We start from the raw sequence: 72,089 nt of genomic DNA on the forward strand, positions 1-72,089 counted from the left end.
AAATTATAATGAAATGTATATTTCTAACAGGAAGTCAAAATTTGATCCAAATTAAAATTCTAAAATCATAATTAGTACTTTTAAAAAATAATATTAGTTTAGTTTTAATTCAATTAACTATCATTATATTTAAATTTATAATTTTAAATGTATAATAATTTTTAAAAATTATTACAAAAAGGACATTTAATAAAAATTAATCACACTTTTTGTTTATGCAACTAAAATTGTCACCACTTTCCAAGACATGGAATAATCAGCTACCAACCTTATATTCTATCTGTTATATATATATATTATATAATATATATAGTAGAGGACCTCTCTTTTATTTGGTAATTGAGCCCCTAATTAACTATTTTTCAGTCCAATCCAAAATAATCATTTTGTCGCGTTTAGTTTCAAATTCAATTCGATCTAAAAAAAATCGAAATTAATTTAAAAAATCGATAACCGAAATCGATTTAGTATGTTTAGTTTTTTTTTTAAAAATCGATCGATTCGGTTTCGATTTGAAAATTCAGAACCGATCCGAACCGAACCGAACCGATAGTTGACTATCTCCTTATACAGAACGACACCGTTTCAACTTCCTGCCAAACTAAACCTAGCCCACATTTTCCAATTTACTCCGCCTCTTCTCATCCTCCTTGAGCACAACCCCTCACTCACAACCCAACTTTTCTTGAGAAAGGAAGGAGAATAGCTCAAGACAGCTATTTTTTCTTCCGGGTTTCTGCATAATCCTTCAGAAGAAATGCTTCTTAGAAGATAGTATGTCTGCCTATTACTGTTTTATCTCGAAGGAAAATCGTGCAAGGTACTATTTTTGGGTTTTATTTGTTTATTTGTTTTGAGATAAGTGTAAACCATATGAAAGCCATTTTTTCGTTTTTATGCAAAAACCTGCACTATCATCTTCATAATTGAACGAATGGCAGCAGGAAATTTCCAGATCCATGTTAGTATTTCATTCACTCGTCGGATTTTGCTCTAAATTTATAAAATCTGTTTTTTTCTGCATGCTCCTGCAATCTTTTCTTCTGGCAGCAGATGGGATTTATGGTTTTTTTTATTGATCCCCATGTTGGACATTTAATCTTTACCTCTTCCGTTCTAGAACACCATGGTCAAGGTCAAGTATTTTTTAGCGTACCTTAGGATTTAGGTGGAAATGTAGCCTCTGCCTTTCCTGAACAGTAATGTTGAGTTGTGCATTAACTGATTAAGCCAACATTAACATTGTAATATTGTAAGTGATGATTTTGAAAACTATATAGTATTTGAACGTTGAAACCCCCTACCTGATTCGGCTATGCCCAAATTTGTGCTAGCTAATAAGTGATGATTAATGCTTATATGTACTATCAGCTTCTCAGAGAACAGAGCTTTACAGGCTACGCTATCTCTTTTAAAACTTGATTAAAAAAACAATGTGCTGGTGTTGTTACTTGAATTATTTTGAAAAATTAGAATTTAAAAATCGTAAAATCAAACCGAATCAAGCACTTAATTGGATCGGATCGGATTTTTTTAGAAACATCCAAACGATCCAAACCGTAAACATTTATACTTTTGGATCGGATGATTTTTAGCTAAAACCGATCCAAACCGACCGCAAACACCCCTAGTCGTGTCAACTATATTCCATTACTACCTATCATCGTAGGCATGACATGATATTTTCTTAAGATAAACGAATTTAATTATTATTACATAAACAATACTAAGGTTCAAGATACAATTTGAGATTTCAAGAACAAATAAAAAAAATAACAATTGAAACCCCAATGAACAAAGGCGTGAGCAACATTATTTGCATCTCAGAGGATGAAAAGCAACTTTAATCACAGAATATAAAGAGATGCGAGCTTCAATCAAATAGATACCTAAGATTAAGGGATCAGAAGAGGTGGTGGCCAGTCTTTGCACGATGCTCAACGCGTCTCCTTCAATGATGATATCATTCCAGCCGTTTTCTATAGCTAAAGAAATGCCTTCAGTGAAAGCTTTAGCCTACACCATTTCAGCTGAAGGGTATCATCCAGTCTACGAGCATGACTGCCTATCACTAATCCGTGGTGATATTTGGCTAAAATCCCTAAGGCAACAGTCTTAGAGTTCGCATGTCAGGAACAATCTACATAGATACGGTGATTAGTTTAGGGGTAAGCAAAAAAATCTGATCTGATCGATCATATCTATTTATCCGTTGATCCGATCCGGAAATTTTGATATTTGATCCGTTTTTTTAATTTCTAGATAATTCAAATTGGATGCCCGAGATTAAAATCAGATAATCAGATTAAATAATAAATTTTAATCTCGGATTATCCGACAAAAATGGACCCTTAAATATTTTACCCAGACCCAACTAAACCAACCAGCTAGCCCGCCCCTAGCCTGAAATGTCCAACGGCTCAACCAGGTCTTATAACTATTGACCAACCCAGTAACCGCAGGTGCTGTCTCTACACACGGCTTTCTTGCAAATCCCTTCATTTTCCCAATACCAAAAGCCTCCATGTCCTCTTCACCACCCAATCGTCTGGGCCTTATAAGGAACTTCATTACTTCCCCACTGCTCTTAACATGGATTATCCATCTCTGGTTTGCCATATATTTTGAGCACTACCCCTTGCCTTGTTTTATATCAAATTTATTCATTTGTTTTGTACACTAAATTAAATTTTTTTTAAAAGTTGAAATTTAATTAATTTATGATGAATTTTCAAATAAGATTTAAATATTTTAGGATTGAAATGTCTTCTTACGTAAGAATCACCTTTCAGAAATCTTTCTAACGTATTTTAAAAGTCACTATATAAACAAATTCAGATTTTAAAAGAATTATGAAAATTCAAATTCAAAATTTCAAACCTGCTACCATCCCTATATATCATCACTAGTCATCCGCCCGAACAATGGCAACAAGATACTGATTCAAATTACTCAAACATAATAAAGAATAAAAACATGGTTAAAAGTCATGGCCAAGTATTCGATCCTACTATATAAATCCAGGCACAGTTTTTAGTTTTTATTTACAAAGATGCCACTGCTGCAGTTATCGAACACTCCCTCCAGCCGTAGTCGGACCTCTAATACCCGCCGTAAGAAGTTTCTCTTCATCATCCTCATGAACTCTTCGATACCTACCTCCCCATCATCTTCATTCACCAATCGAACATTGATTAACATGTTTGCTTCGGCATAGATGAAGTTTAACAAGTTTATGTAAAGAAAATCAGGCTGGTATTAGTTCAAGTACAATTTAACTAAACTGACCGACACAAAGTCAATCAGTTCGGTTTAGTCAGTTTGGTTTGGAAGTTCGGTTTAGGGTTAGGTCAGTCTATCACCTGGAACAAAATTGTAAAAGCAAAACAATCATAGAGCACCGTATCAAGATTCGAGAAGCAAGGTTAGCTTACGATCTCAGTCTGCTTCTTCGATCATGTCTTGAATATCCTTGTCGGAGAAGTGTTCACCAGGCTCCTTGCAATGCGTTTAACATCTTCAGGAGATATCTTTCCCTGAATTCAAATGAAGAATCAATCTTTCCACCAAAACAACTAACAAAATTCAATCTAATAAATAAAGCCACATCTTTACATTGTTATCATGATTAATGATTCGGAATGCTTTCAAAGCTCTTCTTTAGTGTCGCTTTCGCCAATCTTGGCAGTCATCATGTGCCAAATTAATCGAAATCAAAGGCACCACTGCCATCCTTGTCAACATCCGCAATCATTTGATTTATTTGCTGTTGTGGAACAGAATATCAGAACATAAGGATCCCGAGGGAATCAATTTGATATGCTAAACTTTACATCATTTAAGAAACAAAGGAAATCAAACATTCAACCAGCATTCTCTGTTACAAAACTTACCTCTTCTGTCATTTCAAAACCGAGAGCCCTGTAATGGTAAACTTTCAGTTCCAACGTTTGATATGAACTAAAAAAACTCTCTTTTGCAAACATGAAAAATCAGACACTAATACCCATACCTCATGGCAACATTCATCTCTTTGGCATCAATGGTACCTGGCCAACAAATTCAAACCCATAATTTAGTAAAATGCCGAATTCGTATCTCATATACACCACCGGTATTAATGATCATTCCATACCGATCCATCGGTGTCAAACAGTTCAAAAGCTTCCTTAATCTCCTACCTCTTCTGTTGGCTTAATCCATGGTATCTTCCCTTCGGCTTGTCTTTCCTTGACGGTCCTCTGTAAATAGCCAGATCAAACATTCATTAAAGATGATCAAGACCAATTCTAGTTCCAAAAATGTTTTACTACATCATTCTCTTACTTGTACTCGCGTGTGAGTGTCAGATTTTATTACATGTCCGACCCCTATGTTAATTTTTTTTTCTATGTATTTGGAAGACTTGGAGGATTATATCCGAAAATATGTTGGACAGAAGCATCAGAAACTGACACTTATGCAAAATGAAGATCCAGGTCCGGAAAAACATAGAAATTTGCAAATCCGCAAGCCATGGACAAACGACCAAACACAAAGAAAATATTAACCGCCAAATTGTTGAAGTTGAAGGATTATTCAATAATTTCTTCAATCCAGAGACATTACTGAAAAAGTTTTTTAATTCCAGTTTCTGCTAATGCACCACACATCTCATCCATTTTATCATTATTATAAACACAAAATTTCACAATTAATCCCAAATAAAATCTACGAAACAGAAGGAACAAAAATAAACGTCGAATGCTATTCAATTTAAAGCAAAGGTGAACACGACGATTCAGAAAATATCAAAAACCCTAATCATTAACAATAGTAAAGAAGAAAAAGCACAAAGAGAAGTATAATTATTGAATAGAATTAAGTAAATTGAATCTTAGGGATTAATGCGAAGAACATACCATTAATTACTGAGGTGAGGTCGAAAACTAGTTGAAGAAGAGTCCCCAAAACTTGGAAAGAGAAGCAATTGAAAGGACTGGACTTGAAGATTTTAGCTATACGAAAATGAATCTTTAAGCGGTTGTTTGATCTTTCTGTTGACTCCATGAATAAGCAAACCCATTCTTAACTGCTATGACCTGCTAACTGCTATGACCTAATAATGGGCTTCATTGTCCCTGTATTAACTAGATTTTGCTCTTTCGCATTTTAGGATTGGGTTTCACGAGCTAACAAAAGCTTACACTATGAATCCTTTAGGATAAACTACATTAATAGTCATTGAAGTATGAGTAAATTTTTCTTTCAACACTAAAGGTAATGATTTGGTCACCCACATTATTGTTTTTATAATAAATTGATCATTTGACCGTTAATAATTGTTATTAGGAAACGAAATGCTAATGTGACTCGTTAAGCTGACTTACCTGTTACCATTTGACCATGCGGGACTGTAGGCTTATTTTTAATTTTGAAGTAAGCAAGCATTTGATGAAGGTTTTTCCACCAAAATCTAGTTTTTCCTTTTAAAATGGTTGGGAAAGTTAATTAAGAAATGAGTGGCAAATAATGGTGAAGCTCATTGTAACAAGATCCATCATGTTCCTTGAATGGACCCATTTTGGTATCTTCATCCAATGAGCCAATAACTAAGTAGTGTGAGCACTAAGCGGATGTTGGAAGATGGAGTAGCGATCATGAATTGCACCCTTTTTTTTCTTACATGGATATGCTTTCTGTTAGTGGGTTCTTCCTTGCTGTCATCGTTGGCACCCTTTTCCCAGCTAAATCCCACTTATGGTGATCTGTAATTTGGCTTACGTGGGGGCATATATGAGAGGCTGTCAAAGTTAGGGTCAAAATTGATCATGCAAAAGTGTTCTTTTTCATGATGGTTCACAAGTAGAGATGATATGAGAAAGCCAACAACTCTTCTTTTGGGCCTCAAAATATATTTACTCACAAGTGTTTATTTTCGGTTTAAAGACCTTTAATATATTTTAACATTTTTTTCATACAACCTAAACATTTTATGTATAGTGGCAAGATTCTGCTATCATGTTTATACTATACATAAGTTGCAAATTTAGTTCCTATAAATTTAGTCCCTATAATTTAGTCATATTATTCATGTATCATTTGGGTTAAAGTAAAAACTTTAAAAGTGTAGGAGCTGAAATTAACTAAATTGGAGTATAAGGACTAAATCCGCAGTTTAAGTATAGTAAAGTGGAAATTAAATGTAAAACAAAGGTGCTAAATCTGTGTCTGGCATTGAGAAATAAACATAAAAACTTGGTAGCCTAAATTGCCTTCAAAATGAAAACAAAAATGATTAATTGTCTGCCCCTAAATCAAAGCACGCGGGAGGAATTTCTTATCATTGAGTCACACAAATGACAATCTGTCTATATACGGACCAAAAAATTAAATATAAGGAAAATTTTCATATATTAAACGAATTAAAATAATTTTATAAATAATTATCGAATACAACAATGTTCTTAGAACTTTGGGAGAGAAATGAATTGACTTTTTTCTTGACGTAGAAGGAAATATATATACAAAAAACAAGGTGCAAACATGTTTTTACTGGGCATGGTTCAGACAAACTACGAAACCTTAAACTAATAGGGAACAAAATAAAAGATAAATGAAGTTGTGAAAGTCAATCTAGCAGATATTTTAGTTCATTCAATGTCCGGATTTTTCTCTTTTCCTTTCTGGAAATTTCTAACCAAATTTACCAAACAAAAGACAGTTCATGTTTGGTTCTTTTACATTGATAAACAACTCTGCTTTCATCGCTTTTATTTCTTAGAATTTGATCCTCAAAACCTTGATGATCATATCAAGTTATGGAACACCATCCATCCATGATCCATCCATCATCGTCGTCGTCATGAGCTTTGCCTCACTGAACAAGCAACCAGCTGCGCCCATTGCCGCAGCCTTGTCTTCACTGTCTGTGGATTATCACCTTCAATCACCAAAAAAAAGGAAACCAATATCAGAATAAAAAACAAGTTACAAACAAAACTCAAGATCAAACGAGTTGAATTCAGGACTCACAGGGCCAACAATGGAGCGGGGGCTTCCAATGGGCGACGAAATACTCTCAGAATTCGAAACAACCGAAGGATACGCCGTGGAAGGCTTGGAGATGATGGTGTCGTTGTAGTTCTTATTAACAGCATAATAAAGACCCAAAGCAGGCAAAGTATCAGACAAACGTTGGTCCACCTCAGGCGAATCGAACCCGAACCCCAACTCGAAACACGCCTTGAGCTCGTCCAGGTCTTCATCCGTCACGCTCTTGCTCCTCCTCTTCTTGCTGTTCCCTTTCCTTCTCAGCCACGCTTCGTCGCGGAATATGTCCGGCGACCATGACGGGTGCTTGTAAAGCGGAACAGAAGGTGGCATCGACATCAAAGGTTGCGGTGAATCATGAATTGATGGTAGATTTTGCGGTGGTTGCGGTGGGGACATAGACAGAGGTAGCAGCCCCCTGAGAGAGGTGATTTGGTTTGGAAAGTGAGGGAAGGTGATGGAGAGATGGGTTAATAAGGTGGCGGGGTTACAACTGGTTGATCCGAGTCAGGATGACTTGTCTTTTTCACCATATTTATTTAGTCTTAAAAGATGGGTTAATTGTTCCTTACAAGTTTTGTGTTTTTGTCTTCTATACCAGGTATCTACATCTTATTGTTATTATTATAAACATATGGGAAAAGATTGCTTAATTAAGAGAAAGTTGATGTTAATCAATATTTCATTACAAGTTTTACTTTACATTTATACATTAATCTCATCGATTAAGGGACTAATATAAATATATTTGTTACATTTAAGAACAAAATTAGGATCAAATATTGAGAGGGATGAATTTCTATTAAATATTTAAATAAAAGAATTGGAAGGAAAAATGACTTATTTAATTAATATTTAAACTAAAATAACATCAAAATATTATTATACCAAAATATTTGGGGAGGAACTGTTGGTTACATTCCTTCTCATTTTTTTTCGTAAGATTTTTTGTGTGTCAAGATTTTAGAGAATATCTTTAGACAAAGATTTAGATATTTTGCATTCATTGAGAAGTCGTGACCTCTTAAAATAACCATTTAAAATGACTTTCGATAGGCAACACATGATTTTCTCATGAACAAACTAATCGACAACTGACCATATCAATTAGATTTATGAATCTACGAGTAACTATGACTATGTGTTTGACAAAAACAATAAAAATCTCTATGTATAATCCTCATAATGAATTAAGGGGACTTCTTCTTCTTCTTCAGATTAGAGACGATTATCACCTTCGACATAGTACTATATTTCAAATCACCGACCATGATTCATTAGTCAATTAAAAAAGACGATTATTCTTCTCATCATCATCTTCTTCATCATCTACTTCTTTAGCTTTAAATTAGAGATAACTATCATCTTTCACAAAATATTATTTTTCAATCATCGACCGCAATTCATTATTCAAATTAAAAATGATGAATCATCAACAACTAACGTATTTAATTTATTTCTACCAACAAATCTACGAATTAAATTAAAATTTAATGTAATTGAGAAACTATATATTATTTAAAAGCTCGTCGATGATTGTTACCTTAAATCCATAATGTCATTGATGCGTGTAGTGGTAATAGTTTATCTCTGCTTGGTAATATAATATGGGATTGAAGCAATATCCAAATTAACACTAGAGATAAGGATTATTTTCCTCCACAAGTTACAAAAGTGGTATAATTATATTTCACAATTGACTAACCAATAGTGATTTCTATTAAATTTAAGTACATTATATGTACTTGAGTACTTTATTAATTATGATTTGCAAAACAAATATGTCAACATAAAGCATTGGTATGTTGGTTTAAGTGTAACTATGACCATTGTCATATATAAACGACTGGACTTATTAGACACATCCACTTTGGGAAGGAAAAAAATAAAATTATTTTGAATATAAAAGTTGGTGGATTTTTTGTGAGGATTTTATTATAATATAAAATGTGGTTATTTTCTAAAATATAAAATGAATCCATAACTTTATTTATTATAATAATTACATTGGCTTTTTTGATAAATTATTATGACAAAATGATAATAATGTTTGTTTTAAAAATTTAACATATCATAATATATTTTTTACCCTAAATAAAACAAATTATAGAAGAGTTGTTCTGTTGTGTGGTTGTCTAATTTAAAGTTAATTTAAGAGGATTTTAACTTAAAATGTTATTATATTCAATTTGAAAAGTTACAATTTGTAATTCTTTTTGTTGTAACCAAGAAAGTTACATAACGGTGGATTTAAGATTTACAATCGAAAAAGTTAAACATTTTATAATGATTCCGATTACAACATAAAATTGTGAAGAAGATATTTTTAGTTTCAACCTAAAATGTTGTCCCGTTCAATTAAAAATATATATTTTTAATGATTTTTTATTATAAATTAATTTATAATAATTTGTTTACCTTATATTTTGGCAAGTATGTATCAATACTAGTTTTATTTCAATGTATCATCTTGAATTTTTTTTGAAATATTTAATATGTATAATACGAAAAGAAAAAAAAAAGGATTTCCTTTCATCAACGCTCTTTTTTAAATGGTTGAATAGTCAGTAGAATGGGAAATGGTTAGATAGCTTTTTATAAAGGGTTTTCATTTGGGATTTGATTAGGGTTTTCATTGATAATGTTGACTTAAGCAATACATTGAATGGAAGTTTCTGTATAATCATCAAAAGTCAACATTTCAATTGCAAAGTTCAAAGATATTTCCTTGTGATCCCACAAAATGGTTGGCAGATTTCTTAAGTAGGGTGAGAAAAAAAGTAAACTTTTTCATTTGGGGTTATACAGATTTTATTCTTTCAAAATGGGTAAATGTTTCATTAAATGGAATCCTTGCTCCCATACTAAGATGTGAATAAGAAAAATGAAAAAGAAAAGTGGAAGACATTATGGTGCAATTTTAGTGGTGATGATTAAGTTATTTCAATAAAAATCTTTATGGAATAAGGATTTTCAGTTAGCAATCAAGATAATTTTTTAGATAGATGTAATTCTTTTGTGATCTGCACGTTTTAGAATTATGTTTTAGAAATGTGTTTTGTAGGGATGTTGGAAGAATTTGAGATAAATTAGGTTTTGATATGTATACAAAATTTTAAGATACATAAAATAGCATGTATTTATATTCTTCATGATCATATATTTATAATAAAATATATTACTTTTATATGTGGAGATAGAAGGATTAAATCACGTTAAATCTAATCTCTTGTATACAACCTATTTTATATTGATCTCACTTATTTCCTTTCCACTTAGAAATTCCTAAAACAATATTTATATATATTTAGCACAACACCAACCCATTACGTACATGGTATGGCTTAAGTAGATCAAATATTAATGCATGCATTGATATTAAAATTAAAAAACCAAATTAAGGCTGTGAAGGATCATATCAACATTTTTAATGATCTTCAAGAACAACAAAGAAAGGGAAAGGACCCAATTATTTTTTCGTTAATTAGTTGGGTACCATTTATTACACTTCGTTTATAAAGTATTTAAACTATTCTATACATTATAATTATCTTTAAAATATTATATATGTAAATGATTTTTAGAATAATTTGTGTTAAAGTTTTATTATTATTTTACTCACTTACCTCCATCAATTAAGTTTTAATATTACATATCATAATGAAAAGTATTTGATTATTATGCCCCACTATCAATAATTGCGAGCATATGCCACACGTCTATTCTGTAGCCTATAAAAATATACAAAATTGTCGAACTTATCCACAAACTTGTCATATTTACAAATTACATAATAACTTAATGCACTTTTATAGTTCTCCAATCACCATGTTATATGTGGTAGAAAAACTTCTGGCGGCTGCCAACAATAATTATTTTTCCAACTTTTATTTGTCCAAAGATTATTGGATTTTCTAGATTTATTATGTCAGCTCTCAAATTTTGTATAATTTATGCTATATAAAACAAGGCTATAATACTGATTTATTATTTTGTCATTTTTATCTTATATTTATATATTACTTCGTGTTTCATGTTTATCAAAAAAGGGTAAACTACCTATTTGATCACACAGCTATTACTTGTTTATTTTGATCCTTTAATTATTTCTTTTAAAAATCATATCAAGTTTAATTTATTTCTATTTGGGTCACAAGTCGTTAAGAAATTTAACGATGATACGATATATTTTTCTATTTTTTAATGTTAACATGTCATTATCTTATAATAATACGTCAATCATCATTAATTTTTTTAAAAGGGAAGGTGATCAAAATAGAAACAAAACTTAACGTTAATATAATTTTAAAAATAAATATAATTGAATAACTGAAAATAGAAATTAAGTAATAGATGGGTGACCAAATAGTCAATTTACCCATGAAAAATTGCAGCCTTGAAGGGGGAGTTGATGTCAACGTACCTTTCCATGTAGCGTCGATATTATTACACGAAATGGGTCAAATAAGAGTATGATTATGTTTTATCATTCTCCTTGTAAAGGGTCATCAATACCAATTATTAAATTACCCATTTCTTATATTTGGTCGGCCAAACCCATAATATTAATTATCTGTTTTTCTTAACCAAAAAAAAAAAAAAAAGCTTATTCTTTTTAAGAGGTGTAATACATATTAAGGTATTATTTATATTTTGAGCTTTTAGTATCAATATTGTTGAATGAATATTTATAAAATTAACTGACCCTTATTCCATATGTATGGGATAAGGGGGAGGTATGATAGTAGACTGGCCCCCAACGCCAGGTTGAGAGAGCTTCCGTAGGAGACTCCAAATTATGAAATACCCTCCGTGGGACTCGATCCCACGACCCCAAGGTTAAAAGTCTTGTGCTCTACCAACTAAGCTGGATGGTCATTTCTTGAATGAATATTTATACTTACTCATAAATATTTATCATTCAATTACTTGTATCGATACTTTGAAGTGATAAAAAGCATTGAGCCTTGATTTAGTATAGATACTAGGAGTTAGTGTCGATATCATAAGTTCAACATCAATACTCAATCCTAATATCGATACTAAATTAGTATATTGAAGTTTAATCTTTAATTCATTATAAGGATGTTCTTTGGCCAATACCGATACGAAATATTAAAATTTAGCTCTTAAACAAGTTTAAAATTCATTCAAACTTTATTTAAACCATATACAACATATGATGATTCATATCATCTCAATTATACACTAAGACACCAAAATCACCCATAATACATCCAAATACATGAAACATTAAAAACTACTCATAACTTAATTCTCAAACATCATTCTAAATCAACATCTAAGTACACCTAATCTTTCATACCTTTTAGTGAACATCAATATAAGCACTACTCTTATAAGATATGAACTTTAAGTATCATCAATGCATTACTATGAAACATAGTAAATATCATACTTACTTACAAAACATAATTTAGTATATTTAAAAGTTAATTAATCAAAACACATGGGTTATCATTTAAGAGTTTTTTGAAAAAACATTTACACTTATTATCTCAGGAATGACTTGCAACTCCTAAATTACAATCTCAAAATGTCTACGAGAGTCGACTTCCTACAAAGGCGTTAAATAATCGGAGTAAGCACATATAACTTAATGAGATAGTCCAAAACAATGATTAATCACTAAGGATGGAAACAAATCTAACAAACACATAATCGATACTTAATCACATGAATCATAGATCATCTTTCTTATTCATAAGAAATGTAGTATAATTCATTTTAACATTTAGCCCAATGAACATAAGTGACTACGTATACTTGAATACTTATATATCATCAAGTTGAAAACTTATAATGGTTGTTGGAAGAGTGGATGGGCTCACGATAATTTATAACTCGAACTTTTTATTTATACGAAATAAAATATTTACAATGACACTACCTTAATATTACAATACTGCAATAGCTGCGGCTAGTTTACAAATGCAACCTCACTATTTTAAGTTTTGCTAAGCTCTCTCAATTCTCTATATTTTTCTCTCGTATGTTTTTCTTTTTCTCACTACTCGCATGCTTGCTTTGCTCACATATATAGAGTAATAAACCGACTAAGACTTGCTCTGGATGCTTCTCAATTCCTCTTGCCGCCTCATGTCATGATTTGCTTTATGTTTGTCGTGTAATTCACGCTTGCCAACTACTGCCATGTTTTTTGTTGTTATCTATTCATATTATAATTTCTAAATAATTCAAGAAGCTTCATTTTTTATTTGACTTTTCAAACTCTTTTGTTGTTTTGTAATTCTTCTTGCCGACATGCACATATGATCCCCATATTGCCACGTTTGTCTTCTTATTGAGTTTGTCTTCTAACCCCCCCCTCAGCTCGATTTTCCATTCCAAGCTTTTCTTTGAGTCGGTTGAATATATCTGTTCTCAATGGCTTTGTGAAAATGTCTGCTATTGATCTTCAGTTCTGCAGTAAATTAGCTCCATATTTTTGTTCTTCACTTGCTCGTATAAAGTGATATTTTGTATCAATATGCTTGCTTCGGCTATGAGAGACTGGATTCTTGGCAAGAGAAATTGTAGACTTATTGTCGACATAGATTGTAATTGGTTCTTCTTGTGCCACATTTAGCTCGTTCAAAATTTCTTTAACCACATTGCTTGACAAGTGCATTTGCTGGCTATGTATTCTGCTTCACATGTTGAAAGAGCTACCGTTTGTTGCTTCTTTGATGACCATGAAAACTGCAGAGCCGATATGAAAGAGATATCCAATTGTGCTTTTTGATCTTCTAAGTCTCCCCATAATCACTATCAGAATACCAACCAGCTTCGAATTTTTGAATGCGTGTAGAATAAACCATGACCTGTTGTACCTTTGACATATCTGAAGATTCTTTTTGCTGCAATCCAATGATCTTGTTTCGGATTCTCCATGAATCTGCTTACCAATCCCCAGCGTATGTTATGTCTTGTCGTGTGATAGTCAGATACCTTAGACTTCCAACGATGCTTTTAAACAACGTTGGATTCAATTGCTCTTGTTGAATTCACACTTAATTTGACTCTTGGTTCTGTTGGAGTGGCTACCGGCTTGCAATCTTCCATTCTGAATTTTCTTAAAATTTCTTCTGTATACTTCTTTTGTGATATAAATATTCCTTCTTGCATTTGCTTCACTTCAACTCCAAGAAAGTATGACATTTCTCCAATATTTGTCATTTCAAATTCTTTAGTCATAGCTTTCTTAAAATCATTGAACATACCTGGATTATTTCCTGTGAAAATCATGTCGTCCACATATAAGCACACGATCATGATATCACCGTATTTATTTTCTTGTGTATAAGGCATGCTCGTATGGACTCTTCATGAACCCGTTTCTCTGGAAATATTCATCAATTCTCGTGTTCCATGCTCTCGGGGCTTGCTTCAGACCATATAGTGATTTCTTCAATCGGTAAACTTGTCATGTCCCTTTTTAATGTATCCAGGTGGTTACTCAATATAAACTTCTTCTTCTAGGTAGCCATTTAGAAATGTTGATTTCACATCCATTTGATAAATTTTCCATCCTTTTTGTGCTACGACTGCTGTGAGAAGTCTGATGGTCTCGATCCTTGCTACTGGAGCAAATACTTCATCAAAGTCTATTCCTTGTCTTTGCTTATAGCCTTTGACAACTAGCCTCGCTTTGTGCTTCTCGATCTTTCCTTCTTTATTGGTCTTTGTCTTGTAAACCCATTTTACTCCAATTAGGTTATGGCCTTCTAGTTGTCTTGTTAGCTCCCATGTATCATTTCTTTCTATTGATGCAATTTCTTCATCCATTGCATTCATCCATTTGTCATATTCAATCGCTTCTTCATTTTATTGGATCACTGTTCACAAGTAAGCAGAAAAGTGAAACATTATTTAGTTCATAATCGTTGTACCTTTCTGGCATTCTTCTCTCTCTTGTGGATCTTCGAACTTCTTGGGAGGTACTTCAGGATCTTCTATTATGTTGCTGGCATCGTTGCTGCTGCTTGATGACGATGGTACATTTTGTTGAGGACTTTGATCATCAGCTTGTTCATCTTGATTGATAAGATCATCATCTTTAAAAAACAGTCCTTCAACTTTTTTTCCTCTTTGCTCCATCTCCAATAGTCTGCTTCATCGAACTCGACATCTCTTTAAATTATTATCTTCTTTGTAAGAGGATTATAATCTGTAAGCTTTGCTTCTTTCATCATAGCCAATGAAAATACATTTTTCTCCTCTGTCATCAAGCTTCTTTCTGGTATGTTCAGGAACGTGGGCATCTACGATGCATCCAAAAATCTTGAGGTGTCCAACTCCTGGTTTCTGTCCATTCCATGCTTTGTTTGGGGTCATATACTTCACGTTTTTTGTTGGACATTGTTCAATAGGTAAACTGCACATAAACTGCTTCAGCCCAGAAATTTCTCGGTAGTTGCTTGCCTTTTATCATGCTTCTTGCCATGTCCAGGATTGTATGGTTCTTTCTTTCTGCAACTCCATTTTGTTGTGGCGTGTATATGGCTGTTAGCTGATGGATGATGCCATGCTCTTTGCAGAATTCTTCAAATAACTTTGATGTATATTCGCCTCCTCTATCTGATCTGAGTATCTTCAAATATTGACCGCTTTGTTTTTCTGCCATTGCTTTGAATTCTTTTAATTTTTCCAGCGCTTCTGACTTTTCTTTCAAGATGTAAATCCAACATTTCCTACTAAAATCATCAATAAAAGTTAGGTAGTACCTGTTACCGCCAAGCGATAATATGTCAAAAAGACCGGCTATATATGTGTACTATCTCCAGCGGTCTTCGGGCACGCCAGGATCTACCAACTTCAAAGCTTTGTTTATGTTGCTTTCCTTTGATGCAAGCCTCACATAATTGATTTGGAGGGTTGATCTCTGGTAGTCCTTTCACCATGTTTGTTTTTTATAACAGCTTCAAACCAGAAAATCCAAGATGTCCATATCTTAGATGTCACAGCCATGAATCATCTTTGATTGCGGTCTTCATGCACTTGACTTCTCTCGACTCGATATCAATTGTAAAGAGACGATTTCGAGTCATATCAACTTGGGCTATAAATTCTCTTTCTTTATTTTTGATGACAAGCGAGCGGTTCTTCATCTGCACTTCATATCCTTTTTCCAGGAGTTGACCAAGACTGATGATATTGCTTTTCAAAGCAGGTACATAATAAACATCTGAAATGTATTTCTTTTCTCCATTTCTCTGAGTAATCATGACTTCGCATTTCCTTTTATTTCTGCATGTGAGTCATCTCCGAACGTTACTCGCCCATGAACTATTTCATCTAATTTCACAAACAGTTCCCTTTGACCACATATATTGCTGGCACAATTATCAAGATACCAAATATTTTCTTGAATTCCTCATTTCCTTTATAAGTGAGGAATACATGAGATTTTTCAATTTTTTATTCTTCTACGTTATTTCTTTCTTCTTGTTTAGGAGCAGATCTACACTCATAACTATAATGACCATACTTATTGCAATTATAACATTGTACCTGGGATTTATTTTATTGTTGATATCTTCCCCTACCTTTGCCTCGGAATCCTCGTACACGACCTGATGTTGGATTGTTTCCACTTATTTTATTGGTGCCATATCGACCACCACGTCCACGAGTTCCTCGTCCTCCTCTGTATCTTCCATGATAACCACCACGATTTCCTCGACCTCGTGTGTAGCTGCTGCTAGCTTCTCCTTCGTTGACATTCATCTTGCTTTGTAGAGCTTGCTCCAAATTTTCTGAATATTCATTTTGTTTTATTTTCTGCTCATGGGCTTAAAGTGAACCCACAAGCTCATCAATCGAAACTTGGGATAAATCTTTTGATTTTTCGATTGCCACAACCACGTAATCGAATTTTCTTGTCAATGACCGCAAAATTTTTTCCATCACTCTAACATCATCGAGTGATTAGCCATTTCTTTTCATTTCATTTACGACTGATTTCACACGGCTAATATAATCATCGATGTTTTCTGTATTTTTCATTTTTAACATCTCAAACTCAGCTCGGAGAGTTTGTAAGCGTACCTTTTTTGCTTTTTCGGCACCTTGCAGAGATTTTTGCAAAATCTCCCACGCTTGTTTTGCGGTCTTCGCATCAGAAATTTTTTCAAAGGTAGATTCGTCTACTCCTTGAAAAATAAAGAACAACGCTCTTTTGTCTTTTTTCATGGATTCCTTCAATACCTTCTTTTCTTCATTGGCCAGAGCTGCTTCTACTGCTGCATTTTCAGGCTCGGTGTAACCATCCTCGATGATATCCCAACAATCTTGGGAGCCTAGTAACGCCTTCATTTGAATGCTCCAATTTCCGTAATTTGTCTTTGTTAATCTCAGGATTTGAGGTTGAATCATGTTGGCCATCTTCTCCACAACGTTGAACTCGAACCAAGCTCTGAGGCCACTTGTTGGAAGCGTGGATGGGCTCACGATAATTTATAACTCGAACTTTTTTTTTATACGAAATAAAATATTTTACAATGACACTACCTTAATATTACAATACTGCAATACTACTGCGGTTAGTTTACAAACGCAACCTCACTATTTTAAGCTTTGCTAAGCTCTCTCAATTCTCTCTATTTTTCTCTCATATGTTTTTCTTTTTCTCACTACTCACATGCTTGCTTTGCTCACATATATAGGAGTAATAAACGACTAAGACTTGCTCTGGATGCTTCTCAATTCCTCTTGCCGCCTCATGTCATGATTTGCTTTATGTTTGTCGTGTAATTCAAGCTTGCCAACTACTGCCATGTTTTGTTGTTATCTATTCATATTATAATTTCTAAATAATTCAAGAAGCTTCATTTTTTTATTTGACTTTTCAAACTCTTTTGTTGTTTTGTAATTCTTTTTGCCGACATGCACATATGATCCCCATATTGCCACGTTTGTCTTCTAACAATGGTTGTACCCTCTAACATCGTCAAAGACCGGACTACACACATACCTTCAACATTGTCAAAAGATCAAAGTCTTACACAAACCCATACATGAGCTCAATGGATTATATGACACGTCACATGCATTTGACACTCGACTTAATGTCCAAACAATATATTAACATGATTAAACTTATTTACACTTGTTAATTTGCATAGTAAACATGTTACTAACATAATTTGATAACAAAGACCAAAGTATAACATATTCAAGCCTTAAGCTTCATGTTTATTTCAAATTATATCGAACTCTATTTTAGCATACTTACATATCAGAAGCATTAAACATTTATTTTAGAGTGCCCTAAAGCCTTAACATGCTAATAACCAAGTACATAATATGCATATTTTCACGTATACCACAACAATACACAACCGCATCATTGTAACCTTATAACATAATTAAGCTTACCAAACATTTATTTGCCATCCAATATTGCTCTAATTGAGCCAAAACATGAATTTAATCTTAGGGCAGCATGTAACATTAGAATATGGATCAATTAATATAATTCATAACAGACTTGAGAACGACTACACTCACCGAATATCTAAAAATACGAAATATCTCAAATCATTATAGCACTTTCAAAGGTTAGGAATTGATTCAATTGTATCCCCATCTAGAAATACAATATTATATTATTCATCAATTCATACCATAATTTAACATATCTGTTAGTATGGCTCATAAATATACCGGTAAAGAGAATAGGGGATGGAGCGGAGTGAGCGAAGCGAACATCAACTGTTCTTACAAAGAAAGTCTCGTAGAATGGTTTACGATTATGTGGGTTGGGGGTGCGGGGGCGCAACCCCATGGTAAAGTACAAGGTTAATTATGTAATTATGTACCAGGTTTTTTATTATAAATAGAGATGTAACCTAAACCTCTGAGACATTAAATAAAACTTCTAGCGCCGCCTAAGCACCGAGGACGTAAGCACATTACCGAACCTCGTTAAAAATTCTTGTGTTCTTTCGTTATCTTTGCCCGATTCTTCAACAATATCACAAATAACTTTAAATGACATGTAACCCTAAAATGAAAAGTGTTCAGGGATTAATCTTTTCCTCGACCAAAAATCAAGATAAAACTCTAATAGATTATAAACCCTTTGAACACATATATGAATCTCAATTTAACTTAGAAGATCCTAAATCAGTAAGCTCTCAATTTAGAGTTTGGATCATCAAAATAAACTACACAATTTTGAGCTTGAAATTGAGTTTGGACGAATAAAATTCAAATATCAAAGAATTGCAATAATTTGGGCTGAAGGGATACGGCAACGGTGACGGGTAAGGTTGAAGAAGACCACCCATTGTTTTTCCTCTTTTCTCTTGCCCAAACCGTAAAATTACCCTCTCAAACTCATCAATTACAACAATTTTCTTAATTTAAGAAATTAAGCTAAATTTTATTTATAAGACACGTATGTTATTGACTGGTCATTCGAAAGGAAAATGGTCTAATTGTCATGCAAAAGTTAGAACTTGGTTCCCTTTACCCCAACTTTTAATTTCTCAAGATTCACAATTTAGTATTTCATCAAAATTAAGTTTGATTCCTTTCCACTTTAAAATAATCAAATTTAATCCCCAACCTAATCTAATGATTCCCAAATTCAAATGAACACCAGAAAATATTATTTGATCATCGTAAGTTAAAAATACTAAAACAATTTTAGGGATGTTACATTGCAACATATACTCTAATAGTTACAAAAATACAAAAGGATTATTTCTCTTCAAAATAATCATATCTCACAGTTCTAAAGATTAAGATGACCTCTATATTCAAGAGAAAACAAATTTGGTCAACAAGAATCCTTATTCCATAAGAATTTTAACTGAAATAAGCTTAATCATCAAATAATCTTTAATCACTAGAATTATAAAAATCTAGTTTAATTACTACTTTAAATTTAGGATAAATACACAAATGGTTCACTGACCATATGCTATTGTTTTGTTGAGTCTTTCGACTATGAAAAGTTACAAAATGAACATCCGACTATTCATTATGTTCCAAACTCGTCATTCTCTATTAAAAAATTAATAGCAGCCTAAGTTAGACGTTAACCCGCTAACTGAAATATGATAAAATATAATCCCAGCTCAAATGACTGTTAATTTTTAACGAAAAAGGACGAGTTTGGAGCATAATGAATAGTTAGGTGACCATTTATAACTTTTAATAGTCCATGGACTCAATAAAGTAGTATCTTATAGTTGGGGCCCATTTGTGCAGTTTACCCTAAAATTTAAGTGAATGGGTTACATTTAGCATCTTGAAACTTGCATGAATGTGTATTGAGCACATTAAAATTCTATACCTATCGACCTTCTCTACATGCGTGTTAACACCGCCGAAATTCTCTTCCTCTCAACATTCTTTCAATGCGTCCATCCAAATATCTATACAATAATTACATCAATGTTATGAACAAAACTATTATGGATGCACCGCCACAGAGAACAAAAACACCCATAAATGACCCTGCTATTACATGTTCATCCTCAAATGGGGTCCTTCAACACTCCAAAAAGGCTGATATTTCTTCCTCCATACGCTGCAATTCCCCACTTCTCTCAAAGGGACATACCTGCAACATAAAACATAAAGCAAACGATGAAAAACAAAGGTCTGCAGAGGGGGAAAAGGGAATTGTAGAGAATCGAATTGATTTGATTACAAGGAGAATTTTGGCATAGAGCGTCAAAAGGAAGGCAGCTTTTACAACAGATCTAAAAATATTTTCGAAGATACACACTTGTATATATTAATAATATAAAAATTTATATGGAAGAAACATAAATAAACTTTTGTAAACAATCAGTAAAATATATAATTAATAGGAAAAAAAAATTTATAATGGAAAAGTACATACTCTGAATAAGACGTAGATCCGCCACCGAGCCTTTATACTTCCGCTATGTAGAGCTTCCTCGTAGTCATTAACTGAAGCAATGATCTTAACATTTCATTGGTCGAACCCCAGAACTCTCACCAAATGCGAGATTGTTTGAGATTGTCCATCGCAACCGATGACAGCATTTGTCTGTCTCAATGAATTGGAATCTTATATAGATGGCTCTTGTAGGGAGTTTGTGAGAATTGTTGTATTAGCTTGAATTAAAATTAACACCACAAAAACCCTCACTGTAATCATTCGGGCTAGTCGTCCTACGATTTGAAAGATTTCATAGATTATATGACACACCAGAAAAATCTAACCTTAAAATGCAAGTTAAATCCAAATGCTTTAATTCGCATGGATCAATTCTCTTATTTTATGCTATACTTCCGAATATATAATCTCACTTCCAATAACACAGCTCCTCTTCAACCTATTAAAATCACCTTTGAAAAGATTCACCAAAGGACAAGAGTTACCGAGGGGATAGAGTCCTTGAGAAGATGCTTTCTAAACTCTAGGGATTTGTTCTGATAAAAAATTAAGTATATTCACCCAGTGACCTGACTAATTATTAATAAGTCTATGACTTATTATAAGTAGCACCAATATCACTCAATCATTTTTCTAACACGATTATCTGTCCAAATCAGAAGGAGTGAACCGTTCAAACCGATATAATCTTCTTGTTCCATCAAGACTTTGTAAAAAAGAAGAGGGCTCTAGAAAATTAGGTCCGTCATGGTATTGGCTATCAATATCCTGATAACAATTCCTGTAAGAACGTTTAAAGCTGTAATTATAAAACACGTATGTGGTGTGAAGTGGCTTAGGTTTCCCTGACCATCATCAATACTGTTAGGTATGGCTCATAAATATACCAGTAAAGAGGATAGGAGATGGAGCGGAGTGAGCGAAGCGAACATCAACTGTCCTTACAAAGAAAGTCTCGTTGTGGGGTTACGAATTATGTGGGTTGGGGGTGCGGGGGCGCAGCCCCCGCGGTACGGTACAGGGTTAATTTTGTAATTATGTATCAGGGTTTTCTATTATAAATAGAGATGTAACCTAGACCTAAAATATCATTGAATAAAAACTTCTAGCGCCGCCTAGGCACCGAGGACGTAAGCACATTGCTGAACCTCGTAAAATTCTCGTGTTCTTTTGTTTTCTTTACCCGTTTTCGTCAACAATTGGTATCAGATGTCAGGAGCAAAATTCGAAGTCGCGAAATTCGATGGTCAGGGTAACTTCGGATTATGGCAAACGAGGGTGAAGGATCTATTGGCGCAGCAAGGGATCTTGAAGGCTTTGCGATCTACAAAGCCGGCGTCGATGGATGAGGAAGATTGGGAAGAATTGCAGCAGCGAGCGGTAGGAACCATACGATTATGCTTGGCGGACGAGGTCATGTATCATGTCATGCATCTATCGTCTCCAGACGAAATTTGGAGGAAGTTGGAAAGTCAGTTTATGTCCAAATCCTTAACGACAAAACTGTATCTGAAGCAGCGGCTGTATGGGCTGAAGATGCAGGACGATCACGATTTGGCGCAACACGTGAATGTCTTCAATCAAATCGTTTCTGATCTGGCTCGGCTTGATGTGAAAATTGAGGATGAAGATAGAGCGATGATTCTGTTGTGTTCGTTGCCTCCCTCTTACGAACACATGGTGACTACTCTTACATATGGGAAAGAGACTATCAATGTTGAGGAGATTACTGCAGCCTTGTTGGCTCACAACCAGCGGAAGCAGAATGCAGGGAAAGCTCTCAAGCCGATAGCTTATATGTCAAGGGTAATCGAGATCGTGGACGGAAGCCAGAGAAGGCAGGGTCCGGGAAGCGGAATTCCAGATCCAAATCCAGGGATAAGAAGACGATTCACTGTTACAAGTGCAAGGAGGCGGGACATATGAAGCGAGACTGTCCGAAGTTGAAAAAGCAGACAGATGAGAAGCGTGATGGCTCATCCAAGTCTGTGAACGTGGTCGAGGATGATAATTCTGATTGCAGTGAGGGTGATATGCTTTCTATTTCAACGACACAATTGACGGATGCTTGGATTCTTGATTCTGGATGTTCTTATCACATCACGCCAAATAGGGAATGGTTTTCGACATACAGGCCGGTTAATTCTGGTTCGGTTTATTTGGGTGATGATCGATGTTGCAATATTGTTGGTATTGGTGATGTCAGAATTAAGATGCACGATGGCTCCGTTCGGACGTTGAGTGGTGTTCGACATATCCCAGACTTGAAGAAGAATTTGATTTCCTTGGGCACTTTGCACAAGAATGGTTTTATCCCTAAGGCTGACGAGGATAGGGAAACCATTCGGATTGTTAAAGGAGCATTGACTGTGATGAAAGGCAAGATGACTGCAGGGAATATCTACAGATTGTTAGGGAGTACCGTTGCAGGTGGAGTTCACTCTGTTGAGTCCTATGATGATACGACAAAACTGTGGCATATGCGCCTTGCTCATCTTAGTGAACGTGGTATGGCAGAATTACACAAGAGAAACTTGTTGCATGGTGTCAAAAGTTGTAAGCTCGACTTTTGCAAGTATTGTGTTCTTGGTAAACAGACTAAAGTCCGTTTCAAGACTGCGAAGCACACAACTCAAGGGATTCTTGATTATGTGCATTCTGATGTATGGGGGCCTTCCACGACATCGTCTTTGGGTGGATCTAGGTACTATGTTACTTTTATTGATGATTTTTCACGGAAAGTTTGGGTGTATTTTTTGAAACAGAAATCTGAAGTTTTTGAGAAGTTCAAGCTGTGGAAAGCTGAGGTAGAAAACCAAACAGGACAAAAATCAAGTGTTTGCGGTCTGACAATGGTACGGAGTACACAGATTCACAGTTCCTACAATTCTGTAAGGAGCATGGGATTCAGAGGCATTTTACAGTGCGCAAGACACCACAACAGAATGGTGTTGCGGAACGAATGAACAGGTCGTTGAATGAAAGAGCCAGATGTTTGCGGTTGAATGCGGGGCTTCCCAAACACTTCTGGGCTGAGGCTGTTAACATGGCGTGTTACCTTATCAACAGATCGCCAAGGGCATCGCTGGCTGGGAAAGTTGCAGAAGAGGTATGGATTGGTCATGATGTTAGTTTTGATAACTTACGGATTTTTGGTTGTCCTGCTTATGTGCATGTACCTGCTGATGAGAGATCCAAACTTGATGCAAAATCGAAGGAGTGCATTTTTCTGGGTTACAAGAAAGGTGTCAAAGGATTCAAGTTCTGGGATCCAGTTGCGAAGAAAGTTGTGATTAGTAGAGATGTCGTTTTTGATGAACAATCCATGTTGCAGCAGAAGCAAGACACGAAAGTGGTGGATTTCGAGCAGTTTCCAGTTGAGAAACCAGAAACTTCTCAACCGACTTCTGGTGGTTCCACTACGGATGATTTGCAGGATTATAGTCTCGCCAGAGACAGGGTGAGACGGACGAATATAAAGCCTCCGAACAGATTGGGTTTTGAAGACTTGGTATCTTTTGCACTTATTGTTAGCAGTGATGATCCGGTTACTTTTCATGATGTCGTTACTAGTCAGGAAAACGACAAGTGGATGGCAGCCATGGTTGAGGAGATGGAGTCTTTGAATCACAATCGCACATGGGAGTTAGTTCCCCTTCCTGAGGGTAAGAAGCCGATTGGTTGCAAATGGGTGTATAAGAAGAAACCAGTAGTAACAGAAAAAGAGGGGGAGAAGTTCAAGGCTCGTTTGGTAGCGAAGGGTTTTTCACAGCAGAAAGGAGTTGATTATGATGAAATCTTTTCTCCTGTGGTCAGGCACACTTCAATCCGAGCAGTACTTGCATTGGTGGCTAGTTGGGATTTGCATTTAGAGCAGATGGATGTTAAAACTGCTTTTTTGCATGGTGATTTAGAGGAGCAGATCTACATGCGGCAACCTGAAGGTTTCACTCAACCTGGAAACGAGCATTTAGTTTACAGATTGAAGAAATCTTTGTACGGGTTGAAACAGTCTCCGAGACAGTGGTATAAACGGTTTAACTCCTATATGATCAAGATTGGCTACAACCGATGTGAGTATGATTGTTGTGTCTATGTTAAGAGCCTTGATGATGGTTCTTTTATTTTTCTATTACTGTATGTTGATGATATGTTGATTGCTGCGAAGAACATGGATGATGTTATCGGTTTGAAAACTTTATTGAGTCAGGAATTTGATATGAAAGATTTAGGTGCTGCAAAGAAAATTCTTGGAATGGAAATTTGCAGGGACAGAGACTCAAGGAAACTGCGGCTATCTCAACGGGGTTATGTTGAGAAAATGCTATAAAGGTTTGCGATGAGCAGCGCGAAACCAGTTAGCACTCCATTGACGGATCACTTTAAGCTCTCATCAGAACAGTGCCCCAAGACAGATAAGGAAGCTGAAGATATGGCAAAGGTTCCGTATTCTAATGCTGTTGGCTGCTTGATGTATGCGATGGTATGTACTCGTCCTGATTTAGCTCATGCTGTTAGTCAAGTTTGTAAGTACATGTCTAAACCTGGTAAGCAACATTGGGAAGCAGTCAAGTGGATCTTTCGGTACTTAAAGGGTACTGTGGGACATGGAATTATTTTTGGGAGTCAGCGGGATAATCCTTTGGTTGTAGGATATGTGGATTCAGACAATGCAGGTGACTTGGATAATAGAAGATCTACGACAGAGTATGTCTTTACTCTTGGTGGAGGGCCTATTTGTTGGAAGTTTACTGTTCAATCTATTGTGGCTCTATCTACAACTGAAGCTGAGTACATGGCAGCGGCTGAAGCTGCAAAAGAAGCTTTATGGCTTACTGGTTTAGTGAAGGAGTTGGGTGTTCAACAAGGTGGAGTTCAGTTGCTTTGTGATAATCAAAGTGCTATTCACTTGGCTAAGAATCAGGTGTATCGTGCTAGAACTAAACATATTGATGTAAGGTTCCACAAGATCAGAGAGTTGGTTGCATCTGGAGAGGTTTTGTTTCAGAAGGTACATACTGATGAAAATGCCGCTGATATGTTCATTAAGCCAGTTACGACATACAAGTTCAAGCATTGCTTGGACTTGTTGAATGTTTCGAGTTGTTAAAGAATCAAGGTAACCCAACCCATATTGAATTTTCCAAGAGGCAGGATATTCGCCAAGGTGGAGATTTGTTAGGTATGGCTCATAAATATACCAGTAAAGAGGACAGGAGATGGAGCGGAGTGAGCGAAGCGAACATCAACTGTCCTTACAAAGAAAGTCTCGTTGTGGGGTTACGAATTATGTGGGTTGGGGGTGCGGGGGCGCAGCCCCCGCGGTACGGTACAGGGTTAATTTTGTAATTATGTACCAGGGTTTTCTATTATAAATAGAGATGTAACCTAGACCTAAAATATCATTGAATAAAAACTTCTAGCGCCGCCTAGGCACCGAGGACGTAAGCACATTGCCGAACCTCGTAAAATTCTCGTGTTATTTTGTTTTCTTTACCCGTTTTCGTCAACAAATACTTTTCTTCTCCAAATGTATGTTTTTAAGGGGAAAAACAATGTGGGGAGCCGAAATGGGATAAAGGATTGTCATTCAGATTTCTGACCTCACGGGCGACCTCTTTTTGATCCATTCATCAGAAGAGCCAGCAAAAGGAATCAGTTTGTAACAATCCTTCAGATACATTAATATGTTAAAGATAACTTGATAGTTAAATGTTGATTAGTTAACTAAAGCCATTGATTTGTTAAATGTTGATCTAATACAGTCTGACCAAACGTAGGGTTAGTCAAGTGAATTATGCTATATTAGAAAATAATAAAAAGTTGTCTTCGTTGTATATGTCAAGGGCTAGAGTTTCAATTAGCTTATCTGAGTAGCTTTAGACTTCTCGGTTGAATGAGCGCCTAAGTAAGCTTTTATCAGGTCCTTCTAAGAATTAAGCTCACAAGCGACAAACACACCTATTAAGGTTAAGTCCCCTAACATCCAACGGTTTAAATTAAATTACATCGATTGTTGAGATTGAATCTCATTTAACAAATTTCTTATCTTATCTAAGGGATTTAAATTTAAATCAGCTATTATCTTAACATTATCCATTTAATTTAAGCAATTATCTTCTTAAATTAAGGAATCAAATAAAATATAATTTATCCTTCAAGGTTTGGGTCAAGCCTGGTGGTTTGGGTAAGCTAAACACTCCGTACAAAACCTTTTTTTTGTGGATATTTGCACACTCATCTTAGACCCTAACTCATAGGCCATGACATACTCCCTCACCAAATCTAGCGACACCCTTGTCGATCTACTAGAACGTTCTTGGACTTGATCACCGTAGATATTCCTCGGTGTCTCTGCTTGTGGGTGATCCCCATATGAATTGGTTGCCTAAGCTTTAGTCCCCATGTAACATCACAATTTCCATTTCCATTGCGTACATTTCGGTCGTAAGAATCTCGTCTTACTCGTCTTGATTTTCCTAAACCTAGATCCTTTTATCCTTCGACAAAGACCTTATCTTATTTCAACGTTTGGCCACTCCATATTGATAGTTGGGTCTATTTAGACCTACACTCATCAAAGATTGCAAATCAGATTGTAAAACTCTAAGTATATGTTTGAGATGTACTTCCCTCGGTTTCTCATTAGCCACATTTACTTTAAAATGTGTCGACCCTTTTTTGTCCACGAATTTTGATGTTCATCAATTTTCTTTCCTGAAGTTCGATGCTCTCTTCTTGCATCAGCCTTTCTTCCTTGAAATCTAGTGTACCTTTTTACATCAACCCTTCATCCTCGAGGTCTGCTGTGTTTCTCTCACCTTATCATGGGTGGTGTCTATTAGGGGTGTCCAAATCCGAGTACCCGAGACTTTCGGGTGACAAAAGTTTGGTCCCGACCCATAAGAGAGAGTACTTGTAAGTTGGGTACCCGCATTTTCGGATCACGGGTACCTGTTTAATATTCATTACATTTTTTTAATTTATATTAATTTAAAAAAAATCCACGGAAAAAATATAAAATTTAAAACTTAAAAATTTATAATACATAATATAAACATAAAATTTATAAATTCAACTTATATAATCTAAAAATACAAAAAAAAATTATAAAATTATAAAATTACAACTAAATTTGAAATAATTGAGATTAAAAGAAATAATTGAGATTAAAAGAAATAATTTAATAAATAATTAAATGTTAAAGTGAAATAATTTGAAAAAAAAATAGAGATTTAGAATGTTAGGGTGAAATAATTTTGAAACTAAAAATGAAAAATCTAATTTAAAAAAAAAAGAAAGAGAAATTAGGTCGGCGTGTACCCAGTTAAGGATAATTTTGTGACTCGGACCCGACCCAAAAACCTGCCAAAAATAACGAGCCGGATACCCGACCCGAAAAATTAGGTATTTACATCTAAAATACCCGATAATTTTACACCAAGTCAATGAGTCGACATATGAGGTAGTTGAAGCCGGGTACATTTGAACACCCCTAGACCGTCTGTCCTTCAACGGCTTGGGCACGCTCGACTCTTCTCGAATGTATCCAACTTTTTTTACTTTTGGCTTCCACGCTCGTTGGCAAAAATAAACATTATCAAACCAAGTCCATACCCTCGTTACTCTCGATGTCGTCCTTCTCCATGGATTGCTTGCCTCGATCTAAGCATCTTCTTTTCGTTTTTCGTCTTAAAAATGAATAAGAATGGGAATTCATAGGTTTGGTCCTTGAACATATTGGAACTCATGGAAATGGTTCTGAATTTCTGAACTTTACAATTCTTTTACTTATGACCAAAATTATAAAATCCCAATATTTGATTTATTTAAGTCATATTTTCATATCGAATTTCATGGCGTTACAGTTAATCCGAAGGCACCTAAAAACAATGATGGGGCTGACCCACATTAAGATTTGAAACATTGTGTCGGATCCCCTAGTTTTAAAAATCCTTAATTTGCTTTTGGATACAATTAAACTAATTTTAAAATTCTTTAGAGATAATTATGAAATCTTAGCACTTGTCAACTGTCATTTGTTTAAAAAGTTCGGACTTTGAATGCCAACCAAAGTTGGGGCACATACAACTTATTTATATAGCACTTTTCTGTCGCAACAAAGGTCATATCAGACTAAAATTCTAAGCTTTATTATTTATTTATACTTGATTCGAATAATCACAGCTTATTCAAAGAAATCAAGTGAATGAATGTAGCATCTAAGCAACTCTAGTTATATTATTTGAGTTAGTTACATTGACTTGAGTTTGAAATACAATTTTACACGTTTCAACCCATTATTTTATATGCAAATAGTTGGAAAATGTATGTGTTTGTTTACAATTTATCTTCTTAGTTGAAGAGGTACTAAATTTTTCGCACAAGGTTTAAATTCTAATATAGAACAAATTCATTTGACAATATCATTTTTTTTATCTGAATTAATTGATTGGATACTATAGTTAAAAAAAGAGTAAAGCACACAAATGGTCATCGTATTATAGGGTATTGCTTTATTGAGTCATCTTACTATTAAAATTTACAAAATGATTATCGACTATAAGGTGATGTTTTGTTGAGTCTTCCGACTATTAAAAGTTACAAAATGGTCATCTCACTATTTATATGTTCCAAACTCACCATTTTCATTAAAAAATCGACGATCGTTTAAGATGGACGTTAAATTATTGACTCAAATATAATAAAATATGATCCTAAATTCATTTTAGTTGTATTTTATGGATCGAATCTCCGTTTATATTATGCAGTCGAGTTAGTGTTTGAAACATTATACTATCGAGCCAGTGTTTAAAAGCAACAATGATATCAGCAGACATCATTAAAATATAATTTTATCATATCTCGGTCTGCAATTTAACATGCATCTCATACGTGCACAAATTGTTTAACATAAAATGACGATTTTGAAACATATTAATAGTCAAATGATCATTTTATAACTTTTAATAGTCAATGAACTTAACAAAACAATATCTTATGATTGAAGACCAATTTGTAACCTTTAATAATTAATAGACTCAATAAATAGTTTTTTAGTTTGAGGGCTGCATTTGCATGAGCTCAGAGAGCCCGACCCCACTAAAAAGAACCTATATTTCTTTATATATAATATGTTTGACTAAAACTCCACACTTGGTGCATTGCATGCTGCACTTTTACCGTCACTACAATTCGGTCGCATCGTCGTCTTTCAACGACGGTTTGATTTATCTTTCGACTGATGTGGGTTTCTGCCTTATCTAATTACCGATCACCGCTCTTTCATTATCATTTTTCTTCCGTTTCTCTTACGAAAATTGAAGTTCTCACAACGATTCAAAATTCTTGATTTTAGATTATTATTATTATCATAAATAAAAACTCTATTTTTACTAAAATATAATAAGTTGAATGTAGGACAACTCAATCACACAATTTGGCCTTATTCATGATTTGCTTTCATTAAAAAATTCGATTTATGATACGATTAATTTGGCTTTATATCCATTAACAATTCTTTAATTTTTTTATTTTACTAAAAAAACAATTTAGGCTAATTCTTATCTGTTAATGCAACAACGAGGATTTCATGAAACTCGCATGGTAGGGGATTTTAATTTGTTATCATCATGTTAACCTACTTTTATATTTGTTGATTGATAAAGTGATCACAACCATAGAAAATGATGGAATGTGATAGAAGCGTGGTTTCGGTGGTGATTCAAATAGTTTTAAAAATGTTGGTGGTTTGCAGTGGAGAAATCAGAAATGTGCTTGTCCTCCTATTTTTATTGGATGAGTGTTTATAATGCCTTGGATAAATGTTAGTTAGGAATTATCGTGTCATTAGTGTTGATTAGATGTGAAGACTTAAACTAAGTGATTATGTGATCATCGACATGTGATCATCGATGATGTTACAAGGATGTATTCGCAAGGATATTAGGTGATTGATATGTGGTTACTTGTAGGTGCGTTATAAGTGTCTAAGAATTTACATGGATTTTACATTCATGTTCCCAAAGGTTCACACATGTAGTATGTTTACCTAAAGGATCATAAAGATAAAAATTCGTTTACATCGAAAATTGAGACATGTAACAATATTATAATAAATTTTAAGATATATAACATACAAAATTTACGACGTATCACCTTGTAAAAAAAATATTAAGTATACAGAATGTTTTTTTGTCACTACTAATGTAAATGGTGATATTTGTAAATTATTTTTTTTTCTTTTTTATTCTTTTTACATTTATGTTGTATTTTTTTTAGTAATTTGTATATGCTTATATTGTATCACGCATTCTCTAAAATAATTGTTTTCCCTTCAAATAAATTAGATTAATACTTATGCTTCAAATATCGTTTAAATTTAACAAATTATCAAATCCTATTAAAAAAGATAATTAAGAAATTAATTTATACATCCTTCAAATACGTCTAGTAAACACGTCTTTATATGTTAGTAATGATTTTTTTAATAATTAATCAATATCAAATACTGGTTATCAATAAAATATTTAAACAAGTATTGAATATAATCATGTTATTATATGATATTTTGTTTGTTCAAATAAATACACAACCATCAGTTACCAGATAATTGTATAAAAAATTATATATAATCAGTTAAAACAAACAATTAATTAAATCATTTAATGCAATCAGCTATTAACTATTCGTTTAGTTGTCATATAGGATCTTTCTGTGTTTTAGAATTAATGATATTTACCAAGATATTTTTTTCTTTCATTAACAATTAATTCTAAAAAATAAATATTCAATAAGGTATCAAAGTTCAAATTTTAGTACGTTCTACTTGCATATTTATATGTTACTCTTTTTGAATGTGTAACGTGACAGATTTTTTCTGAGTGTGCATGATAGATATTTTTTTGTTAATGTTCCATTTTTAGATTAAAATGCTTAATTAAGTAGATAATTAAAAGAAAATTCATGACAACAACTCATGAAACATCCCAAGTGCAAAGCAGGGGAAGATAAGGAAAAATTTGAAATTTAATGAAATTTAGAATGTAGATATTATTAAAAAAATATGAATATCTAAATCCACGTGGCATCGAGTGAAGATCTTATGGATCGGGCATATGGACCACGTTTCAAAACTGGTAGTCTAAAGCAGTTATATTTTATATCCAAATTTGGAAAAATCAAATAAAAATAAAACATCCTTGCCTATCACGTGCTAATATACGACCTTTCTTAGCGTACACGAGAGTTGAACGTCCACCAAATAAAATCCCACATTTATATATAAGCACTTAGCGCCACCATAGTTCTGTCACCTCTGTTTGCTCTCATTTGCAATTTTCTTTTTCTTTTTCTCAAAGAATCAAATCACTAAAAAGGCTTCTATTTCTTGAGCTGAATCCATGGAGTGGGTTCCAGGAGAAATGATTGGATATGGGAGTTTCGGCACTGTGAATTTGGTGTTACCAAAAACAGGGTTTTCGAAATCCCCATTAACGGTTGTCAAGCGTTGCGAAACTCATAACTCGGCTTCACTCAGGCACGAGAAACAAGTGCTGGATCAACTCGGCTCTTGCCCGCAAATCATCCGTTGTCTCGGCGACGATTATAGCGTCGAGAATTGTGGGAAGTTTTACAATTTGTTCTTGGAGTATGCTGATAAAGGAAGCTTGGCCGATCACGTTAAGCGAAATGGTGGGGGATGGACGGAATCTGATGTTAAAAGATTCGCTAAATCGATACTCAGAGGGCTAAACTTTGTTCATTCCAAAGGACTTGTTCATTGCGATGTTAAGCTTCAAAACGTTCTTCTGTTTGGTAACGGTGATGTCAAGTTGGCTGATTTTGGATTGGCGAAGAGAAACGGTGAGAAACAGGGGAAGTTCGAAATCAGGGGAACGCCTTTGAATATGGCGCCGGAGTCCATCAATGGAAACGTTTATGATTTTCCGGTGGATATTTGGGCACTCGGCTGCGTTGTTGTTGAGATGTTTACCGGAAAAACAGCTTGGAATTTGAAACCAGGCTCAAACATGGCGGATTTGTTTATTAAAATCGGGGTCGGCGATGAATTGCCTGGGATTCCTACGGAATTATCCGAGGAAGGAAAAGATTTTCTGGGAAAGTGTTTTTCCAGGGATCCAAGCAAGAGATGGACGACTGAGATGCTCCTGAACCATCCTTTCATGGTTGCCGACGATGAAACAACTGTTCCATTTCCTTCAACGTCTTCACAATGTTGTTTCGAAGAATTCTCGGTATCTCCGAGATGTCCTTTTGATTTTCCAGATTGGATTTCGACTGATGAATTGATTTCCCGAGAAAATTCAAGCCGTATTTCGTCGGCTTTGAATCGGATTGGAGAATTAGCTTGCCATGAGGCGCCTAACTGGAGTTCTTGCGGCAGCTGGATCAGCTTGAGGTAGAAGAAGATGGGATTTAGCCTCAATCAAAATTTGTAAAATTAATTATAAAACATTTAAGTGGACTGACTTTTCTTTTTGGTGATCAAGAGTTGTGATTGGCTACTTAGGTGGTCACACATTGTACAGCCCATTATTTTATTAATTTATTTTAGCATGCACTATTTTATTTATTCTTGTACAATTCATTTCTCAACAAATATATTGAAGCTTAGTTTTTCTAGAAAATCAAATATGAACTATTCATAATTTCTTGGGCTGCTAAGTTATTGGGATTTAATTTGAATAGAAAATACAAGTTCAAATTATGATATTACTTTCTTACTTTAGTTTTTATATGTTGATTTATTATTTTAAAATTTACAAAATAATATAAATTAAAAATATCAAATTAATGTATATAAATCAAATCTACAATCTAAATAATATATATTAATATTTTTTTGATAAAATACAAATTTATTTAATTATTCTCACGTCGAACTCGTGCTTCTTACTCCTTAATCTCATATGCATTCAGTTACATGTATAGGATGTTTGAGTTCAACTTCAGGTATCAAATCAAATTGATCTAATAATTATTTGTTCTCAATGGCAAACTCAAAAATATTTTTTAGGGTAAGTATATATATATCAACAACATAACCTTTTGTATGGAATGAACGTAACTAAAATTTTGAAATAAACAAATTTAATAAAATAAATAACTAATTATAAAAAATTCAAATTTTAAAGTAGAAACATGTACACTTATATTAAAGTACAGGTGCATCCGCCATTGTTGTTGAGAATGGTGGGTAAATTGTTGGTCAAAATCTAATATTTGAGAGTTGTAATGGTGAAACATCTCAGTTTACCAATCCGTGTGTTATATTCTGAAAAGTTAAAGTTGGATTAAAGTTAGTTTCAGAACCACTTTGACTTTGATTAATATTTCATGGAATGTGAACCCAAGCAATGTCTGAAAACTTATGTTTGTCGTCTACGTTGACTTTAGAACAGGGCAGGCCAACCGATAAGCCATATGCTTTACCTTCACCGTATGAGCTTCGAGAAGAGGCTTTTCTTTTCAACCCAAATATATCTTATTAAAATTTATTTTCTATTCTAAACCTTAAAATCGATTAATTTTAAGAATAGTACTATTTTCTGTCACATAAATAAAAGCATATTTTACATAAAGTGTATTTTATTAATTTGACCATATACGTATTTTACAAGAAGAGTCTTCTGTTGATGTAGCAAATAGTGCGCTTTATAGGAAGCGTCTTCTATTTTCCTCTACAAAAATTACTCTGATTAGGCTGGAATGAAAGAAAATGAAAAATATGGATTAAAAATATGAAAAAGTATACAAATTTTGTTCTAAAAAAAAAGTAAACACGAGCAGTGCGTGTCGATGACACATAATTGTAAGAGCCATGCAATGCCGACGATGCACATGTATTAGTCTTATGATTAATCACTCAATAAATACATGTTTAAAATGTTATATTTAAACCCTTGAATATTTGTATATATCTAAACAAAGTGAAATTCGAAAGCTCTCTCAAATCTCACAATGTAGATATGTAATTTTTTAAGTATTTAAATATAGCTCTTTTAAATATGTATTCATAGAGTAGTTGAACATAATGCTATTACATTTGCGCTGCTACCATCATCCGACTCTGCTAACGCTCTTACATTTATGTGTCTTCAACAAGCATTGTGTGCATTTGTTCTTATTGGATAAAATTCATATTTTTTTTTTCAAATATTTGAACTTTTTTTTCTTTTCTTTCATTTTAACCTAATTCGACTGACTTTTACATAAATCAGCAAATATGTCAAACTAAAAAAATAATAGAATATAAGTGTTAAAATAAGAAATAATTTTAATATATATTATTTTGGATGTAAAATCTTACCTATACTTGAAATTTGAGATAAATTTACTGATCATGGAAACATAAAACGGGAAGGTATACAAATGATCTTCAATTATAGAATATTGTTTTATTGTGTCTCTCGATTATTAAAAATTATAAAATGATCCTCCAACTATAGTAAGTTGTTTTGTTGAGTCCCTCGACTATTGAAAATTATAAAATGGTCGTTGACTATTCATTATGTTCCAAACTCGTCATTTTCGGTTAAAAAATTAATGGTCGCCTAAGTTGGACATTAACATGTTGACTGAGATATGATAGTCGTTTGAGATTATGAGATCAAATTTTATCATACCTCAATCAACATGTTAACGTTCAATTTAGACTATCGTATAATGAATAGTCATGTGGTCATTTTATAACCTTTAATAGTCTAAGAACTCAACAAAGTAACTCCTTATAATTGGGAGTCATTTTGTAGTTTTTATTAGTCGGGATTCAACTAAACATATCCTACAAAATTTTAAGAAAAATGACATTATCACTACAATCTCAATTAAAATAGCATGTAACACAGATATGTATTCACTAATTAGAATCCAAGTGGGACCAACACCAAATAATTTAATTCCCAAAGGTTTAGGTGTTCTAATTCACCAAACCCCTCTTTCTTTGGTTCTGAAAAGCAAATTAATTAGTAATGATTAGGGATTATCATATCAATTATCTAAAACTAAATCTTAATACTAAAAATATATCAAATCACGTGGAAGGATTAAATACTGGAAATCCTCGTCAATATATGGTACTTGGCATAATGCCACACACGTGATTGGCTATATATTATACACACAAGGATGGCTATATGGTAAATTCATTGTTATGAGTCTAGGATGGATTAAAATATGCACGTGATGGTTCAAAATAATAATATCTGATATATTATAATTTATCATAATTTAAAAAACGTGCTAAATTATATCTATATTCTATATAAGTAACGTCTCAACGTCCTGTTAGGTCGAGTTATATACAATTTAACGTCTTTGAATAAAATTTAGAGTTTTAATTTTTATGAATAAAAAATGTTTTGTGAAAATTTTGCACTCTACTCAAAAATATAATTTAATTTGACTCTAAATATAATTAAATTTATGTGGTTATTGAACATAAAAAATATCAGATTACTAATAATAATTATAATAACATCCCAATGTTATTGCTTCTTAAATGCTATATATATTATATATATATAAATTTTCTTTGTCTAAAGGTATAATATTTAAGAAATTGTGAAGATTTTCTTCACCTAATCATGATTGTGATCCTCGTTAGATTATGCCCCCTTATTCATGAAATTCAACCCAAATTTTAATTTCGTAAATCTTTAACATACACTGAAGTTCTTTTAATAAAACAATGATAATAAGGGTAAACTATTTATTTGATCACTCTCCTATTATTTAGTTTATGTTTCGATCATTCAACTATTAATTTTTTTAAATCATACATAATGTTACGTTTTAGTCGCTCGTTGTTTAAAAATTAACAGTGATATTAATATGAATTTTTTTATTATATTTCATTACTGATATGACAATACCTTATGGTGACATGTCAGTATCACCTTTAATTTTTTTAACTACAGATGACCAAAACAAAACTCAAACGTAACATTAGGTGTGATTTTGAAAAAATAATAGTTGGGACTAAAATAGAAACTAAATAAGAGATAAATAGCCAAATAGGTAGTTTGCCTTAATAATAATTAGGGTTAGGTCAAATGGGGTTGAAGATTTTTTTTTATTTTTTGACAAACTCTAAATCTAATCATAATCTTACCTAAAGGAAATGGAAAAAAAACTATATAAGAAGAAAGAAGAATGTTTTTAATGAATACAAAACTCATGATTTAAGAAAATATGAGAGAATGAGATATTTGCTCAAATGAAGTCGAAGAATCTTTGCCTAACACAAATAGTTTTCAAGGCAATATAAAACTCCACGTTTATTCGGTACATTTACTCCACTTCAACATCGCCCTATTCAGCTTTTTTTTTTCTATTTTTAGCGCATTTTTTTAACATTGTTTAAAAAAAATTAAAGTTGTAAAAGGTAATCCTAACTTGCAAATTTATCTTAGGATAGACAAGATGGATAAAAATCCAAGCCTCTACGAAACATTTTTTAGAATTAAAAATTTTCTTATTTGATTAATAATCTAGTCAAATAGTTTAGAATAATGTAGTTGAAATTATAACCCCCTAATGATTAATACAAGCTTATCTTAAGATAGACAAGATGATAATCCTAACTTGCACATAAATATACTCCAAAAAAATCAAGTTGGACTAAAATTATTATCTTGAAAATGATAGAATTTAGTAAAAAAAAATTAATTAAATTAAGTGTTTAGTTGCTAATAATGATTACTTGCCTTTAAAATTATACATCTAGCACGCTAGATTTTTGTTTGGCACAATATGACACATACATATATTTAAATTGAAACTCATTAAACAATTTCAATGGTTAAAAAGAGTGTTATTCATCATAGAGATTTTGAGTTCGGAAAATTATATCTACAAGGTATATGTGTATTGTCAATGATTAATTTTTTTTTGAATAATGCTACCTTTTAATCTGTCTAGAGTATTCAATTTACATTTTAACTGATAATATACTTGATAATAAATATGCATATCGTACATCTTAGTGCCACATGAACCTCTATTCGATTAGTGGATAGTTCCACTGTTTTAGTAATTAAATAACATTAACATCATTGTCTAGTTTGAACATTGTCACTCCCCTTCCCTCCACTTCCCTCCCCAAACATAAAAAAGTGACAACATTCATTCTTCCTATCGTCTATCAATGCCAAATGAGAATGATCTTTCCAAGTTTTACCTCTGAAAGAATGGCAAAAAATTTGAATATAGGATGTAAATAAATAGTAAGGTTAGGCAAGTTTCTTAGCTCGTCCGCTCGACGGAGCGCCATCCTCTTTCTTGGTACCCAGATGCCTCGGCTTTTCTAGCCCATGCAGGATGTCACACCTTAAATTAGGGCCTAAAATTCTCTTAATTTTTTTTAAGATTAAATTGAATTTTAATTATATTCGAGGATCAAAGTGAAATTTTAATTAAATTTAGATCCAAATTCAAAAAAGCAACTAAAGATAGAGTACCTATGACATGATTTTTTTATTTTCTTTTTTAGGATTTATATACCCAAAATAAAGAAAAATTTCAAATTATTTTATTTTCTCTCTCTTCAATATTTTCTTCTTTTAGAAATAAATCTTTGATCGTCATTTCGTCGATGATTGTTGCTCCGTTTTTTACACTTCCCACACCATCGTATTATTTGTGTCGTCCCGAGTCTACCGATGTCTTTGTCTCCATTGTCATCGGCGTGTAAAGGGGTGAGGAAGATAAAGTTTCCGACGTTTCTAAATCAAACTCTCTGTAGTTCACTATTGTGAGTCGAGTTTGGTAAGTGTCTCAAAACCCCTTAAAATGCACTTAGAAAATTTTTTAGAATTTTTTCGACCCTGTAGGCCATGCACGTGCCCCCACGCACCGCCTCTACGCGTGGGGAAAGTTCACATCCTGATGGACTGCTTGGAAATAGGCAGATCCGACTCGACCCGCTAACCCAACACGCCTGCACAACCCGACTCGACCCGATCCAATACGAATCATTGATCTATTAACTGTTGTCTGGTCGTTTGACCGTTGATCATTGACCGTTGACTTTAATCAAAAAAGTCAAAATTTTCGAAAAGTCATATTTTATGTTTTTTGACGTCCTGAGTTCGATTATGAAGCTCGTTTTGCCAAATTCTAACCGGAAAGCTCCGAATGGAGCTCGTTAACTTGAAAATACTTATTATTTTTAACTTTTTTGCTTATTTATTTGAGATTTGGTTATAGAATTGATCCAATAATATATTTTTATGAATGTACACTTGTTTCACCTGACCGAGAGTCAGTTAGATCCGATGTTTTTCGTCCATTAGACCCGCTCAATCCGTGTTTTACGAGAGATACCTGTATGTTTCTGTAAATTATTTAAATAAAGGTTAATATAATTCATATTAGGATTCCGATATTAATTTTCCAATTCGTAGGATCTTGGTATTACATTACTATTTTAAACTATCTTTTTGAACTGTTTGAGATTTATGATAATACTGAATATTTTTACAACACAATACCTGATTTTCTAAATACGGTTTATCTGATATCTGATTTATTGCACATTTCTTATATGATCTCTGGATTACCGTATTTTCGTATCTGATTTCTGAAAATTAAATATTTTCATATTTTAATTGATTAAACTACCGTTTTCATTCGACTACACACATGCTATTTCTGTCATTGGGGTTTTTATTAGAGGAAGTATCTCATATCTAGTCTATTACTTGTAAGACTTTATCACTTTCCGCAGGCTCCTCAGTTTTGTGCTCAAGGTAAATTCTTACTTCAGACTCCTCTACTTTGTGCACAATATAAGACATTACCGCAGACTCCTCTGCTTTGTGCTCAGAATAAACCCTTACTAGATATACAAGTGTATGTATGGTTATGAGGAACCTATTCTGGTGATCTGACAGAGATAGTGTTCATATTTTTAAAACATGTTTGATAAACCGATTTTACTGAAATATTTTATTTGTATGTTTTTATACACAGTAAGGACACACTGAGTTTTTTTAACTCATTCCATAAATTTTAACCTTTTCAAATATTAGCAAACTAGACTAACAGACTTGACATCAAGAGGATCGACTACTCATTCTTTTGTACTATTATATATCTCTATATGCCTTTCTTACACTTTGGTGACACGTGTTTTGCTACTGTCTTAATATATATGTATTAATGTTTTATATGTTTTTCTGATATATGTATATATATATGTTTATAGTATGAATCTTTATTATGGATTTTAACGATGTTTCAAATATAAAAAGAATTTCTGAATACGATATGTTACCGCCTAGATTTAGACATAACGTCCAGGCCGGGTATAGGGTTACACAGGAGCTCTGTCTGGCTCATAACGGTAGTCGTAGAATAGTTCCTCTCCTGCATTTATTCGTTCTTTGGCAAATATACCGACACGGTGATCACCTGCAACCACAATTACCTGCGAGACAGTTGTTCAGCTCGAGATTGAAATGAAAAATGGCAAAAACAACCATGTGGGCCTCCAACAAATACTGATAAAACGGTCTTTCTTGCATGAGGTGAATATAGTGTACCTTGGCATAGTAATTAGGCTCAGGAGAATGGTTGGCGAACTTCAATTTGTCACCCTTTCGGTATGCATCAAGAGCAAACTGAAAAATGAAAGAATCATGGAATCAAAACTTGCTAGGAACATAAAAAGGAGAAGTTGCACCTTCTAAAAGAAAGATGAAAGGGCATGCCTGATCATTCAGATTGAAAAGAAATGAAGAATTTTCACGGTCATATATCTTTCCACGCTTATCTGCTTCCCTATGGGAAATCAGCTCTCCAGTGTACTCACCAAGGTACTCGTGCTTCCCGACATTATTCTGAAGGATGGCCAAAACGTAAACACCAAGTTGAAAACAGAAAAGGCACGGTTCTTAAGTTACCTTCAGGAAAGCTCCCCATCCAGAAACATCTGATCTTCCAAGCAAGACCTGTACATACATCGGAAAAGCCTTGTCAACATAAAGATACAAATATTCGCTACCATAATCTGCTGGTGTCGGTTAGAATCAGTCTACCGGACACGAATTAAGTATAAAAATGATGGGCACTTCTTTAAAAAAACATTTCTATGTAGGTATTGGCAGTGAACAAAAATGTTAAGCAAGTTAATACCTACAATAGCTATTTCAAAACCAGGGAGCAAATTTACAATAGCTGTTTCTTAAAAATAGTTTGAAGCATATATACAAACCCATACATGTGCACCTATCTGAGTAATTAAATGCAGAGTAGGAAACACCATTACCCTTTGTTGTTGTTTTAGAAGCAGCTTCATATTTCTGCATTCATAATTTGTCACCTCTTTGTGGTGGAACCCCAAGACTATGGGTCGGATGCTAGAAGCAATATGAAGCTTGTAACAGGAAGAAAAAAAAGTCAAAATCAGAGCTCACCTGACCCAACAATTTCTAAAAACATCTGGATCACATTCCCTGTCTGCAGCATAACATGGACACTGACGGCTTCGGCATTGACTTTTAGCACAATGACAACCTCTAAACTGATTCTTGCAACTCTTAGGACATCTAGATAAACAGGAAAATATTAGCACACAGAATAAATGAATCAACATCATCATCAATGCAACTTTGTCACCATAAATCTATCAAGATGACAATATCTAAGACATCCAAAGAATCAAAAACTGATAAGGGCAGAAGAAAGTATTGATGACATATTTTAACACACTTCAGCTTGAGAAATAATAGCTCACCCGCAGTATTTTTCACGGCATGTTCCATTTAAAAGACAAGAACATTGCTTTCCATAAGCTGTTTGACAATTACATGGATTATACTGCCGGCATGGCTGATCTTTCCTCAGTAATCCTTTTCCTGATTGAGTGATATGCAGCTGATTTCCAGGTATATTTCAAACGACGGACTCTACCCCTTCTTTGTAGGAATCTTGATCTCTGTCTTACTTCATTATTTCTCTAGAGGTATTAAAAGAAAATAAAAGGAAGACTACTGGAACTTGGTGACAAAAAATGGTAGAATTATATGGTTTAGCAAAAAGGTTCTCATGTCATAAACTTCAAAGATAAATAAAATTACTAACCATAGCTCCATTAAGGTCATATTTAGAACACCCTTCAAGAAGAGATAGAACACCATTGGCTGCATGGCAAGCCAGTTTATTGTCAGTGCCGGTCATGTATTGGAAAACCTCCCAACATGTCTTCAAACCGTTCAAAAGATTTCTGGCAATCAACAGCTGTTAGCAAAGAGTAAACTATAAGCAGACCGAATCAATTTACAGGAAGGAAACCCAAAAGCTATTACTGCAAACAAAATGCAAAAAAATGGTGTTGCTTTCAAAGAGGGTGATCCACAAACTACATAAAGTAACTCTTAAACTATGAATTTTGATTATTGTCTGAATTTTGAGAAAATGAGGGGAAGGAAATAAACATAACTGCAACTTTCAAAAAACACTTGTGGCAAGATGCAGAAATTTGTAAGGTGGATTTTCGAACAAATAAATTTGATGATAGTGGATCCTTTAGCGGATAATTAACAATAAGAAAGCGGCAGATTTCATCAAATTCATTCACTCAAATGCAATGCAGATTCTATCTAGTCAGTAACAAAAAGCAATTCATTAAAATCCAAAGTGGTAACTTCCTTAAACTAACCTGTTCTTGCCAAAAATCTCCACACCTTTCTCAAAAAGACCTTTTTCAATAGCTTTCCAAGATTTATCATCAGTTGGTTCTTGTTTACCTAAATTTTCATCCACAAACTCTTCTCTTCCCAGGCAATTGTTACTACTAATCAGAGGCAGATCATTAAAAGTTTCAATAGGGAGAATTCTCCTTGCATTCCATTCAACGGCCAGTCTTTCCTCCTAGACCTTCCTGTGTTTAAAGATTTTACATCCTTATGTGAAGAAGACATTGAATCCTCATTTTGCTTTCGTCGACTAGACCTGAGTTTCATGTCTGTAGGTGAAACACATCCACTCACAAGAGAATCAGATTCAGAAGCTGCCATCTTCTTCTGCCTCTTGCGCATGCAAACTAAAACACATTCAGCAACTCGCTTGCTATTTCTCTTGAGAATGCCAGATTTTCTGACAATTTTATTTTTAGAAGGTGATAACTGAGGAATAGGGGAGGATTCTTCTTGCCCGGGTCTAATCTCTGAGTCACTACTTTCTGAAATATTTCTAGCATTGGATGAAGCACTTTCACTTTGGCTTAACTTTGCTTTCCTCCTAGCAGATTTCTTACTAGATGATATTTGTGCTCCAACACCATCAGATGAAGAATTTGACCTGTCTTCAGGATTCATTGGAGACCTAACTGTGTCATTTCTTTCTGACCTAAGCACCTAGCATTAAACAAGTCAATCTCATATAAGGAATGCAATATTTTGAAGAGATGAGAGATCAGCAAAATATATACCAAACGATAGCAATGCAGACCACAAGGTGCATTCTCTTCATCTGGATGGTTCCATGTATTTTGTTTATCGGCCTGAAAATTATAATGTCCTGAGAAATTAAGAACCTAGGAGCCTAGTAACATATTCTGACAAATTGTAAACATTTAGAATTGCATGAACAACTCACAGGAAAGATGAGGTCCTGAGAACATACATGTAATCTGCAATCAAAGACCTTCCAAATACAAGAAAATACGGATACAATTAAAGAAAACTACAAAACAACACAGAATATGATAAAGAACAAGAAAAATGCTTACAAGGCACCGTCTACAAAATAAATTGTCAAAAGAATCAAGTGCTGCTTCAAGATCCTTTTCAATAAAGGAATTCCAATTTTTTACTTCAGTATCCTTATTCTTAGAAACTCCAACATCCTTCTCCTTCATAAGAGTTTCGTATCTTGCCTGTATAAAATGTTTGATGGTGTTTCATATCTCTGTAAATCCAGCAGAAAGAAAATGAGGAACAGCTGGACCGAAGTTTACACTATATGACCAATTTTATCAGGAAAAAGAATGAGCAGGTGGGAAAAACAATCCATCAAAAACTAATTTTAGCTGCCAAAAATGAAAGAGAAAAGGCCGTTAATACTTAAAAAAAGTTCAAAGGCCAACACTGCAGTTTCCAGCAGGGGTGCATACCTTGACTTCGGCAGGACTTCTAGACAAGCATTGTCCTAGTGATTCCAGCACCCGATCAGACAAACCAACATCCTTGAAAGTCATTCTGGCAATTTTATAACAGGATGCGAGAAACATTGGCAAAAATTAGATGGAGTTCAGACATCAATCTTAAGAATCTTTGTAAGATACATTATGGCATTACTGGTCCATAAGTCAATATGAATGATAATAGAACAAGAAGATACATGAACCTGTATTGCAAAATGAATTAAAATTCATAGAACATGTGAAACATCGTGCAAAGATAGCTTATAGGTTCACGAAGTAAATAACAACAGTTCTGCAACAATTTTAAGCATATCACATTTCGATTCAATAGCATAATTAACTAAGCATATTTTTTCACCAACAACCAGTTGGTCTAGTGGGATGAGGCACTAAATCCCTTAAGCAAGATCAGGGATTCGAATTCTGACGTTTGTGAATGGAGCAAATTGGGTTGCAAGGGTCGCCTCGCTTTTGCAATACCCGATTTGGATTAGTCGATTAATAAATCGGATACCAATGATTCCAAAACTAAGCATATTTTACCTTTAAAAAAATAAGTTTAGCATGTTTCTACCAAATATCATTAAGCGTAGAACTAAAAGCTTGTGTCCATCTGTTGACAAAATCTGACAGATTCCTTGACCCCATTTTTTGGAAGACATCCCTAAAAATATGGCAGTGGATTATGGAATAATTTCCTAAAACTGACAAATCAACGCAAGTTGTAAATACAGAAATTAATTCTGATTTCTTTGTAATTTAGACATACCTAGCTTTTGCTGTATTCCAAAAGTAATTGTATAGCCTTGTAGGCTATAAAAGGTTGTAATAGATTATAAATTGATTCAAAGAGAAAACATAATGAAATCTGATTAGCAGACTCATGAGGTACCGACCATATGACAAACTCCTCAAATCAATTTGCATCCTATACGACATGTCCCGAGAATCAAAAAATTAAAATAGCCAAAGGAATATTAGTCACCATTGTCAGAAAAGGAATCATAAAACCCATACCATCACTGCCTTTTACATCTATTCATGCCCCCAAGTTGTCCTACAATTTGTTGTCTGTTGAAAAGATCTATTCTGACCTAAATTATTATGTTACTTTTTTATCTAGTTCACTCTGTATTTTAGGATCAGACCACGGAAAAGATGATTAGGCATGCTAAGGAGTATGATAGACTTTACCATCTAGAAGCAACAAATGGAGACGATAAAACTATTTATATTCCTCAAACCTATTGTAGATTGGAGTTGTGTAAATACAAAATACATACGATAACAATAATTAATTCAAAATGACACGAGTATATTATGTATACATTTTTCGTTAAACATTCAAAATACATCTTTATCAAGTTGACAAAATTCTAATTACTGCAGATCGTACATGCTTCCAGAATATTTTCAGGTTTCTACACTAGAACAGGTAGTAAAAGCAACGAAATATACTTCGAGATAGAAAAAGGAAAACGAAAAGAACATAAACATGATGATAATAATAGATATTGTGACTATACCAACCGGAGAATAAAGTCTTCAGATTCAACAAAATCCTTTTTATCTTCATCTTCCTCAATTATTTCCTCCTCACTGTCACTGCAGATAAGTGCTTCACCACCGTTTTGATCATAGTATATTCTCCTTCGACCCACCACTGATTGATCCTCTTTCATTCTCTACAGCCAAAAGAAATGAATTTAGTTTATCCTTTTCATAGAAATTCAAAGAACTATTTTACTACTTCAATTTTTCTGATCTATTTACTAAATTGGATAAACATAAAAGGCATCCTAGAAGCATGATTGAAACATTCTTTCTGACTAGCTCTATATATAAATAAAGAAAGAGCATAAGAAAATATAATATAATATAATAAAAATAGAAAAATTCTAGTTATCCTCAAAACCTGTCAAGAAATATCCATGTCGTATAAGGTGGCAGCTTTTTCACTTCTGTAAGCTTAATATGACGAACAACATTCTTAACAGGAATACTAGGACCCATAAGCAGGGCCGGTCCTATACATGTGTCAGATGGGCGACAGCCCAGGACAGCATGTAAGGGCATCAGCATGTAGGGGCATCATTTTCTAGAAGACAAAGATGGGTAGCATGTACGTGCTACTGTAAGTTAATTTGGACAAAGAAAGGTGCTGCTAACTTTGGTTCTGTTGATAATTATTTGGTTCACCATTCAACTCGACATCAGCTGAGTTAAACCTTTGTTCAGTTCCCCCACTTATTCTTTTCTCACCACTTAATTGCATTGGAGAATCAGGGAATGAAGTGTTGAGTGAATGGGTTGAGGGGCATCATGTTTGAGGGGCATCAGATTTTCTTTACTGGTTTTGTTTGCTTTGTGTTAAATTAATCAATGAAATCGGTATAACGAAATGAAAGGAGTTATAATTCTTTTATTGTATTTGAATTTCCAATTTTTGCATCTGGTGTTGTAATTTTTTACTTAAAATTCTGTTTTGTTGATGGGGATTGAAAGAAAATCTGGAAACAAGAAAAATTCATTTGTTGGTTGTTTTCAGTGTTGGGTTATTTGAGAATTATTATTAATCATTCTAAATGTACAGAATGGGCTGTTGAAAAATGAGCAGTGAGACTTGTTATATAGGGATCTGAGAGCTTTATCTGAAATGAAGTTGTAACATATAGCTTATATGGAAATTATCTTTCTCTAAAAGAAAATGTTACATATTGCTTCTACGGAAATAATATTTATCTGAAGTGAAAATTCTGTAGTTTTCTAGATTCTGAAGTCTGTAGAGAATGGTGAGATCATGAATATATTTATTAGGATTAGGAGCCCCATTTTGTAATGCGGGAGGAGTTGTTGATATGAGATTTAGGGCCAGGAACTGCACAAGTTTGCACCCATGAATGGGTTGAATCCTAATTCGTTGCTTCACCATCCAGACTGAAAAATGCCGGGTTCGGATTCATTGATTTTTTTGAGGTGTTGTGGTGTCATTTTTCCTGAACTTCTCTGATTCTGTTCTTACCTGTTTGCTTTTAACTTTATGTTTGTAATAGTTTTTCGGATATAAGCAATTAACATGTCACACGGATATCTCATGTTATGTATGTCTTTTCTTCTTTTTACACTGTACAAATCCAGCAGCAGGTCGAGAGAGATGCTGCCATTGCACGATTAGAACAAAGTCGGATAATTCTTGCATTGAGATTGGTTGAGCATCATGGAAAGAAGTACAAAGTAATTGATGAAGCTCTAGCTTTTGTGGGAGATGTACACGATGCTAGCCATTATGTCTCACCCGAAAACCTTTACCGTACGCCAAACAGTCCATTTGGACAGAATCTAGTATCACACAAAGGGAAGTACTCTGATAAGCTAATCAAAGTTCTGGTTTCTAGCTTCAACTATGCAAAGAAATCCCTGAATTTTGACCATATGGGTGGGATACTAAGCAATGTAGCTATATTCGCAATCAGCATGGTAGCAATGATGCATCTCCAACAGCTTACTCTTTCAGAACATTCAGGGAGACAAGAAGATAACATCAACCAGAGAAACCCGAGAAAGAATTCTCAACTTGAAGGGCATAAAATTATTATCTCGCTCAAGACATTAAAACTCATTGGACCGGTCCTGTCCATAAGAACTAATGTAGAAGCTTCTTGATACCTATAACCATCCTTATCCCCGTTACTTAGGTCAATGCTATTTTGCATACCAAGAGCATCATTTTGCCTCTTTGTCAATAGGTCAGAAGCACTATCGGTATCACCAATCCAATTGCTTCTTCGTTCATTTGACAATTTATAAATATGGCTTGTTATACCACCTAAATTTTTCCTGTTTTCTTCCAACCTTTTATGGAATCAAAATGAACTGAAATAGATTAGCACGTATAGCCTTTATTTAAGCTGCCAAAAGAATCAGATAACCCAGGAATTCACCTTTACAGAAAGAGATCGATCAGCTGCAACTAGCTTCTTTAATGAATCAATTACTGATAAAATCTCCTTAGAACTCACAGTTTGTTCTTCAACTTGTGTCATCTGTGTAAAAGTGAATAATCCAACGAAGCTTATTATCAATCATGCATAATTCGAGAAAGAATTGTGTTACATGTAACAAAACAAAATTGTTGAACAAACACTTATAAAATTAACAAAACAAAGACTAAAATTAAACCAGTTTAGTCGCTTTTTAAGGTTATATAAACTTGTCAATTATACACTGAATTTTATGACGTAATAATCCATAAGATAAGCCAAACTTAACAAAATGCAGTCAGCTCCTACAATCAAATAATTCCAAAATCGAGGAAAATTTCGAGAAAAACAAAAAAAGTTGAAATGAGAAACGTAACTAAAATGAAATATTCGTTTGACGCACGTCAGAGAGAGAGAAAAAAATCGAAAAGTGCGATTGTTACCGGGGAATCCTTAGGAGGTTCCGATCTACCAGCCGAAGCAGAAGGCGAAGATTTCGCTGTCATAGTCGGACAGAAAACCGGTCAGAATCCAAGAAAGTAGGTTGGAAGATCCGGATCTAGACCCGATTCATAAGAAGACAATGCCGGATCCTGATGAGCAAAACAAGAAAAACTGGGGGGGTTTGGCGGAGAAGATTTGGTAGGTCGAACTTCAAACCCTACTCGTAATAACTCTCTTTCCCTCTTTAGTAATCTCGTATGGTCGTTTTTTTTTTGGTCTTAATTTCCCTTTTTCTCTCTCTCTCTCTCTCTCTTCTGGAGAGTTCTTTAAAATATTTTAATTGGAGAAAAGGTAAATAAAATTTTGGGGGAAAAGAAAACCTGGCACTCTGGTTGAATTACGTATTGTAGATCCTAACCAAACCTACTTAATTATTGTATTTTATATTACAGTTGTAAATGAGACAAGATAGATCACGATTTATTTAAAATTGATTCTATTAAAATTCTTTCAATTCTCTAATTAAATGGAGTTGAATTCGATTCTAATTTTTAATGAGTTAAAGCGAACTACTTCATATCTGACTCGAAATATAAAAAAAAGTGAATTGAAAATTTTAGGGTCCAAATGTCATCAACTTTGATAGTAACCGATTATGACAATCTATGTGGCTAGAGAAGGAAATGACCATCCATCTCAGTTGTATGTGGCTAGAGAAGGTAATGACTAATGAGTGGCGATCATCTATGTGAACTTTGATTATATTCACTGACCAAATTGATATTTTATATAAAATTTATGAGTTAAATTAATATTTTATATAAAATTTAAGTTTAATTTAGTATTATGTCTAAAATTCAAATATAAAGTTAAAATTTAATCATTTTTACAAAAATGCAACATCACCAAAGTAACATGAGGTAATGACATAGTGACTAAAATAAAACAAAAGTGACCAAAATCAATTTTATACAAAACTGATGACTAAAATTGAACGGGACAAAAATATAAAAGACCACCAATATTGGTCACCATTTTTAAACGCTCATATTTAACTAAAGAATACCTCCTTATCTTTTTTTTTTAATACTTTTTATCAATTTATTATTTCTTTTGGACTGATTCTCATTCAACACCTTATATGCATTCATGCATAGAACAACCTTATACTTTATATTTATTCTAATTAAAACTTTTTATAAAATGAATATTGAGATTGTCGTAGGTTGTAAACGTTATTGTTGTTATAATTTAATTAAAGTTGTGGATTTAAAATTTTAAAAATATAATAGCATTAAATACTTAATAAAATTAGTTTTTTGTTGTTGTAGTTTTATCCAATTTGATAGAATTAATCTCTACGTAAACATAAAGACTAAAGTTTATATATAAAAAAATCAAAATCACCCTAACTACATCATTAGCTAAAATGATTTTGATTTTGAAGTTATTTCATGTACAATATGGGTACCAAAAAATAATGGCACAAATTAATTTTTCCTCACCGGTATTGAAGAGACTTGAACAAAAATGTAATGTAGTGTCGGCGTTTAAATTTATTTATCAAACAGATAGGGTAAACTTATTAAGTATCTATTTACGGATGAGGTCGTGATATGGAAGTTTTTTATTTTTTATTTGGTTTTAGTTTGATTTATGATTTAATGGTATTTATGGTCTTCAAAATTAATTTTTGTTTTTTAATTCTTTATTACATTAAGTCAATTAATATTAAAAAATAATGAATCTGTTAATTTTACATTAACTAATTTATTTTTTTGTTATTTTTACTAATATTTTCAATTTTATTTTTGTTTGATTAAGTAGAGATGTATTTCATTTTTAAGGTAAATGTTTGGATTCTAACTCACACAAAATAAGACAACATGAGTATCTTTGGCCAAATGGATGGATCGAGGTGGGACGGTAAGGATAGTCGTCCCATGAAAATTTAAATTACTATATATTTTAGATATTTTTTTATATATTTTCGATTGAAAATCTGTTTTCACCCTTAGAATTTTATAAGTTCGTCCCCTTCTAAAATTTTAGAAGTTTGTCCCTTAACATAAGTTATGTGTATGTCCCTTTTTGACCACTCGACCAATTAATGGATCTCTAATAATTTTAATATATTTATTTATACTTTTTGCATTTTATTATTTTTAAAAATCATTTTTAATTTTTATATAAAAATAATTAATATAGCCCTAATAAAAAGATGAAATAAATGATGTTAACTTAACAAATCCTAAGCAATCTTGCCAAAACAGGAAGGACTCGTGAGACACTGTATTCATTTCATTATTAATAATACAAAGTAGTTTTAGGAAAATCATGAATAAGTTCTTAATTTTTTTTATTAAGCTAGGTTAATTATAAGGTAATATTTGTTTGGAAGATTCTCGATTATTTGATAATCAACATCAAACACTCTTATAGATATCGTGTTCAAACTCATAACCTCTAACAACAACACTCATTCCTTAATCAATGAAATTGTTTGATACGTGCACCATTTCTTACACTTAAATACAAATTAAAATAAAGATGGGAGAGTTATTGATGGGTGGAAAACTTGTTAGGTAGTGAAAGGAACAATAGATTAATGAAGTTACACATATGTGTCTGGTCTGAAAAAAGGACATAATAATTTGAAACATGGTCCAATCTTGGTTTTATAGGAGTTATGTTTCTTTGAATTATTGGTTGGAGAGAGAGGTGGGCAATTATTTTAAAACACTTGCCATTATGCTCGTTGTAGTTTATTTTTAGTACCATTGAAAATATCTTCCCTACAATCCAAATTTCTTTTAATGCATTCTTTAAATTTGGTAATGTTGAGACCCACGTGGTGGCACAATTATGTATACCGTTAGATAAAATAATTTCAGTCCATTCAATTTAGATTTGATTTAATTTTATAAATTTTAGGTTACTATTATAATTATAAATAATATGTTTTTATTATTACAATTAAAATTAATTAATATAATATATAAATATAATCAATATAATTAAAATCAAAATCAATTATACTAAATTTACACTGATATCAATATTTTAATATAATAAAACTCAAACCTGAATGTTTAAACCTTCTAAAATTTAAATCAAACAATATATTAACTTGAAGACAACTTTTAAGTATAAGAATAAAGTTCTTAATTTTAGAAAAAAGTAACATTACATATTCAGTTTTGTCTTATAAATATATATTTTTAAACAGAAACAACTAATTTTGTTAAAAAAAATTAAAATCACAATGAAGGTTTACAACTATAACCGTAAACTAAACACATAACTAAAGCATTTTCTTATAATCATTAACACGAGAAAACTAGTCACTTAAGACCACAGAAGGATTATACAAGGAAAACGTTAAAAACCTAACTAAATAAACTTGAATAAAATATAGATACGAATAAATCTGACTGCAGTAACAAACGAACTACAAAAAAGAATCAAGCTATTGAAATTACGTAATATTAATATTTTTATAGGAAAATGTTATCTAAAGTTTTAATGTGAAAGACGGGGTTGGTAGATGATAATATATAATGACATTAATATGATCAATTTTAATTTTAATTATAAGAATAAATTAATTTATTATAGTTTTTTAAATATTATTACTGATTATTTTGTTTTTAAGTAATAGTAATTAAAACAAGGTAAAAAGGTATATGAGGAATGATCTCATTGTATTTTTTTTTAAAAAAATCAATGCAGTCGAATTATTTTTGTATTTAATGTAGTCCTTAAATTTAGAAGAAAAAAAAATTCAATGTGATTATTTGACAAACATTTTATGTCGTTGATCATTATGATGTTGATGTGATACTTTACGGTGTTGATGTGATATTTTATAATGTTGATGTGGTGATCTACGGTGTTGACATGATAATTCACAGTGACTGGTGACGTAGATGAGCTATATTGATTTTTTTAAGTTTAGGGGTTTATTTAAATATTTAATTTGATTTTATAAAAATTTAATGAAATAAAATTTAAAAATCATTTGGAGTTTAAGATAATTAGAGGTAAATATATAAAATAAGATTTGTGCAAGATGAACGAATTTATATTTATATTATGTTAAATTCGAGATAAAAATAATAATATATATTTTTTATTTTGAGTAATTTAATTTTTATTTTTGGTATTTATTATATTTAGTTTTAGAATATTTTTATATTTTAAATTTAAAATATTTTTATTAAAAAAATAAATCTATAAATTTTAAAAAAATCAATTTGACTCTCGAACTCAATAAAAAATTAATTTCACTCATCTGTTACATCATCAATCACATCACCAACTACTATAGACTGTATGTAAGCATTCGTCACGTCAACACCGTGAAATACCACATAAATATCATAACGGTTAACGATGAAAATTATTAATCAAATGATTACATTAGATTCTTTTTCTAAGTTTAAAAATCAAATTGAGAACCAAAATAATTCGAAAGTTCCATTAATTTTTTTTAATTACAAGAATCTCAGTTGCCCTCCTACCTTAAAACAAGCAGCTAAGGTGAATTCACTGTGAAAGGCTTTTTGACCGATATTTATTTTCAAGGGTAAATCATAAATTTCACACACTCAATTTTCATGTCATACCTATTTTGATCATTAAAATTTAATAATTTTTAATTTACTAACTATATCTTTCATTTGTTCCTATTTTAGTCACACTATCATTAAATATTTAATGACCGAATATACCCAAATTGTTTTATTTTTACTTTTTGTGTGGAAAACCCATGATTTCATATTTCTTTTGATTTTAATAATTTCTTTAAATCTCAACAATGGGGAGGTGAAGTAGGAGAAAGCTAGTTATATATTGATTCTACACTGATTAAATGGTAGATATTATATATCATAATGGTTTAGGGTTTTATGAGTTTTGTATTTAAGGTTGAGTTTAGTGAATTTTAAAGTGATTTTGGATTGATAGAGTGATAGAAGACAACGATAAAAGTTTGTTTGCATCTTGAGCAGTTATAAAAGACTCCAAAAAATGGTAATTACAGTATTGATGTGACATAAGAATGTAACCATAAGAATTTCATCTTTGGAGGAAGAAGATAAAATCAAAATTAAAGAAAGAAAAAGAGAGAATTATGTAGATGACACATGAATTTTATTTAAAAAAACTAGTCCACATCAATACTTATTTGCTATGTCACACTTTCATTTATGATTTAACACTAGAGTGATCAAAATAAGAGTAAATTAGAAGTTTAATCAGTGAATTAAAAAAATTAAATGTTAACAACCAAAATAAAAATGAAAAGAAAATTGAGTGAAAAAAATTTGTAATTACCCTATTATTAATTACCACGGTGCTTGGTGTTTTATGACTCTGTGATAGCGGCTATCGCTTGTGCGTCTTCTCTCAGGGGTCTTTCTGATTTCTCAGTAGCGTTGTTTGGTTCTCTGTAATGCGTTATTTGAGTTCTTTGTTTGTGTTGGTTATTAACGTTGATGCTCTCTTTATCTACATTTTCATGTCACTTTTTTCCCGTCCAATTAGGATTAAGAAGCTTTTTTATCAAAGCGTGTGTGTATATATATATATATATTGTTTTGTATGTATATTCTTAAATATAATGCAATACAAAACTTTTAAAAAAAATACCACGGTGCTTTTATAAAATGTGAAAATATGGGCAAAGAACAACCACGCCAGTGGGATCATCAGACACGCAAAACTCTTTTTAGGGTAAACTTGCTAGTTAGTCAACTGACTATTAGTATGATTTTAATTGGATCACTCGAGTTTAATATGTTATAAATTGGTCATTCAAGTTACTAAAAGTAACAATATAGTCATCTATAATTAATTTTTAAATAAAAATTGACTTAATAGTCAATAAAATTAATATAATAACACATTTAATCATTAAAATTTATAGTTTAATTTTTTTCAAAAATAACCATCAATATTTAAGTATTGTACTAATGTAATCTATGTTAACCCAATCTCGATCATTGTCTCCTCTATATTTAGATATGGTGTAAATATAACCAATATCAATCGTAATTCACCGAATTTATCAGGATTTGATATAAAAAAAAAAGATAGAGACGAAGCTCTAATACCATAATAATTATGAAATTCATCATTTATGTATTGAATATAATGTTAAATTTACAAGACCTACTATATATACAAGATGACTAACTAGATTTTAAAACCAACTGAATCAACAAACTATTAACTAAATACTAACTACCAACGACTTAGTTTCAACATGCTCAACTAAATTCCATATAGAAGATGGTTAAGCATGGAGGGGATAATGATCTAAAATGGTTTATTAGGGATATAACTGATACAATATTTAAATGTCAAGAGTTTTTTTTAAAAAAAAAATTAGAATCAAATTAAAATCATATATAAATATTGAAGACTAAACATATTACTATAATAATTTTATTAAATACCAAGTCAACTTTCCCTATACATATAAACAACCGGTGAATATTTTATAATTTTTAATATCTCAAATGATCAGTTTATAACATTTTAAACTTAGATGATCTAACTAAAAACTTACTAGTAGCCGAGTGACTAGGAATTTACCTTTTAGTAAGTCTAGGATATATTTAAATTTAAATAGATCATTTTATTTATTTTTGATTAATAAATAGATCAATTTAGAATATCTGAATTTAGGTTATTTTGTATAAATTTATTAGTAATAGTCAAGTAAATAGTTTATAATTAGTATAATTGAACTAATAATAAAGATATATTTAAACTTGGTCTGATTAATTCATGATAGTGTTCATACACAGTTGGACTCATATCACTATAAGTTTAGGCTAAAACATGATTTATACATTAACGGCTCAGTTTATTTTTAATTACGTAAAATATGGAGTACTTATCTTTTAATATTATTGCATTTTGTATCATACAAATGTCTTTAGAAAGCAATGGGGGTGAAGATGACTTTCACCATTATTGCCCATGTCGGCTGATTGATTTTGGTTCGATAAAAGCAATACAAAGCAATATCATATGATAGTCGATATTCCCAATACTTTTAAAGACCATTTCCAGGAATTTATGGCCTCCCTTCTCTGTTTTTTCTCCATTTATTTTGTTACTTTCATCTACTTTTGAGGTAAGAGGAGTGATATTTTTTTACAAATTCTAGATTCGTGTAACTATGTTAACGGGATATGTACGTTAATAAAGATTATAAATAAATATTATACTTTATTCCTTTCATATTATTAAAAAATAAAGGTAAAATAGAAAAGATAAGTCGCAATACTAGGAAATTTTGGACTATTTGTTCGTTTGTTTTTTGTGTATGAGAAAAAAAGCGTGTGAAATCATTGATTTTTGCATACTTAATAAAAAAAACAAACAGGGTGATCAAAGAGAGTTTAGTTAATGGAAATCTATTGGGAAGTTGTTTTGTTTTTAGATATGTCGGGATGGTGTCGTGAAAGAATGGAGCCTATTTCTCTGCTGCCATGCTTGGTGAGTTGGTTTAACCTGCATAGGGAATCCTGATGATGCTGCTGCATTTGCAATCAATCTGTGAGGACCCGGTTGCCATTGTTGAGCACTCGTTGAAAGCGAAAGATCACTCCCGAATCGGACTCCATTGCTGTTGCTTGCAAATTGATTCTGAAACATTTACAAAGGTTTAGTTAGCTGAAGTTCCCCGGTATAATCTGTATCTGACACGTAAATCCGAGTCGAGTGATATAATCATAAACACAAACCTGATAAGTCGATGGATTGACGATATGCGGAGGACGAATATGAACCATATGGCTCTCTCCAGGTCTTCTCAGCTGCCCATATCTTAGCATTTCATTGGACCTAATCGAGACCGGATATTGAATTTGTCTATCTGTTGTTCTACGAGGATCGTCACTTCTACAAGCCTGTTCTTGCTGCAGGATTGGCTGCTAGACAATAAACAAAATAAAAAAAATGAACCTATTACTTATCTATTTCGAAGATTTGTACTCGAGTCTGAGTAACGTGCTAAAAAATGAGTACCTTAGGCCTAAATCCCTGATATTGCCGATCGGTTTTGGGTGGCGAATTTTGTTTATCAGTACCGGATTCTGGACTATTTGGCTTTGAGGTCGAATTCCCCAAGCTCAAATCAAGATTGTGATCTCCAGCATTGGCAGGAGTTTCTAGACAATAAGAATATACAAGAAAACTATGTTAAGGGATTGAATAATCATATTATTTTAGATATTTTTTATTGATAATTTATTTTCATTCCTTTAAAGTTTTATAAATTTATCATTCTTAAAATTTCAGAAGTTCGTATTTAACATAAAATTTTTCACTGTGTAAGTAATGATGGGAGAAAGAAATGGGGAAAATTGACTGACTACCATTGTTGAGCTCATTGTCGTAAATACTGGGATCAAAGTTGGTGACGGCATCTTTGCCATTGCTCTTGATTGCAGCTTTGTCGTAAACCCTGCAGAAGGGACCAAAATTTAAAATCCAGCCGATTTTGCATCAGATTCAAAACCTAAATGCACACACCTTGCTGCTTCAATCTCAGTGTCGAACAACCCTAAATAAACGTACCTGTAAAACAAACAAAAGAAAAACGTATTGATAGTGTTTTGAATCAAGTAAGAATGGAGGGTTCAAATAATGTTACTTTTTGCCTAGAAATTGGCCCAGTCTAGCTTCCCATCTCCCACACTTGTGCAGGGTCACTCCTCTGTATTTGGAGCTTCCTCTAGGAAATCCAGTGCTTTGTCGCCGAAGTACGTGCACAAATTCTTCCTTACTTAGATTTTTCATCTGTTACACCACAACAATTAAATCAGATAATACCATTCAAACGGTCGAATATAGTCAAGTGTCTCGCCTGTTTTAAATCTGCCTCATAATCTTCAATACTGAAATTAATGTCAGCTTCAACTCCCCGAAACTTTATAGCAGCTCTATCATATGCTCTGAAAACAAATTAAAAAGCGAAACTTTTCTTTAAAAAACTTGTTTAATCTTTTTTTTATCATTTTGAAATGAGTTATTTTTACCGAGCAGCTGCAGGTGCTGCGTCGAATCCACCTATAAGATCACATCCATCGTCAGAGAATAAAATTATTATTTTAAAAAGATTATCTGAGAAATAAAATAAAAGACAATCAGACATACCTAAATAAACTTGTTTTCCACAATCCCTGTACATTAAATGACAAACAAATAAACTAACCTTAAACAATTCAGGCTTTTATTGTAGTGAAAATGAGAAATAAATCAACTGACCAAATATGGGACTCCCATCGCCCGGTTCTTCTATAAAAGGTAACGCCTCTATACTGAGAGCTCCTCGATCTCGGTCCTCGCCGGCTTTTCTTCATCGGCCTTGAAGATTCGACGGACTTTTCGCCGGAAACATTGAGCTCCGATTGACAGAATTTGACACCAAACCAGTGAGCCCGAGGGATCCCGGGTTCGGTTCCCCCCGAAGTGGGGCTCTCCATTTCCGGGTCTTCTTCTTCAAGTGGGAACAATTGCCGGGTTACCGGAGTCCGATCATCGCCCTCCATGGATTCATCTTCCTCCTCCTCCTCATCTTCTTCTTCTTCACGATGAAGAACCGAGAATCCAAAAATCTTGCTTTGTTTCTTATTAAAAGCTGTTTTAACTCTATTCCCATCTTCTTCCTCGGATCCATCCTCGATCACCACGGCCGAAGGGCTCGAATTCGACATAGATCCGACCCGTTTACCCTTATCTTCATCTCCACACCCCTCCGATTCATCGACTCCTGGTTTATGAGGACAGTCATTAAGATCCCACATTCTTATTCCTCTGTTTCCGAAAAATCCTCTCAACATATGAACTCAACCAAAACAACATATAATTCAAAAACCAAATTTTAAACAACCATGGTGACCATCTTCTCTCAAGAATCAAAACCCAAAAAAGAAAATGAACCGAGAAAGAGAAAGAGAGAGCTAAAAACAGCTCTTACTTTATCTCAGAATATAAAGCTAAAAATAAAGGAAGGGGTTGGGCTTTAAGAGTTAGCTAACGCTAGTAAAGCTATGAAGGATTGAGGCAAAGGGATCTTGTTTCTTTTTAGGCAGGGTTTTATATCAACAATAATGGTGAACTAAATGAAGTTTCATCTGTTTTTCTTTTTCTTTTTAATTTCTGGTTCTCTTTGCTTCTCTCTTTCGTTATGTCTATGTTCCTTTGTTGCTTTTAAATCCATACTTGCTTTTTACAATAAATTGTTACTACCAACGTACATGTCCTTAAAAACACACCACTGTTAGTACAACTATTCATGACATCTTAACTTATGCTTCCTACTTTTATTTTTAACAAGTCATCCTAACTGTGGATGCTTTTCTTTTTATATTTGACAACGTTTAAATATTAGTTTGAATCCCAAAGATTAAAGATTCAATGAAATGGTACAAAAATCACTTGAAATAAATGAAATTATATTTAGATATTCTTTTTATTAATAATTATATTTATTTATTCGTACAAACAAACTCGTAAAATGATATAGAATCCATAGAGATAAGATTTTGTTAAGAATTAAGAAAAATAACAACAACTGTTCTAGATAAAGATGAAAGGAAATCGTGTAATACCCTAAACTCTCGTACGAGTCTAATCTATTATATTGAGTCACTTAAACAATTACAATTATAATTTTTATTTTCAAAATACTTCATCTCATATATACCAAATTCAACAAGTATGGTAAAACATTTTAGGATCAAGTCAGGTTAATGTTCCTCTATTGTCTTGGGCTTGTTTTTTTTTCATTATAATAAATATGTTGTAGGGAAATTGAGACATAATTATGGTCTTAGTCTCTCTACTGAGTTACGATTTGTAATGGTTTTAGAGTCTCTATTAAATCCAAATTTATAATTTTTTAATCAATTTTAATTTAATATTATTTAAACTTTCTAATTTTATGTTATTATTATCATATCCAATTTGATAACAATATTAATTGTTACCACTAAAATGATTAGATGTTTTTTTTCCTTTCTAAAAGCAACATATTAATTGGATTTTTGTGATCATGAGTGTGCGACCAACTACTACTACTAATAATAATGATAATAACTTCATAGTTCATACCATCACTTTAACGACATCGATTAATTAAGAAATTTGTTCATGATAGAGGGACTGAAACCATAATTAAACCTAAAAGCTATGATTAAGTGAGAAAATAAAAGAGAGAGAAGCGTCTCTTTCCTTAAACAATCCCACGTTAACCAAATCGAAGAGCATTTTCATTATTATCTTTCTTGGTGCCCATAGATTACACAGTAATAGATTATACACACATATTGCCCTAAAGTTATTATTAAAATTACTTCACTCCCTGAATAAATTCTTTCATTAGTTTACGTCTGAAATTGTAGAAGCTTATCACCGTTAGTCTAATGCTATTATTCTTGGTTAAGATGTTCTGATTCAGGTGTGTTTTGACATGTATGAGATGGTTCGAGTATGTTTAAGTATTTTCATTGACTATATGAATGATTACATGTATGACTAATGATTAAAAATTACGTGTTCATGTTGGTTTTTTTATTTCTTAAGAAAAACAAATTGACCCCTCCTCCAACCTAGTCTAATCAAGAACCAATTCAACGATGTCAGATTGATTTATCGAAATTTAATTTATTCAAATTAGATCTAAAATGGGTCACAAATCTTTCAAGCCTATGCTCACATTCAGGGACCAATTTGCATTCACAACAAACTTTTGGGCAAATAACCATGCACAACTACATCATTTTCTCACTTTACAAATTGATCCTTAAACTTCCAATTATCACTTTTAGGTGCCCTATTTAATTTCAAATCAAATAATCATTTAATCTAACAAGCTTAATTGATTTACACACATTTTCCATCAGTTCAAATGAATATTTTAATCCCCTAAAAGATTTTGTGGTCATTAAACAGAAAAAAAAATTGATTCAGAAAATTGAAGATGATACAATTTGTGGAAGTGTAGTTCTAGAGGGACATGAAGGAATCTAGTTGAAAGTAGTGTTCAAATTATCTTAGAAAAGCAAAAAAATTTGAAGCGAGTCTCTAAAAACAAGCATGTAAATTTGAATAAAAGATCAATCAAAATCACTTAAAAGCTAGGATCACACTTTCATATCAATGCTCCAACCCATTGGGAAATAAATTTAGATACACAACTTTTCATACCAACACAAAATTTTAAAGAGTCCTCTTATTTTTTTTTAGAATTATAGTTAAAAAGTACTATTAAAATATTAAACTGATACTTTAACTATAGTTCAAAGTCAAATTAGATATCATTACTTTTATTAACGGACGAGCTATAATTTTATTTTCTCAATAATAGCTTACAACTGGATAATTAAGATGTCATACACCCACAACGTTAATGATTAAAATGCAAAAAAAAAAAAACTTAATTGAATGATATTTTAAGGTTTTTATTTTTTATATTTTACATCTCTTAGTCTTTGCATTGAATCTAATAGTAATAACATTTGTTTGAGTGTGTGAAAATGGGGTGATGCAAGCAAAAAGAAAAAGGAAACCTTCTTATAATGGAAGTGGGACAAGGCGTTTGGTTTCAAGAGGCTGTCTCCCCCAAGTGGAAACGCCACCCTTCAAAGTGGTCCTTCATTTTTTATTTTATTTTTTTTGCCTTTTCCATCATATATGCAGATTTTCTTTTCTCTTATCATAATAAATTTGTTTGTAGAGTTAAATTCATATATTGCTGTATTTCAAATCAATTTAATTTAAAATTAATTATATAAAAATGTGAAATTAGAGATATACACACCTATTCACTCGAAACTTAAAATTTTCAAAAATACTTTTTCTTCTATATATTTATTAAAAAAACTAAAAAATAAAAGAAAAAAATGTGATATAAAATTAAATATAGTATATATTCATAACTTTCTTAATTTATTAATAACGAATACACATTTTGTAAAATGAACTACTCCAATCCAAAATATGTGAAAAGAATAATCTTTGCCTTTACTACTAGGTCACTTGATATATTATTATCATATTAATACTTCATTAGATATTGAAACGCGTTAACTTTATATATTTTTCTATGTTTTATGTCCAAAATTAATTTATCATATTCCTATTCTCTCCATTAAATGGTATAGGTTAGAGGCCCACTAGCTGTATTATCCATTATCCATTATCCTCTTAGTTGTGGACTTGTAGTTAGTGCAAATTGAAGTCACAATTTTTTATCTTTGTTGCAAATTGGAGGGTCGATGCAGTCTTGGTATTTATTTGGGCAACTGTACTTTTTATATTTAACATTGATATTTATGTATAATATGATATCAAAATTTTCCAGAAAAACAAAAAAATTATATTATATAAAAAATATGTTATATACTTTTTTTTGGATAGTTAGATTTATTGAGTTTGATAACTGAGATTAAAACCTGTAAATTGAGGTTAAATCACTTCTCTTTTTCTTAAACATCTCCTCATTTCATAATATTAATATCATCCATCCAACAATCTAGAAAATGTATAAAATTTAAAAAGGATCCTTTTTTAAAAACTAAAAATAAAAAGTCAGATATCTAATTTTACTTTTAAAGCTATAATTAGGTACGTAATTTTTTTTAATAGTATTTATTTTAATTGATTCATACTTATAATTTTAATGTTGTTTAATTAAAATGATAATATGTATTACTCAAAGTTTAAACTTCTAGATTAAAGTATACTCTATACCATTAAATGATTCACCTATCTTTCTCAAAGAGATAAAAATTTATAAAATTAGAATTGAATCTTCAAACTTTCCTTTGTATGAAAATGGTGGACTTCTAAATCAATTTAGATTGTTGATTTGGGAAATAATTAGTTCTCAGTTCATAAATGTTTGTATTTATTTATTGTTCGGATTTTTTGAATGAAATTTTCACCTTAATTTGTATGGTCCTTGTATGATATTAACTGACTAGTTTTTTTTGTGTTAATATTTATAGGAGAATATCTTAATTATGTTTTTAATTTATAATTTTGGTTGAAAACTTTCATTGTTATTTTAGATATTTTTTTCTTAATAATTTTTTTATTTTTATTTTTGTAAAACAAATATGATGTCAAGCACGTCTCTTTGTTGTTTAACAAAGAATATCTTGTGTTTGCATTTGATTAGGGACTAAAGTTAAAATAAAATGGTTGGTGGTAAATGATCAATTCTAAAAAGATCATAATAAATTGGTGAAAAAATGGTCACATTTCCTCTTTAAATGGAAAATCCAGATAAACAAGTTAATTTTGGTTTATATATATATATATATATATATATTTTTTTAATCTAGAGTGATTACAAGATAGTAATTGTTTTAAAGATTATTGACCATTTGACAATAAAAGCTCACACACTCTTATAGTCTCTACTGTTCGAATTTGAGACATTTATAAATAACAATCATCCCTTTATCCGCTAGACAATTTGGTTCAATGCCATTTTGATATATATTTCTAAGTGATGAAACAATGATTTCTTACATATCACTTCTGTTTACTACACCTAACCATATAACCTTATAGAATATTCCATTTACATGCAAAATGATTATCCAAGTTAATTTTCATGTAACGTAGGATGAAAATGACTAATCAACCTTTCAAATACATTTCTTAAAAGAAAATGCTTGTAAAGTCAAATAAAATCACAATCATAGGAGTATGACTTTGGGTTGTTTTGCTCTCACTGCTCAAAAAGCTTTTAAATGCATCAGTAAATATTGTCTCGTATCTTGAAAATCCAGTGAATAATTTCTTGAAATTTCATAACTCAACTCCACGTTGGTTGTAAGCATTGTTCATATAATATATAGCTTCTCAAATCTTTTAACATATTGATAACTCATTATACAACAACAACAACAAAACTCTATTCCCATATGCAATGGGATAAGGGGGAGGTAGGGTAGTAGACTGCCCCCAACGCCAGGTTGAGAGCAGCTTCCGTGGAAGACCTCCGACAGTCAGAAAATTAAAAATAAAGATAAATGCAATGCATGTATAAATAAATAAATAAATAAATACATAGTTGAAACAACCTTCATATGCAGTCTAAATATGCGCATCTGTAATAGGAAGTAATCCCTGCAAATAAATCCATGCGTAAAAAGGCTCTGCATATAGATAGAAACGTAAGACCCACCTAAAATTAAAAAGAGGAAACCTGAAGGGAAGGATACACAGAAGTCAACGAGAAAGAATAAAGTCAAATGGGTTAAAACCTAAACTAAGGTAACACTTTTCCGCTACCCTAGTTCTAAGCCTTCAAAAATTCCAATGACAGAAGCGTATAAAAAGTAAAAGTCATTGAAATTTCTACAAAGACATTAAAAGCATACAAAGATGATACACCCTATGGATGTGACCCACACTATTCGGCTATCCTGGTCTTAAGTCTCCATACTTTCCTATCAGAGGTCATGTCCTCGGTAAGGGCTAAATCCTTCAAATCAGATCTCAAGTTGTCTTCCCACTTCCGCCTTGGTCGTCCTCTCCTTCTGGCACCGTTGACTGTAATCGACTCTACCCTCCTGACCGCATCTGACGGTTGTCGTCTAAGGACATGCCCAAACCACCGTAGTCTTCCCTCCCTCAATTTTTCGGATACAGACGCCACCCCCAAGGACATCCTAATAGCAGAGTTTGGTGTCATGTCCCCTAATGACATCCTAATGGCACCACCCCCAAGGAAATAATTATTTTATCAATAAGACTAACTGATGGATTTATACTATAATGATACTTTTAACAAAACAGATTAGTGCAAACAATTTCACTCAAGTTGTCCAACTAACTCAAATACTCAAGGTATGATGTTGTTGTCTTTGTAGAAGAGTAGTGTATAAGGCAATAAAATCTCCTTTTCTGTGTAACTTGATCACGTATATAATTATCTTCATCAAAGGGTGATTTTTTTTAAGATATTCATTAAAAAGATCAAAATTTTATACCATAATAGTCTCCAAATTATATATTTGAAATTTTGGTTGCATCAAGTTTTCTAGCATCCAAAATTTTAAGAATTCTTTAATTATTCTCATTATGTATATTTTTAGAAAATCTCATCATATATAGTGTAATCATGTAAAAAATAACACATTAAATTAAGAAAAAAATATTAAAAATTAATCTTAAAAGACTATAGTCACATTGTCTATATCAATAGTTGGACCCATTAGATATTGACTCCAACACTAATAAAGAAAAAATATATACACACAATTTTTCCATAACAAAATATGAAATATGAAGATAATTGTAGTGTAAGTGTATTCCTTTCATATATGTATATAGGTGATGCATATGCCCATTATAATTATTAATTTGATTATTTCGTCACCTTTCAAATACCTAACCGTCCCTCTTATGGCAGAAAACCATGCCCATTTTCATTTTACATTTACTTATCACCATGGTTTTCAGAACCGGACCGGTCGTAGGAATCGGACGACGTCATAATTATTTATAAAATTAAATAAAAATACCAAAAACATTTAATAAAAAATCAAAAAAAATTAGGTTGAACTGATTCACGGTCCGATCCGGTTCGAGCGGTTCAAATCCGGTTCGAACAGTTCCTTGCGGTTCACTAGAACCGGTTCAACCGGGATAGAATGAACCGGACCAGGCAACGGTTCTCGGTTGAACTGGTTGAACCGGTCGGTCCGGTTTTCAAAACACTGCTTATCACATGACTTAAACAAAGCAATATTACATTAAAAAAAGGTAAAGTACAAAAATGGTCCCCCAATAATAGGGTATTGTTATATTGATTCATCTGACTATTAAAAGTTACAAAATTATCCTCCGCCTATAGGGTGTTCATTTTTAAACCCTCCAACTATTAAAAGTTACAAAAATGGTCACTTCGAATATTCATATGTTCCAAACTTGTCCCTTTTCGTTAAAGAATTAGCGGTCGTGTGAGTTGGACGTTAACCTATTCACTGAGATATGATAAAACCTGATCTCAGAATCGTTTGAGTTGTAGTTCTTGGATTGACTCTTGGTTTATATTATGTCATTAAGTCAGTGCTTGGAATATTATGTTGTCGAGTCATTTCTTGAAAATAACGACAATGTCAGTAGACATCATTAAAATAGAATTTTATCACATCTTAGTCAGTAGGTTAATGTCCAACTCAGACGACCGTCAACTTTTTAACGAAAAAGGTTGAGTTTGAAACATATGAATAGTCAAGTGATTATTTTGTAACTTTTAATAGCCTAGGAAATCAACAAAACAATGACATATAGTTAGAGGATCATTTTGTAACTTATAATAATACGGAGACTCAATAAAATAATATCTTATAGTCGGGGATCATTTGCATAAAAGCAATTACTATAAAAATTCCATGATTTTTTTAGGGACAACATTCATAAGACACACACCTCTAAATAGTGACAGATAAAAAATTGTCGCTAGAAATCTGTTTGCGTCGTTGGTGCTTGTTTTAGAAACATTCCAAGAAAAAGGCAAATGGCGGTGATTGAGATAGTTTCATGAAAGAACAACGTCGCCACCATTGATGACCTTGCCTTGTCTGCTTTCCACTAAAGAAGACTAGGACTGAAGTATTACTGATATCTAAGGCACTGCATCACAACTCGACGCCTTTCAATTAATCAGCATAATTGGACCTTATAATTCATTTAACACTTGCGTATACATATAGAATTCGTCACTCATTAATTCCGTGGTAAAGTCAACATTAACGAAAGCTACAGCTGAATAATTAGGGCTATTGATTAACAATCCTTTGATAAAGTCACTATAAATAAAACCATGAATTAGATCATACTAATAACGTCCTACGTATGCTAGGTTTTTTTTAATACCATGATTTCTTTTCAAAGGGTGGTAAGTATACGAAATTGTTCATTACCAAGTTTTTACATTCAAACCACTACACACAAAAATTAACCATTAGAAATCATTAATCTAATACAATCTAAATTATCAACCATCTCTAAAGCATGTGGTTAAAAGTTATCAGTTGATATTGTCCCTCTCTCCTAGGTTGTGGGTTAGGAGCAAAATTCCCTTTACCTAGGTAAGAATTGTTCAAAAACAATACAATCTAAATTGAAATAACTCGAAGATATCTATATATAACGATATTTAAATTAAATATAGGTAGAACTCACATATGATACATACATGGTGGAAATAGAATTATGACGGGTAAGTTGGTTAACTTTAATTAAAACAAATAGGGTCTTTAAAATTAATTAAATCATAAAAATTAAGATATTGAGAGTTTAATTTCACTTAATTTAAAATTCAAAAGTCTTAAAAAATAATTAAACCAGATAAATTTGGGATCAAGGTTTAATTCCATCAATTTTAAAACTGTCAGTGTACTAAAAATAATTTTACTAACAATTTCAGGAGAGGCAATGACTTAATTACAATTATTTAAAAGATAAATAGATCGTCGAAGTTTGGGGGCCATTACCCTTTTTACGTATAAGGTTATAAAGTGAATCCGTACGTTTATGTCGATCAATTGGATGCCAATTGGTTGAGTTAATAACTTAGTGACAAATCATATTTGGTTGCTAGTAAGTTTATTCATAGCTTAGATTGAATAGATCATAAGTTGAGTTGTTTATTTTCCTTATTTAGGCTACAAAATTTATAATTACAAAAAATGATTCGTTTATATTAATATTTATAAAGTAAATTTAAAAAACCCAATCCAACTTATCCTACCTTTAAAACTAAGAAAATAAATAAATAAAATCAAAGTAAGGCAGAATGCTGTAAACAAAAGCAAATTGGTGGAAGCTGGTTAAAGATGTTTGGTTCACAGCAGGCGCCTTGGCCCGTACCTAAACACTACCAATTCTCTACACAAGTTCAAGTGACGCTAACAAAGAATTCCATAAGGATTGGCTTCGAATTTGGGAATCAACTTTAGTAACCAACTTGGCACAAATTAGGTTCACTTCTAATTTAAGCAAAATATGGATGCCAAAACCTACTCCATCCTATAAATTTCATATATATGAACTCATCGAATAGTTTCGGTGATAGAGGAAATGTTATTCTTCCTAGCGGTTCTCAATTCGTGCAGTTGCGTCTGCAGGGTGTGCATATTGTCAATTGATTAAGAAAATTTTTATTATATACTACCTTGTAAATTATAATCATCTCAGACTATTAAAAAAATTAAAAATAAAATAAATTTCATATAGATTCATTTCAAGTGATTCACTTTTCTAAAAGAAAATAAAAAGTATATATATGAGGATTGAATCAAGATTGTTCTAATTAGGGATAAAAAAATATGAAATCAATAAGTTCATATTTGATCTGATCTAATAGGAACACATTTTTAAAAAGTTGAGACGAGACAAGGTAAATTTTTTGAGACCAAATACAATATTTATTTATGAGGTCGAGTTTAAATTTGATTAAATTATGTTTAACTTATGATTGAATTATACTTCTGCCTTCTTCTCATATCACCTTCTCTGTTGTCATCTCTAGTTTTAATAAATCATTTTTTAATTTTCATCATTATTATTTTATTTCTAAAAGTATTTTACATGTCTATCTATAATATCAAAATAAAAATAATTAGTAAAAATTGGGTTTGGATTAAGTATAATATGGACTAATTATTAAATATAAGCCACAAGTGAATGTTTATGGAATCCATACAAGAGTGATGAAAAGTCTATATACAGCACTGGCCCTATCCTCCCTTGATTTATAGCATAAAATTTATTAATGTGCCTTTTAAGATTGTTAAGAAATTTAAGTGGGCATAAATTTTGAGGGCCACCATGTCCTTTAGAATATCACAATTTCAGCTATTCAATTAGAGAGGGCAACCCCCTGTTTGAATTTGTGCCTAATTGATGTTAATACGGAATTATTATTCAAGTTTAACATTAATTCCTAAAGCTAAATTTAACCTAGGGTTTAGGACTGCAAAACAATTGAAGTAATTAAATATATATTATGAAAATGAGTAAAAGAAAAAGTCATCTAAAAATGTACGTTAAAAATAAAATTTTACTATTTTATTTAATTGATGGTTAAAAATATTTTGTACATAACATAGAATTTAAATTTAAATATGTATTTGGGTATCACAGTGTAATTGTATGAAAGTATAATTGTTATCCTCTCATGTAACTAATAGGAATTTTAATTTTTTTAGCCATATTTGACTGGCAAAATATAAATATATCTTAATTTATACATATTTTTATAATTCTTTATAAAAAGGTATTTGGTTAATGTTTTTTTAGTTCAACATAGATTTCGATTAAGAATGAAAAGAGACACAGTGGACTCCCAAGGCCCAAAATATAAGGCATAATGTTAAAGTTAGTCCTTAATATTTACAAAAATAGTTATTTTGACCTTTATTTTTGTTTTGGATCATTTTGACACTCAACGTTTCATTTTGTAGCAAAAAGACGTTTATGTATTTGAAAATTGTTAATTAACAAATGGTTAATTCTTCAAGATACGGTCTTTAACTCTAAAATAAAACATTAGGAGTCAAAATACTCTAAAAAAAGAATAAGCATCAAAATGACTATTCAATCAAACGTCAAAGGTCTTTTTACCTTAAAATAAAACACTGAGAGTCAAAATACTAAAAAATAAATATGGATTAAAATGATTATTTTGATAGACAATTTTTTGCATTATACCAAAATATAAATAAAGAGTACAATACATCCAGCTCAAGACAAGCCCATAAGCCCTGTACAGGAATCTTCAGCCCAATGTAGGAATTCAAGCCATGGAATGATCTAACATTTTCAAATCTACTCAAATGAGATAATATATCCAAAAGTATTTTCAATGAATAATATTTTTATTTGTGAAACTAAACCCTTACTTGATATTTTGAAAGGTCAAACCCTAATCTAGACAAACACAAAAAACATTAAACCTTCTTTAAGTTACAAAGTCCACTAGTATAGTATATAAGCATCCCAATTTTTTCAAATTTGATAAGTACAAATGCTGGTTCATATAGAAAGGCCAACTCACAATTGCAGACACAAAGCAATGCATTTTTCTCTAGCAAAAGCATAATTTAACATTATACACGATGAAATGAGCAGGCATTTTACCGGCAACATTGAGGAAAATCCAGTATTTAGTGATACTAGATGAGAGGTGGGTATTGCTTCGCCTGCAGATGAACCCTTCTCTTATACTCGTTAGCATCCTGCAGAAAGAAAACGTATGTGATTCCAAAAAACTTTGCTGCCTTTGGCAGCCATCTTAAACATTTAGACCCAATATTACCACCACTCGGTTTCTATCAAATACGGTAGTTATTAGTGTGAATGATTTAGTCATTCTCCGAGAACCTAAAGTTAAGATACATACCTGAATGAACAGGTGATAGCCTTCGGTTTGAGCAGGATCAGCAGGATTTGGTGCATCCAGCAAATCCTGGATTCCGACAAGGATCTGCTTCACAGTTATGGCTGGTCTCCAACCCTACGCACGACACAAGAATGGCGTGATATGTCAGGACCAGACAGATGGAATCACACCGATCCAAACATGTAAACAATCAATGAAAAGGAGGAGATACTTACACTATCCTCATTGAGGATTGAAAGGCAAACAGTACCGGATGGGTAAACATTTGGGTGGAAAAAGCCTTGTGGAAATTTACACTTCGGAGGTTTGCTCGGATAGTCTTCAGTGAAGTGGAGTGTGAGTGGGAAGAAACCACCTTCCCAATCAGTCTGCAACGTAGATAATGCAAAGAATTAAGCCCATCCAAACTTTAAAAGGAGAACAAACCACTGATCGAAACATTCCCCTTTCAATGTTCCTTGCTCACCACTCTATATTGAAACGGTTCCGACTTTCTAAAAGATTATGTTTTTTTTCTAAGGAAGAAGCATTCTGATATTACTGATAAGATGCTCGAGATAAAATTGAACGCATCCATATATCACCTTTAAAATTGTTCAATATATTTAAAGAAAAAACATAGCTTGGAAATAGTAACACCCAGAAATAAAATGAATTGCAGAAAAAAGATCAAAGCTGTCGTACTAGAAGATTGATAAACTATGGTGAATAATGAAACCAACAGCCAATACAATTTCAGAGGCGCAAAATGATTACAAGAACAAAATGAATACCACAAAGTTGTCACTCTCCCAGTAACATCAAACCACCAATGCTGCAAAGCAAAACCTAACACTTGCAACCCAAACTGGTTAGTTCTTGATCTGCAACATATAAATAGCCAGATAACCTCAAGACTTAAATTTCCAAAAGCAGCTGTCTGAAGTACAATGCTACTTTTTGAAATTGCTGTTGCCTTAAGCTGGAAGTGAGCTAAATATTCCCCTATCAATAATGCAAACAAATCTACATGAACGTGTAATAATAACGATGCACGAGACCTGAGTTTAATCATGACTGCACCCCAAGTTAATTAATGAATAATTAATAGAGGACAGCTTATAAACAATAAAGTGAGCTGCTAAAGAACAGCCAAAAAAATGTACTATCATAAGAGGAATTTTGTGTTAAAAAAGTGTGTGCTTGTATGATATCACTTAAAATAGAGTGAGCTAGAGCCTCACCAACCATTAGAACTCCTGAAAAAAAAAGGAAGCAGAACTGTAAGAATAGTTCAGAGCTGCTTTCGGCAAGGGGAAAGAGCCGTATGAAAACTACAAACGAATGCAATTATTGAAATTTTAATGCAAAAAAAAGTAAGTTATTAACTAGAAGCTATAAAATATGCCAACTAACTAACATAGCTCATCGAAATGAAGATAACAATACTAAGTCGAGATCATATGGATATCGATAATTAGTATGGTCTAGCCTCAGAGTCCACCTGTGTTAGTTCACAACACTACCTATAAACCATGTAAAGCTCACAGAACAAAGATTGCTCGAATGCATTTTAAATAACAAAAATATGCTCTCATTAAAGCTTAAATATTTTCTTCTTTCCCCTTTTAGAGGGAAAAAAACCATTTTTCCTGAAACATTTTGAGAAATCTTCGCTGTCCTTGTTTTCCCATTCAAATCATAACATTTGGGGTGCAATTCAAATACATCATCTCAGCTTCACCTCTAATTCCAGTTCAAATTATTGCCTAATTTACCAAAAATCAAAATCACAAGACAACATAACAGTATCCATGTACGAAATAAAGAAAACTGAAAACAACTAGAAAATATCAAATCAATAAAAATTATACAGTGAACCTGATCAACAAATAGAAAAAATATCAATCATTGACTTACCCCTGTTTTACCAGGGATGGTGCAATGCCACACCATCAAATTCACCGTTCCATCCGGCATCGTCTCCGGCCTCGCAACAAAACCCTAATTTTCACAAATAATCAGACAAATCAGAAACATTCAAATTTCAAAACTAAAAAAAAAAAGTGTACGAACATGAGGATGGTTCTTCCTCCATGCCTTCCGTTCCTCGGCGAGTCGACCACGAGCTAT

At 32.5% G+C, this 72,089-nt stretch overlaps 6 protein-coding genes, 1 long non-coding RNA gene and 1 pseudogene across 9 annotated transcripts in view; 3 read left to right on the forward strand and 5 right to left on the reverse strand.

The window, feature by feature from the left end:
* Positions 1-2,920: 2,920 nt before the first annotated feature.
* Positions 2,921-4,264, reverse strand: LOC120132385 (annotated as a pseudogene).
* Positions 4,265-6,717: 2,453 nt separating this feature from the next.
* Positions 6,718-7,464, reverse strand: LOC120132367. Its single transcript, XM_039149146.1, has 2 exons — positions 7,015-7,464; positions 6,718-6,923 (listed from the first exon to the last, which is right to left on the reverse strand). Exons 1-2 carry the CDS (start codon positions 7,429-7,431, stop codon positions 6,843-6,845), a joined length of 498 nt encoding a protein of 165 aa, XP_039005077.1. The 5' UTR covers positions 7,432-7,464; the 3' UTR covers positions 6,718-6,842.
* Positions 7,465-15,149: 7,685 nt separating this feature from the next.
* LOC120132368 lies at positions 15,150-38,273 on the forward strand. The gene is made up of 3 exons (XR_005516994.1): positions 15,150-15,161; positions 23,533-23,538; positions 38,075-38,273. It is a non-coding gene; the product is annotated as an uncharacterized LOC120132368 (long non-coding RNA).
* Positions 32,229-33,430, forward strand: LOC120132366 (mitogen-activated protein kinase kinase kinase 17-like). The gene has a single exon (XM_039149145.1). The coding sequence runs from the start codon at positions 32,338-32,340 to the stop codon at positions 33,358-33,360; it is 1,023 nt and encodes a 340-aa protein (XP_039005076.1). The 5' UTR covers positions 32,229-32,337; the 3' UTR covers positions 33,361-33,430.
* Positions 38,274-40,274: 2,001 nt separating the features above from the next.
* Positions 40,275-45,787, reverse strand: LOC120132387 (histone-lysine N-methyltransferase CLF-like). Its single transcript, XM_039149157.1, has 15 exons — positions 45,636-45,787; positions 44,076-44,160; positions 43,692-43,838; positions 43,559-43,573; positions 43,392-43,463; positions 42,839-43,317; positions 42,621-42,755; positions 42,044-42,185; positions 41,697-41,836; positions 41,377-41,508; positions 41,229-41,319; positions 40,864-40,911; positions 40,672-40,800; positions 40,504-40,581; positions 40,275-40,388 (listed from the first exon to the last, which is right to left on the reverse strand). Exons 1-15 carry the CDS (start codon positions 45,785-45,787, stop codon positions 40,275-40,277), a joined length of 1,959 nt encoding a protein of 652 aa, XP_039005088.1.
* Positions 45,788-47,204: 1,417 nt separating this feature from the next.
* LOC120132388 (plastid division protein PDV1-like) lies at positions 47,205-47,912 on the forward strand. Its single transcript, XM_039149158.1, has 2 exons — positions 47,205-47,686; positions 47,801-47,912. Exons 1-2 carry the CDS (start codon positions 47,205-47,207, stop codon positions 47,910-47,912), a joined length of 594 nt encoding a protein of 197 aa, XP_039005089.1.
* A 7,970-nt stretch (positions 47,913-55,882) lies between these two features.
* Positions 55,883-58,586, reverse strand: LOC120132364 (floral homeotic protein APETALA 2-like). Of its 3 annotated transcripts, none has more exons than XM_039149144.1 (10): positions 57,815-58,586; positions 57,704-57,729; positions 57,586-57,616; positions 57,414-57,501; positions 57,201-57,346; positions 57,080-57,124; positions 56,923-57,011; positions 56,573-56,715; positions 56,290-56,478; positions 55,883-56,191 (listed from the first exon to the last, which is right to left on the reverse strand). In XM_039149144.1, exons 1-10 carry the CDS (start codon positions 58,387-58,389, stop codon positions 55,982-55,984), a joined length of 1,542 nt encoding a protein of 513 aa, XP_039005075.1. In that variant the 5' UTR covers positions 58,390-58,586; the 3' UTR covers positions 55,883-55,981. The 3 variants fall into 3 exon arrangements, with proteins under 3 accessions (XP_039005075.1, XP_039005073.1, XP_039005074.1); XM_039149142.1 differs by having other exon boundaries at positions 56,920-57,011; positions 57,815-58,579; XM_039149143.1 differs by having other exon boundaries at positions 56,290-56,475; positions 56,920-57,011; positions 57,815-58,570.
* A 10,920-nt stretch (positions 58,587-69,506) lies between these two features.
* Positions 69,507-72,089, reverse strand: part of LOC120132411 (SUMO-conjugating enzyme SCE1-like) — a 2,705-nt gene continuing 122 nt past the window's right edge. The window contains exons 1-5 of the mRNA XM_039149173.1: positions 72,033-72,089; positions 71,877-71,960; positions 70,193-70,345; positions 69,978-70,091; positions 69,507-69,813 (exon numbers count right to left, since the gene is read on the reverse strand). The exon at positions 72,033-72,089 is cut by the window's right edge and continues 122 nt beyond it. Of these exons, the coding sequence (XP_039005104.1) occupies positions 69,751-69,813; positions 69,978-70,091; positions 70,193-70,345; positions 71,877-71,960; positions 72,033-72,089 (471 nt within the window). The 3' untranslated portion in view covers positions 69,507-69,750. The remainder of the gene's footprint in view (positions 69,814-69,977; positions 70,092-70,192; positions 70,346-71,876; positions 71,961-72,032) is intronic.

The sequence above is a fragment of the Hibiscus syriacus genome, unplaced genomic scaffold, assembly GCF_006381635.1.
Source record: "Hibiscus syriacus cultivar Baekdansim isolate YM2019G1 unplaced genomic scaffold, ASM638163v2 tig00110562_pilon, whole genome shotgun sequence".
Classification (NCBI taxonomy): domain Eukaryota; kingdom Viridiplantae; phylum Streptophyta; class Magnoliopsida; order Malvales; family Malvaceae; genus Hibiscus; species Hibiscus syriacus.

Bases quoted from the DNA above. Each gene is read 5' to 3' on its own strand.
- LOC120132388 (XM_039149158.1), top strand. From the start codon at position 47,205: ATGTATGTCTTTTCTTCTTTTTACACTGTACAAATCCAGCAGCAGGTC. The intron at 47,687-47,800 runs GCATAAAATTAT...CCCGTTACTTAG, and splicing joins AAGAATTCTCAACTTGAAGG to GTCAATGCTATTTTGCATAC.
- LOC120132366 (XM_039149145.1), top strand. From the start codon at position 32,338: ATGGAGTGGGTTCCAGGAGAAATGATTGGATATGGGAGTTTCGGCACT.
- LOC120132364 (XM_039149142.1), bottom strand. From the start codon at position 58,389: ATGTTGAGAGGATTTTTCGGAAACAGAGGAATAAGAATGTGGGATCTT. The intron at 57,347-57,413 runs GCGAGACACTTG...GTGGTGTAACAG, and splicing joins ATGAGGCAGATTTAAAACAG to ATGAAAAATCTAAGTAAGGA. The intron at 57,012-57,079 runs GTGTGTGCATTT...TCCCTTCTGCAG, and splicing joins ACTGAGATTGAAGCAGCAAG to GGTTTACGACAAAGCTGCAA.
- LOC120132367 (XM_039149146.1), bottom strand. From the start codon at position 7,431: ATGTCCCCACCGCAACCACCGCAAAATCTACCATCAATTCATGATTCA. The intron at 6,924-7,014 runs GTGAGTCCTGAA...TTGGTGATTGAA, and splicing joins CCCGCTCCATTGTTGGCCCT to GGTGATAATCCACAGACAGT.
- LOC120132387 (XM_039149157.1), bottom strand. From the start codon at position 45,787: ATGAAAGAGGATCAATCAGTGGTGGGTCGAAGGAGAATATACTATGAT. The intron at 41,509-41,696 runs GTGAGCTATTAT...CTGTTTATCTAG, and splicing joins TGCCGTGAAAAATACTGCGG to ATGTCCTAAGAGTTGCAAGA. The intron at 40,582-40,671 runs GCATGCCCTTTC...TTCATTTTTCAG, and splicing joins TTTTCAATCTGAATGATCAG to TTTGCTCTTGATGCATACCG.